Genomic DNA, 72,089 nt, shown 5'->3' with positions numbered 1-72,089 from the left:
TTAAAAAATCAAGTAAATCAAGAATATAATATTGAGTTGACAATAATATTGTTGAAACATTCATCCCCAATAATAATTATATTATTCATGTTCACATTGTCTTTCATTACACCTATATTTACTTTCTATATTTTTTAAACTAATCACACAAATTACCATAAATGAAAAATGGAATGCATGGTTATAACATTAGAGGCCAGACAGAGGGGTGGAATGTAAGTCCAACATTGTGTGGAGATGGAAACAAAGTATATCTTACACTACGAGAGAGCCACTAAATAGCAGAATTTTTCTTAGGGATCTGTAGCGATTTTAAATAACTGTAAAGTTAATCTTTAATAATTCGTCAATAGACATCTTTTAGGATGCGAGAATTAATTTTTGTGGTAGTTTTTAGTAATTATTGGTATAACTATCACAGATAAATTAATTTACGGTAGTTGTGTAACCGCCTCTATTTACTTATTGTTTTTTAAAAAATAAAATTACGACATGTGAGTTTTTTTCAAAACTGCGATGGTTACAAACCGTAGCAATTTTATTCTTGAGTTTTCAAAAAAATGCCACCACCTATAATGGTTTGTGTCATTTTTACTTACTATAAAAATCCTTATAAAACTTGTAATACATCTTGCATTAAAAATTATATCTGCAGTTAGATTGTATATCTTTTCTATATTCTCATTTATTTTTGTCATATAAACATTGGTGTTTCATTAAAAATAGAGCTGATATTATATTACTTTTTTTTTGCACTAGCCTACAAAATAATAAAACAAAGCCAAACTATAAAGATTTCAAACTAGCAAAGAGAAATACAAAGATAAGTAAAAATATTAACCTTCAAATGTGATTAAGCCTTCTCTATTTTTATGAAAACTCTTGAAGATTTAACGACAAAATTAGTCCAAAATCACCCCAAGTGTTCTCCGCAAGATCTCTTAATAAAAAATATATAATTACTCAGTTAAATCAAATAATCATATAAAAAGATTAATAAAGCAAAAACAGGAGATTACAAAATCCTATGAAACTCGGTAATTTAATAATCAAAATGTTATTTGTACACCAAAATCAACCACTAAAATCAGTCACTAATGTATTTGTGTATGAAAAGATGTGTGATTTAATTTATTTTCAATGTGTATTTATATTTCAACATTTATTTTATACTGGTGACTAACTTAGGTGGCTGATTTTGATGTATATGTAACATTACTCTTTAATAATTTATCATATGAAACTCAGCAATTTATAGAAATAGTAGTTACCTAAAACAGAGCACACTAGTTTAATAATACACCTCAAATTCTTTTCTTCTAATTCATAGGCCATGGAACAATCCTAAATCAAATGATGTTAAAAAATTAGTTATTTCACAACAAGCAAAAAGCATGATGCAGTTAAAATTAGATCTTGAAATTCTTATTCTACAACATCTGTCCAAGTTAAAATATTCTGCCAAACAAGATATGAACTAGAAGATTACATATAGTCACCCAAAAAGTAACAATCAACAAAATTAAAAAATTCAGAACAAGAAAATGTCATGTTAATAGCCTTTGATAAACTCATAGCAAAGTTGTAGTTCATTAGATAGAAACAAGCACCAAATATTAATTTCTAAACACCCAATTATCCAAATCATTCAATCAAGTAAATCTTCTTGTAGAACTTTAAAAACAATTTCTAGAAATATTTCAAATGAAATAAAGAGTGGTACCTCCAAAAAGCGTACATAGATGATAGGATTCTTTTTCGAGTCCCTTGCCAACACTTTATAGTAGTTATAATAAATAATTTAACATTTTATATTTACCACAAAATTATCTCTAATGAAAAGGACAAATAAAAAATACCGTTAAGAAAAAACTTTTAGGGAGATAAAAGACAACTATGATATATTAATGAGAGTAATTAAAGAAAACTATATATCCACTTGCCAAAAAAAAAAAATAAATGCATGGAGAGAAAGACTAGCACGAGAGAACATTTCCTAACACATAATGTATATTATTACCATCATATTTGTTTAAAACAACACAACAATTAAATGAAAAATGTGGTAAGCCTAAGTCTGCTATAAAATGTTTCATATTATATGAAAGGCTGAAAAAATTGAGTTGAGACAATGAGACTTGAAAGGTAAGAGTAGAAAGACAGGGATAAACAAGTGAGTATCAGATGTGATGAAAATGCTATGAGCTTCATTTGTTTGATTCAGGGTACGAAAGAAACTATTTAGATGCTTAGATTTATGAAGCTTTTTTCCTTTTCGTATAAATGCTAAGACCTCCATTACACGACAATGGTGCAGCAAACACCAAAAGCAACAATATTTATTGCTCCAGAACTTAACCTCATAACAAATTCAAAAGAAAAATTTTCAAAAAAAAAAGTATCTAGATTCATTTTATCTAAAATTCAAGACTTTAATAGTTCATTTACCGTCATACTCATTGATCATTCAAAAAAGTTGTTTTGAAGATAAACAAAGAATGTAAACAAAAATTGATAAGAAATTGCCAATTAACCATTGAATTGAATTTACTAACCAAATAGAAGCAGGGTAGATAACCAAACATAATTATGTTAATTGCATTAATTGTGTACACAAATAGTTCTCACCTTTATAAATTCAAAATGACTTCTTTCTTTGATGAGTAAAGTACAAGAGAGGCAAGGATACTAGTATACTAATATTTATCATTATATGCAGCAACAACATTATACATCTGATCTAGAACCTACAAGAATTCCAAAGATAGAATATTACATGAGGCACTTGTTGCAGAAAACATGATGAGAAATCTAGAATACTTATACATGAAATTATAATTAAAATAGATGAAAATTTTTATTTTAAGATACTTCCAATCACATTCTGACTTGATACATTTGTTGCAAATTAAACTTAAATAGCTATTAAAAGAAGCAAGATAAACACGTCTCTGTAAAGAAATTCATGCTTGATTTTCTACCATAAAGTATAGCAGTTTTTGACATATATAGCTTTGAACAACAAGATTATACTCACCTTTTTCTAAGAGATCTTAACAAAATATTTATTAGGTTCGTAAACCTTAGCTTCAAACCAAATAGATTACAAGCATTACAATCTTAAGACTGAAAGTAGAAAATGAGGCACACGAACGTTACGAAATATACTAGGATTGAAGCATTTCATCAAACATCGGTTGAGAAAAATATTCTGTTAACACAATCATGTCCCAGTAGATTTCAACACAACAATCATTTAGCTAAAATAGAAATTGAACTTGTAACAAACACACTCGCGTTATAATTAGTGATAAATTTCAAGCCATTCACCTCATTTTATTAGCTACTCTAGCAATGTGAAAAATGGAATCAAAGACCTAGGAAGAAAAAGAAGAAAGAAAAAAAAATAAAACAGAGATCCAAATAAAGAAAGGTAGGAAGAAGGGGCAAAACGCCAAAACCAGTGATGGATGGTGACAGTGAAAGGTTGGCGGCGACAGAGATGGAGGCGACATAAGTAGGATACTCGTGCAGCTACAGCAGATTAGAACAACACACGTGTAGAACGAAGGAGACGATGAACAGATCCGGAGGAAGAGATGAAACAGAGGAGCACAACATCGGCAAAGGCAGAAGCAATGCCAACAGATGTTTAGGGACAGAGGTTGAAGAGTTAATGATCAAGAACGATGGTGAAAGAACTCGTGAGTAGATACAATGAGTGAAAGTGAAAAATAGAATTAGACAGACAAGGGTATTAGGGCAAGTTGAAGTTGAACCCTTGATTGGTTAAAAAGCCAAATTAGTGGCGGATTCTGTGCAAATTGTCGCAAAATTAGAATCATACAGTTGTTCTTCCCAAAACCGTAGCCCTGACCACTGTAAACTAGAAAGATAATGGCCATTGTCAATATGGCTGCTAATAATCCGCAACTATCTTGTGCTTCTGTTGTATAGTTTTTATAAGGATAAAAAAACTGAGGTATGAAATCAAAGAGTATAATATAATATGATATTACATATAGTTAATTTGAATTTAATGAACAATGATAATTTGTTGTGTAATCTCACTACAAAAAAAAATGTTGAGTACCATCGGATTTACTGGCAGAAACAATCATGAGACTCAACTTGATACTTACCCCGTGCCGCCATCAGGCCAAATATTCAACCGTACGATGGGAGGTGGTGGTGGGGCATAGCTGCTGCCTCACTACCATGGATGGACTCTGGAGCCATGGCATCCATTGCTGGAGGCGACGTCGATGTGGATGCGGGCTGCTGAGCGGTAGGAGGCGGAGGGGTCACCGTAGACAAAGACACGTAGTTAGAGTTAGGGACCATGATGAACGGCTGGTCTGCTAAACCCGCAACATGTGGCGTCACCGAGGAGGTCGGAGTAGAGGAAGAGGAGCTAGAAGTCTCAGGAAACCCTCCCTTTACCCCAACCACGACTACGACCACGACCAGCAGTTTGATCCTCAGCACCTTTACCTGTCAACATGTCTGCAAATATCAAATTATTAAACAATCTTAGCAACAATTTATCAGCAAAACAGTCATCAACGCAGCAATTAACACAATTAGACGATTTCAAACACTTCAACCTTTCAAAATTTAATGTGTATTGTATCTAACCTAACTTAATCAACCTAAATCCACTAAGATTAGAAAACTAAACTAAACTAACTTTCAAACTGAATGAAAATTAAAATTGAAATTCTAATCGAACCTAAACTAAATTAAACTAAAATTAAACAAATCAAATTCCCTAGGGTTAAGTGCAACAAACTTGCAATATTAGGTAAAAAATCTCAAACATTCAAAATTTAAAAACGTCGGTCAATGAAAAAACAAATCAAATTCCATTCATGCAAATAGTCAAAACAAGAGGAGAACAATAAATGATTTCAAGTGATTGACCAAAATTTTTAATAAAAAGCTTTTTGAGATATATTTACAAACATTTAGCATGCAAAGTCATAAACAACATAATTTAGCATTAACAAGTAATCTATGCAACACCAATTCACAAAATTCAACATCAACGACACCAAAAAAAAGGCAGCAGCGTTGATCATAAATTCATTAGACAACAATCTAATTAATTCAAAATAGCAAAACAAGAAAACAACAATAAACACAGTGAATGAGCACAATCAAACAATTAACCAAATAAACTCAGCAGTAATTTCATTAATTCAATCAACAAAATCAGAATAGTTCCAGACACTTTCAACAACAATTCAGAACCTATAAATCTAAACTAAACTATCCTAACTACCTAAATCCAGTAAAACAGGAAATTAAACTAACTAAACTAATTAAACCAATCTAATGAACGAAAACTAACTAACAGGATTTGAAAAAAAATAGAGTTCAAACAAAAAACATTCAATGCAGGGTGTAGAAAGCAACGAAGAAGGATGGAGGAAGGCGACGACACTATGTTGTTGCCGGCGCTAGAGGTGGCGGTTCTAAGCCGCCGGAGCAGGGAGCTGGACTACGGTTGCCTTGTTCTACTTGGTTCTAGCTCAGAGAGAAGAGGGCGAGCTGTAGGCTATGGGCTGAGAAGAACGAAAGGAGAAGGAGGAAAGGAATGCGGCGGCACTGAGAGGGAGGGGAAGAAGGAGAAGAAGGAGGCTTGGCGGTGGGGGTTGCCGACGACGAAGAGGGGGTGGCGACAATGGTGGTCTCGGCAGCGGCAGAGGACGGTGATGGCAGCTGGAACGCAAGGGAGAAAGACGGATGGTGGTGATGGTGATGAGGGTTCGAATGAGGGGGAAGGGGTTTGTGATTTAAATTTATGCCATTTTTACCGTCGAATTTACCATTGAAAAAACGTTGCGGGTCACTAAAATACATCGTTTCACTAAATTGAGTTACCATCGGACTAATTCAACAGTAAACCTAATGGTAAAGGACGCACCACTTTAATTTATTTTCCTCCAAAAATTACCAATGGATTTAACGTTGGAAAATAGAATCCGTCGGCAGTTAAAAAACCTTACGAATTCGACGTGGTTACTGCTGGTAAATCCGATGATAAATTCGCCGCTACTCTAAGACGTTAAATTCGATGGTAAATACGATGTTACTCAACATTTTTCTTGTAGTGTCTAATGTTAAATTTAATTAATCCTGATCTAGTAATTTTTTGCCCTATCGAATTAAATATAAAGATATTATGTCAAAAATTGGCAACACCTTTTATTTTTGGATCTTTGACTTAGTTTTAAGAGAAAAGGACAAATAGGTCCCTGACCTTTTGTCCCGCGGACATTTTCGTCCCTGACCATTGAAAAATACTTTTAAGTCCCTGACCTTCACAAAACTTGGACGGATCAGTCCCTCCGTCCAAATGCCTCTGTCAGGGACTGATCCGTCCAAATGCCTCCGTCAGGGACTGATCCGTCCAAGTTTTATGAAGGTCAGGGACTTAAAAGTATTTTTCAATGGTTAGGGACGAAAATGTCCGCGGGACAAAAAGTCAGGGATAATGGTTTATTGGTTTTCAACATTCATATTAGTTTCAGTACTAGAATTTTTTGGATTATCGACAGATGTTAGCAACTAATTTTTTCGTCATTAGCGACGAATTTAGTCAAAATAATGATGGAAAAATAGGTAGACAAACTTGTATTAAAGTTTAGCGACAAATAAACATTTTGGTTGATGTATTCTTGCGCCATATGGTGGAAAGTTTAGACATATTTAGATAATTGACAAATTGAATTAAAAAATTAATGTTATGAAACTAAAGCCCGTAATAGTGGTAGATTTGTTTCAAAAATTAACGACGTAATTTTAAATTTTTGTTGCTAAAATTCCATCACTAATATGGTTAAAAAGATAATTAAATTAGTTTGTAATATATGAGCTTAATTATTAAGATTTTTCGGTCGTTTTTGGTCAATTTTTCGAATATTGTACATAATTGAAATAAAAATTCAAATAATAGGAAGTAAGGAAATTTGGAGAATTTAATTTGAATAATTAAAATTGGAGTTTAACTTTATAAATGGAGAGATATTATTATATCATTTAAAAATCTAAATCAAAGTAATTATTTAAATTCATTGGCGAGTTAATAAGTAAAATTTTACAACTTTTCTACATAATTTTTAATCAATTATATCAATTTTTATTACTCAATATACCCTTAATTTTCTTAAATCATTAATACTAACCTGACCCTAAATGCTTAAATTTATCCCCTCACACCCAAATTTACTCAATTTACTCTTCTCCTTCATTGCGTTCCATGATCGTTGTGTCGCAGTCAAAGCTATTGGAGCCGGCCAGACCCACCCTAGCTTGTTCTGGCTCTGATGCTTCTCCCTTTTTTCCTTTATGGAGTGAATACTGAATAAGGGTGTGGGGTCACTGCACGCATTTTAGATTGGTCCTCAATGAAATTGGCCTTATGTTGGGTTGATTGTAAGCCTTTTGCAATTTAATGTTCGTCACCAAAAATTAAATTTATTATTTATTTATTTATGAAGAATGTTAGGGGACTAATAACTTTTGTGATTTGTAGCTATCAAATAGTCATCAATAATATTTTTAATGGTGTGAAATTTCATCCAATAATATTATTCATTTTTTTTTATTAGTTATATACTAGGCAGAATTTAATAAAGTTGCTGGCCCTAGATTTTTTTTAGTATTAATATGTGATGGAGGTTAGGAGCATTCTCATTAACACGTGCGGATTAAAAATCAAATGGACCTTTAATTATGAGAAATATATTAACTTATTTTTAATGTGTCCGGAAGAATGGAAAGAAGAGTATGATACAATTGGTGCATTGAACTTGTTACAATTTATCTAGAATAAAAAAATGTTGGCATAAATTGTTAGTAATTAGTTCTGGTCGTTATATTTTTTATTTTATCATTATTATCAATAAATTGTGTAACGAGATTTATGTTGTAAAATTTATTTATATTAAACAATTAATCCAATATAAATTGATGCATGGTGATATAACTATACTATGTGTATATTAAAATTAATTATTAGTATAAAATATATATTTAAATACAAAATAGAACAAAAAGATTAGATAATATTTCAGTTTTGGTAGGAACAAAAAGAAGTAGAGAGAAGGATATACTGAATTAAATAGAGTATTATACAGGTCAAAAACTCAAAGAGAACTAAACTTTAAAGATCTTAGAACTTTCAACCTAATAATGTTAGGTAAGCAAGGTTAGAAAGTTACAGATGAAACCTAACTAGCTAATTCACCAGGTCTACAAAAACAAGTATTTTCAGGTATTCTGACTTCTTAAAGACAGGAACTGGAATTAACCCCTCTTTGGGTTGGCGAAGCTTGTTGGAAGGTCGAAAGATTTTGAAAAAAGGAGTGAGATAGAAGGCGGATGACAGACAATCTGTGAGAACATGAGAGGACATTTAGATCAAAGATAAATCAGTCCTATTTAGTCAAATAGTTATAAATGTTAACTCAAAACTGATATGAATTAATCAACTCATAATCGCAAATCGACAATAAAATTAACAGCTCAGAATAGAACAGTTTAATGTCTACTTTACAGACCATTCTTCAGACAAAATTAAAAAAAAATAACAAAATTATCTGAACCAAAAAAAAAAAAAATTACTCAATGACTTTAGGAAATGCCTTACCTCATTAATTTTATCACCCTCCATTTGATTTGATGCCTCTATAATGCCAGCAGAAATAACTTTGGAGATTTGTTTGGAACATGAAAATACAACCCACCAAAATCAGAGTTTTCTTGTGAAAAATAATATATAAAAGCTTACCGGTAAATCAACGAATTCATGAAAGAATCTTCATGACTTTTGAATTTGTCGAAGATTCAACCAAGCCGAGAAATCTTTTAGTTGTATGTCTGATTTTGCTTGTAAAAAATCTCAATTTTGCCATTGTATGAGGTCTAACGTGGACCCAAAACCCTTTTTATTTAATAAAAACTATTTTTGATAAAAAAAAAATAGAACCAACATGAATTTTTGTTCACGTCATTTAAAATACAATAGAAGTTTTAGAATAATGTGCCGGGGCACGCATATCACCGACTTTCCCCCTTGTATTTATCCGCCTCTGGTTATTAAGAATAAAAAGACTCCTAGAAGAATTAATAAAGTGATGTTCGAATAAATATCTTTATTAAAGATATTTCAACACATAATTAAAAGGTACTGATACAATAATAGTAACAGTAGGGTTAAGAGGTCAACATATTTTATAATTTATAGTCATTAATTAATTATTATTATTATTTATTTTAATAGTGTAAAATTATATTTAATAATATAAAATTATATTTTTTATTAATTAAATATCGGCTAATTTTAATAAAAATATTGTCTCTTTAGACACATAATGTCATGATAAAGTTTAAGATGTTATATTTAATAGTGTTTGTATAATATTTTAGAATATTTGAAATTATTGTTTTAGATTATTCTAAACTATTTTAGAATATTTTAAAAGGTATGTGAAATATTTTAAAAAATTATAGAGTATTCTAAAAATGTATAAACCTATATAAAAATATAAAAAATAATATAAAATAATTTAAAATATTTAAAAAATAATAATACTAAAAAATAAAAAAATAATCAAAATTTATCTTATTTAATATTTATTAATTATTACGAACTCAACCCATAATTACAATAGGGAGACAAAAAATCAATTGCAATTTGAAATAGGGAGACAAAAAATCAATTGCAGAACTTGCAATAATTGAAGAGCGCATTTCATTTGCTGGTATCCGTATGAGTTTGACACTTTGACTACAGTGCCGTAAAAAAATTAATTATTTTATTATATTAAAAAATACATAAAATAATATAATAATTATATATGTATATAAATAATTAGTTTAGTGGCTAATTTTTTGTGTTTACGTAATATTTTGATAAAAAAAAATAATAACATTGATTAAAATTTATAATATCAATAATGTTACATAAAAAAAAATCACCGTTCAGAAATATATAGAGTAAAGTATCGTTTTTGTCCCTAATATTTGGGGTAAATCTTATTTGTGTCTCTAACGTTTAAATTGTCCTATTTGTATCCCTAACATTTGTAAAAGTGATTCAATGTTATTCTGCCATCAATTACACATCATGAGAGCTTTAGTTTGAGTTTTAAAAATCTCTTCTTGAAGTTAGAATACACAAAGGTCTGGGATAGAATCGATGATCTACTCCAAAAAATAGCTCATCAAATGTTGAAACTAACTCCTACAACATTTACATAATTCACTTTTCTAGGAAAATAATTGAATCTAAACACAAATAGTTGGTATAATATTAAAATCGAACACATCCAAATGAGACCTAATTGAGAATGAATACATCCAAGTGAGAATAATTGAAAAATATAATCTGATTTGTTAGTATAATTGATAGTAGGATAACATTGAATCACTTTTATAAACGTTAAGGATACAAATAGGACGATTTAAACGTTAGAGACACAAATAGGACTTACCCCAAATGTTGGGACAAAAACAATACTTTACTCGAAATATATATTTAGTCTTCATACTAAAGTTGAATTAACTATTTTGTTATGAAATGTTTGATTATCTTATTAGTAGTTGAATTTTTCGTTAGAAGAATGTGTGAAATAGTATATTTGAATATATACAAATAAATGTTTTAGATTATTTTTAATATTTCTGAAGCATTTTTGTTAAAATATATTGGCAAAACTCAACATTTGTTTAGGGTTGCTCTTGGATTTTATTTTCATTTTTTATTTTTATTTTAGGTGTTTTCTATGTATTTTAAGAATTTTGATGAAGAGAAAAAACAGTTTGGTTTTACTATTTTAAAATTTTTCAACCATAAAAGTTTAGTAAATAAAAAAAAGAAATCATGCCCTTCTTAATTTTCTTCACTTATGTACCAATAGTATTCTACATGATATATATGCATCGTTTTCTCATGACTGGTTTCGTTTTGCAACTTCTTTTACTTAATTTTGTTTTGCAACTTGTTTAACTTGAGATGATCATTTAGAGGTTGTTTGAAATGTTAGAAATTAAAATTTATTCAAGAAATAATTTTTTTTCTTGTTTTAGAACAAGTAAAAGTGAATGATTTAAATTTTTTTGAAAATTTTAATTTTAATTTTCTTTTATTTTTATAAATCAGACTAAAAGGGGTCTAATTTTAAATTCATTCTCGTACTCTTTAAATTTAAATTCTATTCTATTAATATATCATAATCATTTCAAATCATAGAATTAAGTTTTAAATAAAAATTATTTTTTTCTTAAAAAAAATAAAATTTTTTTCTCATATTAAATGTTTTTCAAACAAACTCTTAAATATCTTAAACACCAACTTAATTCTTTAATTTATGGGTTAGCTTACATGACATTGTTTTTATTAGATAAATAAAAATCTTCTTTTGATAAAAAAGAAAGTATTTTATTTTTTGTGAATTTTGTTATGCATATAATTGGATAAATTTTTTTGGTAAAATGACCCAAAATTCATAACCCTAAACTTTAAATATATAATTATCAAAAAGTGGTGGTGTATTTTTCTACAATATAATAAGGATGAAGAAAATATTTTATGATTTTTCTTTTACTTGTTTGTTTGAATCTTTCCTAATTTAATTTTTTTATAAAAAATTATTTGAATCTAATAGATTAGTATTGGAATCAATGATTCGATGATGAATAATATCACAAAGTATTCTTTAACAGTTTTCGATTTAGTAGAAATTAGTTCCTAACAAAAAGAGAAAAAGTAGGGGTTTTTTAATGCATTCAACATTATTGAAAATCTAAAATTTTGGCAAAAAGTTTTTATTTTTTGATTCTTAATATGCACATTAATTATTCGTTAGTATTTATTGTTACCTTAATGCCAATATCTTTTAAACAGAGAAGCAACGGTGTCTTTTATTAATTAGTAAAAGAAAAATGAGTAATTTTATATTATTAAATATAATTTTATATTATTAAAAATATTAATAATAATTAATTAATAACTACAAATTAAATCACAAAATTTACTAATTTTCTAATACTCTTCTTTATATATATATATATATATATATTCTCTAATGAATCCAATAGCTATATTAAATATATGACCTATATATTATTTATTAAGTATATTTAATCTCAACTATTTAAATCAATCTAATAATTATAAATATATTTTTTATATTTTTGTATAAAAATTTCATTCTCATAAAACGTATATTTATTGTTTAATTAACTTTACAATAAATATTTTTTATTTGTCATCCATCGATCTAAAATATAAATGGGTCAGATTGGTTTGATTTAAGCAAAAAATATATGTAAACCAAATAAAATTAACTTTAGCCTTGTCAAATATTACGAATATTTATATTTTGAACTCTGATATCCAGATTGGAATAATAAGTATTTTAACATACTCTTACTCTTCTTTAAGAGTCAATCGTTACTCAATTTATTTATTTAATTCTTGAAAAGCAAAAGCCTTGGGGCTTTCATCATCAGGCTTTTAATTAACACATGCATCATAGATCGAATACAATATAAATGAAATAAAAGAAAAATCAAGTCAATCAAATAAAAGAAAAAAAGAAAATAATCAATAAGCACGAGATAATAATCACAAATTCAAACTTGGCAATACAATTATTCAATACAAACAAGCTAAGTTATATACTAAGGAATAAAATAATATAATATAAATAATTAAAAACTCAGTTACAGTTAATTTTATATAAATTAATAGTTGAAAATCATTAAACGATTTTGATAGATTTTATCTCACAATTTTCAACTATTAACTTTTATATGAAATAAAATTAACCGTAGATGAATTTTTTCATCGTATAAATAAATATATATTCACTGCTTCTATATATTATTGTACTTTACGTATGCCGTATTTTAACATAATAATATTGATTTTGAATTGCCAATATGTAATAGAAAAATTCTTAGATGTGGCGGTTCAAAGGAGGAACACCGCCGGGCGCGGGCAGTGGTCCTCCCCATCCCCATCCCCAGCCTTCACCACCGGGTCCGGGCGGCGTTCCCCATCCCCATCCCCAGCCTCCACTCCATTTGCATCCTCCCAATCCGCCACCTTGACCTGTGCAATCACTTTCACTCTTCTCATTTAAACCATTATTAGTTCCTCCATTCATCACATCTGCATACATTATTTGAATAATTAATGAAAAATTAGATGATGTGTATTATCATCTTTCTTCTTTAAAAAAATTAGTAACGTATCAATAATAAATGTAACATTTTCTTTTATCATTTATTAAGACATGCAAATCCAAATATATATAGGTTGAAGCTTTACACACACCCAATTTAACTAATGACACACTTATTCAATTAAATTCATGCTTTTAAATGATTTATTAAGTAATGAATATGAAAATTAATGTAAATGATTATCTAATAAAATTTATATATTTAAATATTTTTTGAAATAATAATTTTAAAAATTAATTGCTTCTATTGATACAACAATATATAATTAGTTATTTGTATAAAAACTTTTTACATTAATAATACATGGAAATTAAATCCATGATTATTATTGTTCAATAATGATGAGAGATAGGATTAGGGGGAAAAGTAACACATAAACCTACCTGCTTTTGAATTAGAAGAAGATTCAAGGATGTCCCTGGCAGAGATAAGAAGAACCAGCACAAAGAGGCTTAGCACGAATAAAATATTTTTAGAAGTCATTTTTCGAGACAACACAAACTAATAACAAATGATAGATAGTGATGGACTATTTGATATGACTAGAATGCTTTATATAGAGGTTACAATATAAAGAAGGGTGGGTAAATAAATTAATAAACTACTACTGCATTTAATTTTTTGCTTACGAGTACTTTTAAATAATTATTTTATTTAGTGTCTTGTTAGGATCTCATCGCGCGGTCAACTCATTCTTGATTTTGTTTCACAATTTCTATAATAAATTGTAATATATAATTTATAAAGAGCACGCGTTTATTATTTATGATTTGAATAAAATCTCAAAATGAAAAAATATATTTAAACAAATCGTGAAAAAACATAGTATTTTATCATGCACGATGGCACCTTTCGAGATCTCAAAACGTTTGGACCATTAAATGATTTTATTATAAAATATATTTTTAAAATTTTTAATAACAGTTAAATATTTTTTATTTAATTTTAATTATAAATTAATTTTTTATATATTATTTAATTATAAAATTTATTTTTTATTTTATAAATTATTATTTTATCATTCATCTATCATGTTTATTAATAATAAAAAACAAAAACAATAACGAATTAGATCTTTCATTAATCGTAATAATTTTTTTGGCGATCTTAATCGATTAAAATTTTATCTTTGATAATCTATAGGATTGTGAAATCGTGTTTCTTAGAAGATCAATCGATTAGATTCAGAAAACAATCGATTAAATTTCAGATTTCCATCATTCAATCGATTGGAATTCAGGTTTCCACAAAACAATCGATTGAATGTTGGATGATAGTATGATTTTTCCAAATATCAATCGATTGTAACTTTTACACAATCGATTGAACGATGCTTAGAATGTGAGTTTTTTCTATTTCAATCGATTGTTCATGTTACCCAATCGATTGAAGGTTTCAAAGCAATATGGATTTTCACAATTCAATCGATTTAAGTCTTCAAAGCAATATGGATTTTCACAATTCAATCGATTGATTGTATTATCCAATCAATTGAATTGTGCACTACGTTATATGTTACGCCGTTCTCAATTTTTCTGCTCATATTTATAAATTATTATTTTATTATTCATCTATCTTATCTTTAAAATTCTATCTTTAATTTTTAAGTTTTTTATTTTGATTTAGATACTCTAATCTTATCTTTTCTTTAATATTAAGATTATAATAAATTGGTAAATAATCTATCATCAATTACTCAATCCTATAATTGAAATTGTTTATCAATCTCCTTGATTATCAAAATTTGCATTGTTTTTGTTCCAGTTATCCATCTACTTAATATCCAATTTTTCTTATTTTTTATCCATCTCTTTAATATCCAATATTATTTGTTCATCATATCATTAATTGATAATCACAGCTGTAGCAATCAACAAAGATCCAATCAATTTTTTCATTGTAGTATTCAGAAAACAATCCACTGTGTTGATTACAAAATCGAGGTCAGTAAATAGAATCTCTAATTTTGCAATTTTTCGTTTCGATTCTTTATTCGTGAAATTGATTGTGTAAGAAAAAAAATTCACTACAATGAAGCTTATATTCCATGGTAAATCGAATTAGATGAATTCAATTTATGAAATAGGTTTAGCGTCATAGCAAATCGAATCAATTTAGCATTTTATTAAATATCTAAATCGAAGCAACTAGCTACGAATTATATAACGGATACTCACTTCTGAGAAAAAATTATTAAATATTACTCAAAATAATAATATTTTAAATATTAAATATTTAACTACCAAGTCTAGCAATTCAAACACTTCCATTGGATACGCTTATTTGTGCTTCTTAGAAAAAAAATTAAAAAATAGCAGCAGTTTTTTAACGTTTTTTATTTTTTTTAATTTTCTGTTAGAATAAAAAAATATACTAGTATGTAGATTGTTATTAAATGACTATTTTGTGCTCTCTCTCAACTTTTGTAGATTGTGAAACTTAATAGTTAAATCTTAATTAGTGTCACCAAATGCAGTAAGATGGTTATGTAGTGTAGATTAGTGTGAATGATGAGAACAAAGAAAAAAAACACTAATTATACAAAGTTTTATTTAGTATTTGGAAGTGGTTTTGTAAGTTCATTAAGAACAATAATTTTGTATGTCTAGCCATTTAATTTATATTATTTATTTTATTTTTTTTTATTATTTATTGGTGAAGAGGACTGCTCAACTTGAAGAAGTTGAGGATGAAGCTACAAAAATGCAGAAGAGGAAATTGGTGGAGTTCTTAGATGGAAATGAAAGAAATACAAAATTTGTTATGTTAAATAAAATATTTCTCATTTTTCTCTCATTCAATTTTTTTATTCTTCTCCTATTTTCACTTCTGATTTTTATTATAACGGGTAATCAAAATATCAAGGACTATGTACTGATAATGTTAGGATTTGAGGAGAAAAATTATTTGAATGTGATGATTAAATCCAATTGTCTTAGTAAATTTGTAATCTGCAACTACTTTCGATGTTTGAAATATTTAACATAAACCACTGTAATAAATACCAAATTTTAATTTGCTAGTTTGTATTTGACAATTTCAATCACATTTGCAGCAAGAATATTATAGCCACGGTAAATAGATTTCATTTAATTCCTATTAGTTAAAATTTCTTCTGATTTTGGACTTCAATAAGTTTAAAATACGCCTTACAAATATAAATAAGAGGATTTAAGAAAAAAAACTTTTCAAATTAGTTCAAATATTGAATATATGGAAACATATAAATAGAATGCAAACAAATAAAAAAAATAGAAAAATCTTTTTTTTTAAATATTAATTGTATAAAATAAAATATAATTCACAAGACATAATATTTATATGACATTGTTAAAATAATAAATGAAAATGACATTACTTTATCATAAAAATATGAGTTCTTTTAAACTAAGATATTTATATAGTGCATAGAAATAGAAAAAAATTGTAAAGCCACAAACTAGAAAATATCTATTTAAGAAGTCATTGAAAAATAACTAAAGAAGTACATCCATCAAACCTAACAAATAAATACTCAATAACTAAAGTAGTATAATTTATCTAGATTACTAATATTATCTTTACATCTCATGGTTTGTGTGCATATTCCAAAATTCATTGGTCGACACTATAATTCGTGACTTCTTCTAGTTGATCCGACTCTTGAGTAAATGCATAGCGGTTATCATGCGAATATCATGATTCTCAAGCTGCAATTTAATTATTACAATTTAGTACCACAAAATGGAGTATAAATATTAGAGATTTATTTTGGCTGCGCTCATCTTATTATTACCTTTTGGTTTAAACTCAAAAGTCATATCTATCCACTTCATTACCCAAATTTGCCTATCTTGACGCGGCCTCATCTCAGCAAATTGTCCCTCAATGTACAATCTTATGCTTCGCAATTCATCCATTGAATCTCGCATTGTTGGCAAAGGAGGCAGTGGTGGTGGTGATTCCTGGGATTTTGCTTGCACCTCAAGGTCTTGTGGTTGTTCTTGTACTTGAGGTTCGTGGGCATCCGAATCTCTTCCCATCTGTCTTAGAGTGCTGTCATCAATCTTGGCTACATTACTCAAGACGATACTTTTCTCTTCACTCAAGTCAATTCCAAGCCATTTGAAAATCTTGGTCCATTGGCAAGCATATCCTAAACCAGCCAACCCTTGATTTTCCTCTCTTTATTTCAAACATATGATGAACCATAAAATAAGGCCAGTTTATTTCCTTTCTGGTCACCATAGCCCAAAGTACTAGAATATCTTCGTTAAACAAGATCCCATGATTATGTTTTCTCGGAATCAACACGTATGAAAACAAATACATCAATATACGCTGCTTATTACCCAAACTACTGCAACTTATATTACCTCTAGCATGCATGTGTGAATTCTCATACTGTAGACTCTGCAAACCAATCAATATTTCATATTCACCCCATTCCTCATCTGCTGCAATACCTCCAGTAAATTTTGTCCCGTGATAAACTAAATTTCATTGTTCAGCTAATTGTTCCAAAGTAACTCTATAGTGTCGTGACCCTAAATCAAACTCAATGAGCGACCTTACTTCCTCATTCTCTTCATCACTTTCAGGAACAACATAATTTAAAGTACTATAAATAACCCTAACCAAGTGAGGATAATATTCATCCTTAGTTTATACAAAATCAGTCAAACGTTGTGTTTGCGAAGTATTCCAGAACAAATTATAATGTCTACTGTGAATGAAATTGGCTGTTATGTACCTGGGAGGAACAATCGCCCTTGACTTGAACTTCTCCACATAGTTGTTCAAAGCCTTCAGAGACGACATCCACCTTGCCATGTAACGGGATGAAGCAACTAGTCTGGCAGATGCAGAACTTTCACCCTCAACCCTAGCTCTCTTTGTGTTTTTAGTTTTGGCTATTTTGGGGATATTGGTTCGATGGGTTTTGTAGGGATTTGAATGAGGATTAATAATATGTATATAGTTTGGAGTGGGTGTTGATGAGATTGGAGAAGATGAAGAGAGAAGTTTTCTGGATTTAGAGAGAGAAGAGAGATTATGCAGAAATGGAGTTGTTATATTAAAAAAAGGAGGGATACCAATCGATTGAATGCAGAAAAAACTGACACATTTCAATCGATTGTATTATCAGACCAATCGATTGAATTCAAAAATACCATTAATCACGTAAAAACTTCAATCGATTATATTATCATACCAATCGATTAAATTTTGATATATCATTCTAATAGCGTAAGTCAATCGATTGGGTAACACAACTAATCCATTGAATTGTGAGACCTCATATTGCTTTGAAGACTTCAATTGATTGGGTAACACGAACAATTGATTGAATAAGAAAAAGTCCACATGTCTTGCAAAATTCAATTGATTGGTGAATTATGAAAAATCTGAAATTCAATCGATTATTTTGTGAATCCAATCAATTGATTTTCTAAGAAACACGATTTCACAACCCTATATGGATGTAACGGATCAAAGATAAAATTTTAATAGATTAGGATAGCCAAAAAAATTATTACGATTAATGGAATATCTAATTTGTTATTGTTTTTGTTTTTTATTATTAATGAACATGATAGATGAATGATAAAATAATAATTTATAAAATAAAAAATAGATTTTATAATTAAATAATAATATAAAGGATTAATTTGTAATTAAAATTAAATAAGGACTATTTAGCAGTTATTAAAAAACTTAAAAAATAAATTTGTAATAGGATCATTTAATAGTCCAAATGTTTTGAGACCATCGAATCTAGTGCCGAGTGAATCAACTTAAAATTCGACTTACATTTAACTGAAATACATTTTATCTTCATTTCCTTAAAATAAAAATAAAAATAAAACCAAGAAAAATTACTAAAAGAACCAATAAAATAATCTATCTATCTATAGTATATTATTAAAATTAGATTTTTTCAATTAATAGTATAGTTGACATAAAATATTTTTAAAGGTATTTTTTTATTTATCTTATTTGATTCATCCAAATATATTAATTAATTAATTAATCAATTAATTTAATTGAGATTAATAGCAAACTATTTAATATTTTGTTTCACCACATTAACTATAACGAATCAATTATATTAATTATTTGATTTGGTGACATAAATGAATTATTTTGTTTTAATTTGTATTAACTTTTATCCTATTTATTTTGATTAGTAGTTTTTAAAAATATTATAATTAATTATATATTTAATTTGATTAAGATAAATATCAAATTATTAATATTATATTTAATTATATTAAATATAACTAATCAATTATACTAATTATTTGATTTGATTAGAATAAATTAATTAATTTTTTTAATTTGTATTAATTTTTCATCTTATATATTTTGATTAATGACTTTTAAAAGTGTTATAATTTTTATATAGCAAATTTATAAGATATTTTTTTATTTATTTAACTTACTTTATTGAGCCAAATAATTATAATTAATGTATTATATCAATTGTGTAATTTAATTAATTCAAATATAAATTATTTGATTCAATTTATTGTCACATTAATGTGATACGAATTTGTATCATAAATAGAAAGAATTAGAGATAATCAGAGAGAATAGATGAGAAATTCCTAGAATTAGAGTCAAAGAGGAAAAGTAGAGTTTCTAATTACATCATGCATATCTCACATTATTACATCATACTCCTATTTATAGTATAATTTTCTAATTGGGCTAGCCCAATGCTAATCCTATCATTACCCTACCCTTCAAAACAACATTGTCCTCAAGGTTGCGGAAAAATATAAATCCTAATGAAAATTATAAATACTAATTACAAATAATAAAAAAGATATCATTAATCTTAAAATAATATTGTCTATGCTACTGCTAAAAAAATTTTTTAAACCACCAGGATCCTATTGTTTAAAAATATGAGACTCATCAGCTGATTAAAATAATTTTCTTTGATGTTTGGCCTAATTTTTAACGCACTTTGCTGAGAATGGATTTGGGCTTGGTTCTTACCAAAAAGGCCCAACTTAACACTAGAGGTCCTCTCTTGTCCATCACGCTTCAGAATTGCAACGCGTTTCCCCTTCTCTGCAGTATCTCCAGCGGCTCCTCCCTTCTCTGCCCTGGGTTTCACTGCTGCTGGGAGAACCACCAACGTCGCTCATGCCTCTTCTCCTTCCGTCACCGCCTCGCGCTTCGTCCTTGCTCCTTCTTCACACGCCACCCACAGTGGAACGAGCCAACAACCGCGTGTGCCGCCATCGCTGGAGAACTCGAGGATTGGCGCCTTTGCAACACGATCCAAGGGAAACGATGCCGCCATGAGTGGTGGTGGCTTAGCCACTATCGGCGAAGAACGGCGAGCCAACCTCTGCGAAGAGCTTGCAGTTCTCCTTCGCGCGGCGCAACAACGTCACAGAATCGCCTCCGAGATCGGACGCTCTAATCCCTCCCTGCCACGTCGGCGTCATCCTCGACGCCGATTGCAACGCCCCCTAGCCGCCGTGCAGCGTCATCTGCGACGGTCTTCGACTGGTCCGGCGGTTTCGGTGGTGGAAACTGCCGATCGTCCTCCCCCTCCACATCGCGATCTGGCCGCACTACCACATTGAGCTTTACGCTTAAGTCGTAAAACAGAGGTGGAGTGATATTACGACCTTTAAAATAAAATGTGTACATATAATAGCAGAAGGATTATAATATACTAGGAACCTTAAAGAATAGAGAAAATAAAAATTGCGAAATAAAGGTGCAATTCTCAAGAAACGAGTTATCTTTCATACGAAGAAAGCTATAGCTGTTAAATATAAAGTAACCAAAAATAGGAATAGAGGGTCAAAGATACAAAGTAACAAGCTCCTAACTCAGCCCGCGAAGTCAAGACTGGCCGGAGAATATACACACACATATATATGTATATACATATCCAAAACCCAAATGTACATAAACAAAGTCCTGTCTCTCCATAAATCTCTAAGAGCATAAAAAAGAATAAGTTATGCAGAGAGAAAGCTAAGTACATATATATACATCACTGTACAATAAAATAACCCAATAACCACTTCCCATCAGGAGTCCAGACACCTAACGAGATGCCTCTCGACCTGCATCTGAAAAACAACAACATAGTATGGGGTGAGAACCAGAGGTTCTCAGTATGGTAAAGGTGTCACACACATAAGATATAAGGTCATGAGAATGCCAGAGGCAATCCTAGAACGGCGACACTCAGATTATGGAGCTTAAAGTATTAAACAGAAGCCATAAAAGGTGGTTTTCTCAGAGTATCTAAGCCTAACTTAGCTTAATCTTAAATCAAAGTCCCATACTTCCATTCCTCCAAACCTCCATCTCCGTCAGCATATCACAGACAAATAAACAGATAAAGGTAAACACAAGAAGGTTACAAATACTGCCGGTAATAAATATACATTTAACATGGCAAGTACACTTAAGCACACCCAGTTAATGCACAGACAAGCAATTCAAGTAGTATGCATATAATGCATGCCTGTCCTATGGCTAATGAGGCTCATCTGTCGGTTATCCAGCCAACCCGTCAAGTTCGAAAACATTAGACTGTCCCTCGACGTGCATCCCCAAGAGTCTATGCATAGCTTTTTCTCAAATAATTAATATTGCTTAATGGGGGTTAACATTTCCGGGAATTTACAAGTGCCCGGTCACCCTTACATCGTAGGGTCAACATAGTATCGAGTTCTCAACCTGGTACACATGGTAACAAGCCACGGTACTTTACCCAGGGAATCTCGTATCTTAGATTATTTAATCATTCAAGCCAAGTATCATACATGATCATCCGTAACATTTCATAATCAATTCATCACTTTTTAGATTTACTTCACCTCCAAGTTATCCCCATTTCCTAACTTCATCTGATTATCAGGTTTAACAATATTACCAATGACTAAAGGAATGAAAATAGAGGTTTAGAAGTTTGAAATATAGTTTAAAATGCTGAAAACCATGTTTGCTGAAAACCATGAAAATAGGGGGTCACGCGTACGCGTGGGAGTGTAAAGGTGCAGCTCGTGCACTGACAAACCCCATTTGTAGGGTTATTCTTGTATTGATTTTAGGGGATTTTATCACCTTTTACCCACATTTATTCAATGAAATAGCATGGTTTTATAACTTCTCCTTTAATTGTGCTTAAGAGTGAAAACATGCTTTTTAGGTCTTAAAATAGCTAAATTTAATTCACCTTGATTCTATTAGATGCCTTGATATGTTTGTTAAGTGATTTAAGGTTTAGGAGGCAAAGATTGGATCAAGGAAATGAAGAAAGAAAGCATGAAAAGTTGGAGAACTCATGAAGAAATGAAAGAACCGGAAAGCTGTCAAGCCGACCTCTCTGCACTTAAACGACCATAACTTGAGCTACAGAGGTCCAATTGATGCGGTTCCAGTTGGGTTGGAAAGCTAACATCCGGGGCTTCGAAACGATATAAGATTTGCCATAGTTGCTACACGTATGGTGGCGCGCACGCGCAAAGTACGCGCACGCGCCGTTGCTGCCACCTGGTTCACTTAAAGCAAAACGTGGCCAGCGAATTCTAAAGCCTTGTGGGCCCAATCCAACTCATTTCTGATGCTATTTAAGCCAAGGATTGAAGGGGAAAGGGGGACTTTTTCATACTTTAGATACTTGTCATCATTAGTCATAGTTTAGCTTAGTTTAGTAGTGAGAGTTAGTTTCTAGAGAGAGAAGCTCTCACTTCTCTCTAGAATTAGGATTAGGATTAGGTTTAGTTCTTAGATTTAGATTTTAATTCATCTTCTTCTACTTCTACATCTCAATTACTTGTTGTTACATTCATTCTTCTTCCATTCTTTTATTGTAATTTCCTTTATGTTGTTCTTATACTTTGTTGTAGATCTACTATTGTTCCTTCCATTTTCTTTCAATTCAATAAGAGGTAATTCATAATAATTGTTCTTCTTTGCTTTTCTATTGTTGATCTCTTGCCTTTGTAGTTAGATCTCTCTTTAATTCTTGCAATTTATGTTGTTTACTTTTATTGCCTTTTATGTGTTTGTTGAAATGCCTCTTCTAGATATAGTATAGATTTTGTTCCTCTTGGCCTAGGTAGAGTAATTAGTGACACTTGAGTTATCTAATTCCTTTGTTGATTGATAATTGGAGAGATTGCTAATTGGTTTGGAGTGCACTAAAGCTAGTCTTTCCTTGGGAGTTGGCTAGGACTTGTGGCTCAAGTCAATTCATCCACTTGACTTTCCTTTAATTAGTAAGGGTTAACTAAGTGGTAGCAATGAACAATTCTCATCACAATTGAGAAGGATAACTAGGATAGGACTTCTAATTTTCATACCTTGCCAAGAGCCTTTTATAGTTGTTAGTTTATTTTCATTGCCATTTACTTTTCATGCTTCTTATCCAAAACCCCAAAATAACTCATAACCAATAACAAGACACTTTATTGTAATTCCTAGGGAGAACGACCCGAGGTCCAATACTTCGGTTTATAAATTTTAGGGGTTTGTACTTGTGACAAACAACTTTTTGTATGAAAGGATTATTGTTTGGTTTAGGAACTATACTTGCAACGAGAATTCATTTGTGAAATTCTAAACCATCAAAAATCCAATCGTCAAAATGGCGCCGTTGCCGGGGAATTGCAATGGTGTTATGTTATTGGTTATTGTACATATGTGAATAGTGTGAATATCTTGCTTTTTGCTTTATTTGCTAGTTGTAGAATTTTGTTTCTTTTGTTTTCTATTAGCTTTTGTTTTTATTTTATCTTTTCACCATGAATTCTCACCTTGGCTATGAGTTTGGTTATCAACATGTTGTAGGAAATGAGGACTATAATGAAGATGTGTATCAAGAATGGGATGACCAAAGGTGGGAGGAGCCATATGCATATGATCAATCCTCATGGCAACAACCTCCACCAATGCACTATGAAGAAGAGCCATTCTATGATGCATACCAATCAAATGGCTATGGTGAATCTCCTTGTGATTTTCAAGAACCACCACCATATGCCTATGAGTCATATCCTCAACATGAACCTCAACCACACTCACAAGCCTATTTTCAACAAACACCTCCATATGACCATGATCCTTACCCACCATACCAACCTCCTTCTAAACCATATGAGCCATACATGGAATCACAATTTCAAGATTACTACTCCCAAGAACCACCTCAATACACACCACCACCTTACCAAGAAGAACCACCTTCCTATAATGAACCATTTCTCCAATATGATGAACCCTCCCATCCACCCCAACCTCTAATGGATGAAACCCTCGATGTTCTTCTTCAAGGACAAGAGGAGATGACAAGGGATGTGCAACAATTCATGACCACCTTGGATGAGGTGGTAAACCGGCTAGCATCCCAACTTTTGGACACTCAAGGAACTCCCATGGCTACATGTGGAGAATCTAAAGAGGAACATAGCATGAAGGAGAGATTGAAAACTCCGGTGGAAAAGGAGGAATGCCACTTTGTATTAGAACAATTGGAGGAGCCTATGATCATTAAAGAAGAGGAAGAAGTGGTTGAAGACCTAGGAGATGCGGAACCTCCATGGGAAGCTAAAATCATAGAAAATCCATCCAAGAAGATTGAATTTGATGTCGAGGAGGAAAGTGCACAACCTCCAAAACAATTTTTGAATGAAGACTTGGAAAGAATGAAGCAAGAATTGAGTTCCCTTGGTGATGAAGATCATGCATCCAACCATCTTGGTGGTGAATCCTTTGAATTTGAAGAACCTTCTCCCAATGAGATAGAAAGCAATGTGGAGGTAGATTTCTCTCAACCTCCCATTTATGATTTGAGTGATGGGGAAGAGTTAGATTAAATTGATGAACAAAGGATTGGAAGTGAAGAAGCTTATGAAGAGGTGGAGATTAACAAGGAAGAACACAAGGGAGTAAAGCTTGCTAGCACGTTGGAGATACCTCTCCCCAAGCCACCACCATCCATTCTCTCATTCAAGTGGGTAAATTCCTCATACTCAAGCTTTATTATTCCCCTTGAATATGGTTTGCTTGAGACGGATGGTCAACTTAGACATATTTGTGGCTTTAAAAGCAAAAAGGAAATGGCTAGTGGTTGGAAACATTATTCTAGGCTCATTATGGTTGCATGTTCAAAGCTTAATTGCAAGGTTTGGTGTAGAGCTAGATTGTTTGGGTCTAGGAGAATGTTTGGTCACTTTATTGAGAATTCTAAGGTCGTGCCACCCAAATGGAATAATGATAATCAACTTGAAGATGGGTGTGGAAATAAGATATGGGATCCGGGAATATATGAGGATCAATTTTGGGAGCCCATGGTTTGTGAAGAACTCCATCAAGGCTTGAAGGTATTAAAATTGAAGAATGGAGCTTATTGGAGATTCAAGCATTGGTGGATGTTCAAGGATAGCTTCAAGCACAAGCCACCTTGAGAGGAGCGCCCCATAAGTCCAACTTAAGGACAATAAACAAAAGTGCTAGGTGGGAGACAACCCACCATGGTAAAATCCTTTCATTTTCTCTTTTGTATATATTGATAGAATTAGTTTAATTTCATGTTTTGTTTAGATAGTTGAGTTTAATTGGTAGTTTAGTATGTTAAATAAGGTTTTATGGTATTTTGGTAGCTGTTTGGAGGTTCGGAATGCTTGGATTGGTGCAAAAATATAGAAATTTTTTTTTGAAAAACAGAGCACCATCCACGCGTACGCGTACATGGCGCGTACGCGCACTTCCAGCATTTTCGACCATCCACGCGCGCGCGCCATGCGTGCGTACGCGTGGATTGAGAAGTTCCAACCTCCATACATTTCCCAGAGAGTTGTGCCTGCGTCGCGCTAACGTTGTGCCTCTGGCGCAAACCTATTTGCGCGCTCGCGCACATGACGCGTACGCGTCACTCTCGGAATAAGCCAGCCGCGCGCGCGCGGCATGCGCGCGTATGCGCGGATTTCCTTCCTTCACCACATTTCTTTCCTTCTCCTCTTTCTATTTCTTTCCTTCTCCTTTCTTCTTCCCTTCTCCTACCCCTCATCCAACACTTCCAAACACCATGGATAACCATTTATTTTAGTTAGTTAGTTAGTTGATTGGTTAGTTTTAGTTTAGTTTTCATTTTATTTTCTCTCTTTTCATCATAAGTGTTGGAGTATTGACTTTGTTTACTATACATTGCTATATCCCTTATTGCCTAAATGCTATTTTAGCATGAATGTTTTTTAGATAATCTTTGTTGGATTCTATGATTGAGGTTATATTTTGTTACTTGGTTTTGAGTTCTTCATGCTTACCCTTTGAAAAATACCAAGTGATGAGAATTGTCTTCGAGCTTATAACTCTTTTGAATTGCGTGTTGTAGCTAGCCACCATGTGATTTGAACCGTATTCTTTGATTAGGCAATCTCTTGATGGATAATGTTGAGCATTTACCTTAATGCATTGTATTTCATGATTATATCCATCCATATGTTTGACTTGAATGCTTTCATGCTTCTCTAATGCTTGTCTTACCTTACAAGTTCACTTAAAGCATCTCAAGCACACTAGGATGAGTGACGTGCATGCCTCTTTTGTGACATAGCTTTTATGCTAATGTGTATTCTAAACCGCGCAATTTAGAATTCACACACCTAATATTTCTTAATGTCACACTAATTCACTCACCTCATTCTAGTGATTTACCTCATTCCAACAATGTATACTTCCTTGCTTTTATATCTTCTCATCTTATGGTGTTATATTTTTGTTTTTCATAACGAATGCACCACAAGCAACCATGGAAGCGTTTTTTTTAAGAACACATAGCAATCCGGAGAGTCGCCGTACCCCCTTGCTCATCTTTGAGTGCACCGAGGACGGTGCAAACTTTTAAGTGTGGGGAGGTCGTCCGACCGGTCGGCGATTTTGGGTGACAAATTTCTAATCCCAACACTTTTGCATTTCATCTTAGGTTTTTTTGGATTTTTGTTGCATTTTCTTATTTTTGCATATATATACACAATAAGCTTAGTCAAAATAATGAAATTTTCCAAGGATTTCTATCTATAGGGCACCAATTGATTTGAGTGGAAAACTTTTCATAGAACTTGCTTGAATTATATATTTTGTGGATCATGTTTTTGAGCTAAGAACACAAGCTTGTGAGATTTGAGCCTAATGGTGTGGTTACATCTTACAACCACTTATTTTTCCTTCTTGTGTGCATTATTCTCTTTCTATGATTGTAATCTTTGATTTGTTTGATTCTTTATGTCCATTATTTTGTGTATTCATGCATTTATGTGATTGAGGTCATCATTTCATTTAGCTCACTTACCCAAATAGCCTACCTTTTATCTTCCATTGTTAGCCAAATTTGAGCCTACGATTAACCCACTTGTTCTTAATTTAGCACATTACAAGCCTTAAAGCGAAAAAAAAAACAATAAATGTCCTTACTTGGATCTTTGATTAGCTTAGACTAGAGTGTGTGTATCATTCAAGTGTGGGAAACTTGGGACATTGGGGGAGTAAAAGGGTAGTTTTATATTTTTGTTGTAAATATTGGGAATTGGGTACATGCTCATGTATTGATTAAATGTATAGACCTTATGCATTGGTACTCTTGTATATAGTTTGAAAGAAAGAAAAAAAATGAGAAAAAAATATATGAAAAGTATAGAAAAAATGGAAAAAGAAAGAAAACGAAAAAGAAAGAAATAAAAAAAAAAGGGGACAAAATGCCCTAAGGTGAAGCTCAATAAGATCAATGCATATGAGTTGTGAAATGAAAAGAAAATGCATGAGTATGTGAAAAGGTGAAAAATGGGTAGTTAGATTAGAACTTAATTGTATAGGATGTCATAGGTTAGGTGGGAAGTTTAAGCTTATCAAAGATTCAAATTTCAAGCTCACTTGACCAAATATGCATCCTACCTTGACCCTAGACCCATTACAACCAATGAAAAGACCTCATGATACTTGTATGCATGCATGAAATAAATGTTGATTGTTAGAAGAAAAACAAATCTTGGAAAGCATGAAATAGAGGAGAATTGAGTGAATCAACCCTAAACACTTGAGCGAATAGAGTGCAAACACATCCGGTGAGGGTTTGATGCTCAATTACATGTTTTCACTTATGATCATCATTCTTCATGCAAGTTTGTAAAAATATTTAATAACTCAATTCAATTGTGGATTAGACTTGCTAGTCCTTAGCCCTTGTGCATATATGTTTCTTGGAAATTGATTTATTTTGACCAAGCACTTGCATTCATTTAGATAGTTGCATATAGGTAGATTGCATTTAGTTAGTTTCCATTGAATAAATGCCATACCCTTACTTCATTCTTGGTTTAAGCATGAGGACATGCTTGGTTTAAGTGTGGGGAGGTTGACAAACCCCATTTGTAGGGTTATTCTTGTATTGATTTTAGGGGATTTTATCACCTTTTACCCACATTTATTCAATGAAATAGCATGGTTTTATAACTTCTCCTTTAATTGTGCTTAAGAGTGAAAACATGCTTTTTAGGTCTTAAAATAGCTAAATTTAATTCACCTTGATTCTATTAGATGCCTTGATATGTTTGTTAAGTGATTTAAGGTTTAGGAGGCAAAGATTGGATCAAGGGAATGAAGAAAGAAAGCATGAAAAGTTGGAGAACTCATGAAGAAATGAAAGAACCGGAAAGCTGTCAAGCCGACCTCTCTGCACTTAAACGACCATAACTTGAGCTACAGAGGTCCAATTGATGCGGTTCCAGTTGGGTTGGAAAGCTAACATCCGGGGCTTCGAAACGATATAAGATTTGCCATAGTTGCTACACGTATGGTGGCGCGCACGCGCAAAGTACGCGCACGCGCCGTTGCTGCCACCTGGTTCACTTAAAGCAAAACGTGGCCAGCGAATTCTAAAGCCTTGTGGGCCCAATCCAACTCATTTCTGATGCTATTTAAGCCAAGGATTGAAGGGGAAAGGGGGACTTTTTCATACTTTAGATACTTGTCATCATTAGTCATAGTTTAGCTTAGTTTAGTAGTGAGAGTTAGTTTCTAGAGAGAGAAGCTCTCACTTCTCTCTAGAATTAGGATTAGGATTAGGTTTAGTTCTTAGATTTAGATTTTAATTCATCTTCTTCTACTTCTACATCTCAATTACTTGTTGTTACATTCATTCTTCTTCCATTCTTTTATTGTAATTTCCTTTATGTTGTTCTTATACTTTGTTGTAGATCTACTATTGTTCCTTCCATTTTCTTTCAATTCAATAAGAGGTAATTCATAATAATTGTTCTTCTTTGCTTTTCTATTGTTGATCTCTTGCCTTTGTAGTTAGATCTCTCTTTAATTCTTGCAATTTATGTTGTTTACTTTTATTGCCTTTTATGTGTTTGTTGAAATGCCTCTTCTAGATATAGTATAGATTTTGTTCCTCTTGGCCTAGGTAGAGTAATTAGTGACACTTGAGTTATCTAATTCCTTTGTTGATTGATAATTGGAGAGATTGCTAATTGGTTTGGAGTGCACTAAAGCTAGTCTTTCCTTGGGAGTTGGCTAGGACTTGTGGCTCAAGTCAATTCATCCACTTGACTTTCCTTTAATTAGTAAGGGTTAACTAAGTGGTAGCAATGAACAATTCTCATCACAATTGAGAAGGATAACTAGGATAGGACTTCTAATTTTCATACCTTGCCAAGAGCCTTTTATAGTTGTTAGTTTATTTTCATTGCCATTTACTTTTCATGCTTCTTATCCAAAACCCCAAAATAACTCATAACCAATAACAAGACACTTTATTGTAATTCCTAGGGAGAACGACCCGAGGTCCAATACTTCGGTTTATAAATTTTAGGGGTTTGTACTTGTGACAAACAACTTTTTGTATGAAAGGATTATTGTTTGGTTTAGGAACTATACTTGCAACGAGAATTCATTTGTGAAATTCTAAACCATCAAAAATCCAATCGTCATGCATGCGTTCCTTGTCATGTGTATGCGTAGGTGAAAACTTCATGTCACGCGTATGCGTGGGTCATGTGTACGCGTGGACATGCTCGTTAGCTCCTTACGCGTGCGCGTGGAACCAATCGCGTACACATCGCCAAAATTCCATGCAACGTGTACGCGTGGGCCACGCGTACACGTGGACTTACGTTTTTCAAAAAAAAAAAAGGATCAACCAGGGAGCTGCACAATCATGGAAATCTCCCCTGCAACATTACATTTTTTTCACCAAAATTTCCGACGGGCATAACTCAATCGTTTGAAATCGTTTTTCTTCCGTTCTTCAAACGGCACAAACTTAACGAACCCAATTTTCATTTAAAATAAGTTGAAATCAATTTGGGGTTCTGAAAACCAAGTTATAGTCCGTCGAAATTCAGCCAAAAACTAAAGTTTTGCAAACTCTTTAAACCTCATGTTCATTCAAAGTTTCCATTCCATTTAATATTAAACTTGCCAATACCAATACAATTGCCAGCAACAAACCTCAACAAAACTCTACACCATTCCACTAACCACCATTCAATAACACTAAACAATTTCATTTCTCGACAATTCCATCAAGCTTTCATTCAATATTCTTGTAAACATATAATCAACAAATTACTAAACATTCAATATACACCTGCATTCCAACTTATCCTATGGTCATCTAACTTAAGTTTTCATAGAACATTATATATTAAATGCAAGAAACCTAAACCATACATTGGCGGATTTCCACATAGCGACCAAAGCAACTTAATTAGAACCAAGACAGCCCCTTAAAAGCTCAATAAACTCTAGGCTCAGCTTCCTCCAAGTTACAATATTCACAATTTCAAGCTACAATTATTTATTCACAACCTAATACACATTTATAACACATATATACCTAATTTAATACTCAAAGCTCAAATTCGATAAAATTAAAATAGAATTATGGTATCCTCACCTTACCCAAGCTTCACATAAGCAAGAGTGAACGTTTTTCTCAAGCTAATTGGATCCTAAAACATCAAAGAGTAAAGAAATTCAATATCTCCACTTAATTTTCCAAAATTGGGGGAAGAAGTGGCTGAGAACAATAAAGCGAGTTACCTATGAAATTGTTCCGGTAGAAATGTAGAGCTCGACGCGGTGGATGATGAGGGAAAAACGATTCCGCACAAACTAACCGGCAAGTATACCGGGTCGCATCAAGTAGTAATAACTCACAGGAGTGAGGTCGATCCCACAGGAATTGATGGATCAAGTAACTTTAGTGAGGTGATATGTCTAGTTAAACAAATATTGATGAATTGAGTGAAATTTGATCAAACAAAATGTAAATTGCAAGAATCATAAATTGCTGAAAGTAAATTGGCAGAAACTTAAATTGCATAAAAAATAAATTTTAGGAAATATAAAGGGCTTTGGGTGCAGGGAAATTAAAGAGGCAGTAAACCAAAGTACTTAAAGTGAACTCAAGGACAATTAACAGAAAGAAAAATTCATCAGGGATTGGAGATATCATAATCTAGTAATCCACAATGAATCAAATAGATCTCAACTTCTTTCTCAATCATATGAATAGATCTATGGCAGATTGAAATTGGTTGGATCCCAATTCCTTGGCAATCCAATCTCTCTAATCATAATCAATCTTGCCAATTCCTTGATCCAATTGTCATGAGAAGAGGTTAAGCATTTTCTCTCATCCATAAGCCACACAAACTCTCAAGATCTCAATTCCTCCCGAATGGTGTTGATCAAGAGAGTTGTGAGAAACAGAGCTTCAGTTCTAATTTCCATGATTCCCCTTCCGAGGCTCACATGGAAATTCACATATTCAAACCCCCTTCCGGAGTGAATGGATCTCAATCAAAACAGAAGTTATTTCTTAGTTATCCAGATGAATTGAGAAGAAGAAGATGTTCATTTAATCATATGAATTAAAATAGAGCTCCTCCCCCTAATGAATTGGGATTCAGTGGATCATAGCTCAAAGAACAAGTGCATGAAATCTAAAATTGGCAGAAAGTAAATTGGCTGAGAAGCAGAGGTGTAGGGAAATTAAATTCCATAGACAATAAACATGTAAACTTGCAGAAGAGAAGTGTAAGAAATTGAAATTGCATAAACCAAACTGAATTCAATTACAACTGAATTTTAAAAGTGCAGAAAAGAAAAAGAAATTATAAGCTAAGCTCTCTATCAGAGCCTTCTATCCTACTCCTACTCCTACTACCCAAGCCTTCCACTAATGTAGCCTACTGTCCGTCCTCCCTTTCCTCCTTCTAACTAAAGCCTTTTTATAGGCATTCCTAAATTACAAATGAAATTGAAATTGAAAATAAATTACAATTAAATGAAAATCCTATTCTAGCTGTTTCTTGTGCCTTTGAGTGATGTCAATGGGCTCTGCTTGCTTTTTGTGTGTCAATGGGCTTGGAATCAGATTTAATTGAGCCAGAGTTACACTTCCAGGAGAACGGAGTGTTCAAATAGAGAACGAAGTGATTTTATACCCACGCGTACGCGTCTTCTACGCTTGCGTGTGCCTTTGCATTTTTGCCCATCCACGCGTACGCATCACCTACGCGTACGCGTCACCTACGCGTAAGCTTGACCTTCAGATTTTGAGCTTGTTACGCGTATGCGTGCTGTACGCGTGCGCGTCCATATCAGCGTTCACTTTGTGAGCGTAGCGCTCACTTTGACAATGCTGTCCCACGCATACGCGTCATGCATGCGTACGCGTGGCCTTCCAAAGTTGCAATTTCGACGCGTGCGGGTCATGTACGCGTGCGTGTCGATACCAATTTTTCAATCCCAAATTCAGATTTGCCTGAAAACGCTCCTTTAGTTAACTTAGCATTCTCTTTGCAAATGAACGCTCTCCTTGTTTAAATCATGGGCCACGCTTTTGAAAGCGTGGCCTAAGGCTCCAAAGCGTGCTCAAACTTTAAAGTGTGCCCCAAAATTCTTCTTTTTTTCTTTTGAGCTTATTTTGTGCTTTTTTGCTTCTTTTTCTTCTTATTTCCTACAAAGTTTATAAAATCAAAAGATCAAAGAAATATACCATTTAAGCACAAAAGCATTCAATATTTAAGCACTAATCATCAATTTCTTATATGAAAAAGCATAGAAAACATGCACAAGATGACATGTCATCACAACACCAAACTTAAACCTTGCTTGTCCCCAAGCAAGAAAAGAATCATGCAGTAAGTTTTGACAAACTAAGGTGAGAAGAGTAGCAAGTTTATGTTCATGGTTGGCTAGTTTTCTATGTATACTACAATCACAAAAGAAATGTAAATGATTGATACTTCTATCTAGCTCATTTTATGAAATCTTTTCCTTATATTTCTTCCTTGAAACAAGCTTTTTATTCTCTTATTAGCTTCTCCTTTTTGGTGCTTTGCCCCATGAGTTGATAACAAAGCTACGACTCTAAATGCTTTGTTTTCAAGTATTACCACTTGATACATAAGCACCACAAGCATTTAATTAGAGGACTTCTTTAAGCATCATTTGTTTCTTTTCTTTACTCTCTAATCATTGATGCTCAGAGCCTTGAGCTTTGAGGGAGTGTTTTTGCACTTGAGCCTAGCCTTGACTCTAAGTGTTTTGTTTTCAAGCTTTTTGTCTGATACATAAACACCACAAGTACTTAACAATTGAATTGTCATTGGTACTCAGAGCCTTCAGCTTTCTCATTCTTTCCCTTTTTCTTTTCTTGCCTTAATTGCATTTGCTTCTTCAAGGTTTTCATGATTTCAAAAATTTCATAAAATGTCCTAGATGAAAACTTCAATTAAATAAATTCAAATGCAATTGAGCAACAATTAATCATACTAGCCTTCCAATACTTGTATGCTCATGCTAAATTCTTCTTTAATGACCTTATTTGTTTATGATCATGATGATTTATTGCTTTTGAAGTCACAAAATTCAAGATGGTAGTCATAATGTCACAGCAAAATGTTACAATTTAGCAATCAAACTATGCTTATTCACAACACACATGCATACAGAGAAGATAAAGACAATCATGCAATTTATAGTGCTGGAAATAAGTAGGAGGGAAAAGGAACGTTACCACCTTGTAGTTCATCTTCACTGTTGTTGTTCTTTTCCTCCCATTCTTCCCCTCTCCATACCAACTTAGGGTGTTTGCTCATCCTCAAACAACAATTGGAACAGTGGTCATGGGGCTAAGATGGATCATGAGTGTCTTACATAATGAAATGTCAGTAGCACATGTATTTAAGCAAGCAAGATGAAAAATAACAATGAAGGCACAGGAAACAGAGACATTGTGATTGCAAAAATAAGAGAGTGTGCATGATACATTGCATAAAAGATAAGTGGCACACCAAACTTAGTGTGACACTTTCACTTGGAATTAATGCAAGTATCTAGTAAAGATTGGAACCAAATTTTGTTGCATAGTAACACCAAACTTAGAATGCAATCACATGTCAATTTATTTGAAGTAAAACTAAGCAAATGAAACTGTTATGTGTTAAATACAATCACCAAGCGAAGAATCTATCATGAATAAAGATTTTTTGGTGAGGTCTTAACAAAAACAGTTAAGGAGCAAAATAAAAGAAAACATTAAAAACAAAGAAATGACTAAAAACAAAGAGAATAATAAAGTGTCAAAGAAAGATAACACTGTAAAGGCATTATGATTATGCAGACAAGTGGTGTTACTGGATTTATTGCATAGAAAATTAAGTGGCACACCAAACTTAAAAACTTAGTGTGACACTTTCAATTTAGAATTGATGCAATCATCCATAAAGATTGAAAACAGATTGTTGCAGGGCAACACCAAACTTAGAAAGTAATCATATGCCAATTTATTGAAATTAAACAAAGCAAAGAGATAAAATAAACAAAGCAAAAAAACGAAATGTTACCTAAGGTTGGGTTGCCTTCCAACAAGCGCTCTTTTTGTGTCATTAGCCTGACATGTTGTTCTCAACTTTCTTCCTTTTCTTCCAGTTTGTTAAGAGGAATGACCTCAAGGGGAGAGAAGAACCAGTCAGTGTCCCCTTTCTTGGTCTCCTCTCAGCAAGCTTCCTTTTATAAATGGCTTGATTGAGCTTGCTTGCTGGTAGTTCAGGGGTTGGATTGCTTGTAGTTGACCTTTTCTTCTTCATGGATATGATCAATTGTGGCTTGGTTACAATCCTCTTCTCGGTGTTGTTGTTGGTTGCCTTCACTTCTTGGATATCAAGACTTGGTGGTTGTGTGATTGTTGGAGTGTTTTCTTCATCAAGAGCTTCTTGCATTGGTGATTCAATGAGCCCTTCTTCTATACAAATTTCTACCTCACTTGAGTATGGACTTTCTTGATTTTCTTCCTCACTTTCTTGTTATTCCACTTCCTCTTTTGCACTCAACATTTGATTTAATAGCACTTTCATGGAGGAGGTTTGTTGTTCTTCCCAAGATTTCTTCATCTCCTCTTCATATCTTTCAATCACGGATTCAAGTGTTGAGAGTTTTTGGTTCAGGGAAGTTTGTGGGGGATGTGAGTTTTCATGTTCCTTTGTCATCTCAAGTGGCTTCTGTAGATATACAATTTCAGGTTCAAATACCTCCACCACCTCATTCTTCATTAAAATTTCACTTGATACATGGGCCTCTTCTTCCACTTCGTCACTCACAGATTGGTCTTCATCCTCAATGCTTGGCAATCCTAAGTTTCTCCTTATTTTCTCTAAGTGCCCATCCATCTTCTTGAAGAAGATTTATTGTTCTTTCCAAGATTGCTCTTGTCTTTCCAATAATTCTCTGGACTTTTGAAGGAGATCCTCTGCTAGCTCAAGAGATGAAGGTTGAGAGAAATTTTGTGGACATAGATGTGTTGTGATGAAGTTGTTTTGAGGTGTATGGAATGAGTTTTATGAGTTGTGAAATGAATTTTGTGGTTGGTGAGATGAGTTGTATGGATCATAGAGGAAACTTTGTGTTGAGGTATAGTCAAGCGATGAAAGGTTTTCAAATGAAAAATTGGGACGTGAGGCTGGACAATTTTGCATAAATGAATTGAAGGTATGCTCAAGTGATGATGGCTCTTGATAAGTGGAGTATGAACTATTGATGCTCTTTGATTTTGATCCTCCCACCCACAACTTGAGTAGTTGTTGAATTCATTACAGTATGGATCATTTTGTGGTATTGGGGAATAATCTTGCATGAATGTATTGACAGCACAACCAAGTGATGATGCCTCTTGATGAATAGCATATGGAGCACTAAAATCTCTTTGGTTTTGACCTTCCCAGCCATAATATGAATAGTTGTTAGATTCATCACAATATGGTTCATTTTGTGTCTCTGGGAAGTGTTCATACTCTCTCATTCCTTGGTGATACTCCCATCCACCATTAGCATAATGACATGAATCATTTTGTGGTGTTGGGCAATATCTCATGAAATTGTCTTGATTATTTTGTGGCCCTGGAGCATATCCCCACTGGGTGGATTGCTCATAATCTGTCACTTCTTGGTGATATTTCCAGCCACCATTAGAATAGTCATTTGGTGATGGTGGGCAATATCCCATGAAATTTATTTGATTAAAAGATGAAGTGAACTCCATTTGAATTTTGCAAAACACAATCACCAAAGAAAATTTAAATTCATGTCTCAGATGAGAATTTCTTAGTGAGGCAAAAACACAAACACCTTAGTATCAAGAGAAAATGGAAAATTAAAAGAACTTAAATGACAAAAACAAAGAAAATGCTTAATCTAGACTTATCACCCACCTAATCATTGTCGATCTAAATCAATCCCCGGCAACGGCGCCAAAAACTTGATGAGGGAAAAACGATTCCGCACAAACTAACCGGCAAGTGTACCGGGTCGCATCAAGTAGTAATAACTCACAGGAGTGAGGTCGATCCTACAAGGATTGATGGATCAAGCAACTTTAGTGAGGTGATATGTCTAGTTAAGCGAATATTGATGAATTGAGTGAAATTTGATCAAACAGAATGTAAATTGCAAGAATCGTAAATTGCTGAAAGTAAATTGGCAGAAACTTAAATGGCAAGAAACTTAAATTGCATGAAAAATAAATTGTAGGAAATGTAAAGGGCTTTGGGTGCAGGGAAATTAAAAAGGCAGTAAACCAAAGTACTTAAAGTGAACTCAAGGACAATTAACAGAAAGAAAAATTTATCAGGGATTGGAGATATCATAATCCACAATGAATCAAATAGATCTCAACTTCTTTCTCAATCATATGAATAGCGGATTGAAATTGGTTGGATCCCAATTCCTTGGCAATCCAATCTCTCTAATCACAATCAATCTTGTCAATTCCTTGATCCAATTGTCATGAGAAAAGGTTAAGCATTTTCTCTCATCCATAAGCCATACAAACTCTCAAGATCTCAATTCCTCCCGAATGGTGCTGATCAAGAGAGCTGTGAGAAACAGAGCTTCAGTTATAATTTTCATGATTCCCCTTCCGAGGCTCACATGGAAATTCACAAATTCAAACCCCCTTCCGGAGTGAATGAATCTCAATCAAAACAGAAGTTATTTCTTAGCTATCCAGATGAATTGAGAAGAAGATGTTCATTTAATCATACAAATTAAAATAGAGCTCCTCTCCCTAATGAATTGGGGTTCAGTAGATCATAGCTCAAAGAACAAGTGCAGAAAATCTAAAATTGGCAGAAAGTAAATTGGCTGAGAAGCAGAGGTGCAGGGAAATTAAATTCCATAGACAATAAACATGTAAATTTGCAGAAGAGAAAATTGCAGAAGAGAAGTGTAAGAAATTGAAATTGCATAAACCAAATTGAATTCAATTACAACTGAATTTTAAAAGTGCAGAAAAGAAAAAGAAATTCTAAGCTAAGCTCTCTACCAGAGCCTTCTATCCTACTCCTACTCCTACTCCTACTACCCAAGCCTTCCACTAATGCAGCCTACTGTCCGTCCTCCCTTTCCTCCTTCTAACTAAAGCCTTTTTATAGGCATTCCTAAATTACAAATAAAATTGAAATTAAAAATAAATTACAATTAAATAAAAATCCTATTCTAGCTGTTTCTTGTGCCTTTGAGTGATGTCAATGGGCTCTGCTTGCTTTGGTGTATCAATGGGCTTGGAATTAGATTTAATTGAGCCAGAGTTGCACTTCCAGGAGAACGGAGCATTCAAATAGAGAACGGAGCGCTTTTATACCCACGCGTACGCGTCACCTACGTGTACGTGTGACCTTCAGATTTTGAGCTTGTGACGCGTACTCGTGCTGTACGCGTGCGCGTCCATATTAGCGTTCACTTTGTGAGCGTAGCGCTCACTTTGATAACGCTGTCCCACGCGTACGCGTCACCTACACGTACGTGTGGTCTTCTGAAATGCCACTTCCACGCGTACGCGTCATGCATGCGTACGCGTGGCCTTCCAAAGTTGCAATTTCAACGCGTGCGCGTCATGTACGCGTGCACATCATGTACGCGTGCGTTGATACCAATTCTTCAATCCCAAATTTAGATTTGCCTGAAAACGCTCCTTTAGTTAACTTAGCGTTCTCTTTGCAAATGAACGCTCTCCTTGTTTAAATCATGGGCCACGCTTTTGAAAGCGTGGCCTAAGACTTCAAAGCGTGCTCAAACTTCAAAGTGTGCCCCAAAATTCTTCTTTTCTTCTTTTGAGCTTATTTTGTACTTTTTTGCTTCTTTTTCTTCTTATTTCCTAAAAAGTTTATAAAATCAAAAGATCAAAGAAATATACCATTTAAGCACAAAAGCATTCAATATTTAAGCACTAATCATCAATTTCTTATATGAAAAAGCATAGAAAACATGCACAAGCGGACATGTCATCAGTGGACGAACGATGCGACGATCGGAGCTCGGACGGAGGAGCTACGGCAAATTGAATTTTGCCGTACGGGTCCGGTGTTTCTTTTCTCTCCCTGGAGCTTCAGCGTCGTTCATCTGAAATGAGGAAGTGAAGGGCATTAGGCTCATTTAAAAGGCTAGCCCGGTTTGGATCCGGTTCAACCGGTTCGGCCCGCTCGGTTCAATCTTGGACCGATTTCTTCGAAATTAGTGTCAAAATTCTCGTTTCGATGAGCTCTATCCAAATTTGATATAATATTCACATTTCTAATCTTCTTTATTAAAAAAATAATTTATCGACTAATTATCTAATAATTTAACGGAATTTACATGCCATCGTCGAATCGCACCACGGTCGACCTCCTGCGGTCCACAGTATATCTCTACTACAAGGTTTGGTACTAATTTTGTCACCATCATCGTTCTTGTTCGTAAGTGTTGGAACGACACTGTAATCATGTGCCTCTGGAAATGTTGAGTTGTGATGTGAACCTGAAAAATTGAATTTGTGCTCTGTTGTTGAATTTAGTGCTAAATTGCTTATTGAATCTGCGATTTCTGATCCTGATAGAGCTTGAATTTCTGGATTTGTTGTGATTCCATATACGGTTGTGTTCTGAATTCGATGGATCTGTGCTTGAATTTCTGGATCTGAGATATGAATCTCTGCTTGTTCCGTAGTTTTTGTTAAAACTGGAATTGAATTTTGAAATTGTGATTGATCTGTATGTTTCATTGAATCTTCGTGTTGCTGTGGTTGTGGTTGAAAATTTTTCGAATATGCTCCAATTTCTGCTAAAATGATATCTAAATATAAAACTGGCTTCCAAGAAATTTCGGATGGGAGTATAGGATGAGAATTTGGCATAAACTGATGCAAAAATGCCATATCAAAGACTGGTCTAGTTGCAATTGGATTGAATTTATTCCATAACCGAAATCATGTTAGAGCCTTGCCTGTGAGATATTTGGAAGTTTCCAATAATCTTTGCTCTTCAGGAGTACCTTGGAAATTCCAAAATTGTTCAATGAGAATAAACCACTAGTAACCATCTCCAATGCCATCAAACATAGGAGATTTGTTCAATGAAAGCACCATTTGATACGAATTTGTATCAAGAATAGAGGGAATTATAGATGATCAGAAAGAATATAAGAGAAATTCCTAAAATTAGGGTCAAAGAGGAAAAGTAGAGTTTCTAATTACATCATGCATATCCCACATTATTACATCGTACTCCTATTTATAGTATAATTCTTTAATTGGGCTAGCCCAATGCTAATCTTATCATAATGTTTGAATTGTTTTTTACCAAAAAAATTTTTTCATTTCCTTTCTTGATCTTAAATATTTTGATTTTATACTTCTATTCATTGTTTATATTTCTTTTTTTTATTTTAATATCAAATCTATTATTTTTATTATTATGTTCTTATAATTTTATGTCTAATAGTTATATGCCTACCATCAATTATATGGTCGTAAATATTTTTTCAATTTATTAAAAAAAATATAATTTCATTCCTTATTTTTTTATTTCACCTATATCTGTATTTCATAACTTATTCACTATAAAAGTCATATTTGCTACAAGATAATCTTATTTTTTATCAATTACTCTTCTATTTGGTAATACATTTTTTCTTCCTACTATGATGTATCATTCTACTATTTGATTTTTTATAAATTATAAAATATTATCATTTGTTATTGTACTCTATCTCTTCTATTTCTTTTATTTTATTCTTATTTATTTAGGTTTTTATAATTTTTTATTATAAATTTTATCATTTTTATCTATACAAATCAATTTATCATAAATTTTCACATGTTGAGTCTGCTTAATGTTTAAATTATATTTCTTATGTGTTTAATTTTATTTTTTATTTGAGAGATTGAGTGATAAAATAACATCAATGAAGAATGTTATACGTCTTTTTTTTCTTTTTGGTTTACCTTTCTTTTTGTAAATATCATGAGTAACTATATAAAATGGTACTTATGCATAAAAGATAAGTACAAATTATATCCTATCTTCTATTAGTAAAAATTTTATTATGTATCTTGAAATAGAAAAAAATATTGTAAATTATTTTAGACCAATAAATTTGTCATCGTTGTGAGCAATTGTAAAATTTTGAAAAAATTATAGGTATTCGATGATTATTTTATTTAGTCTATTATATTAGTTCTTTTAGTCGAATATTATTTTGAATTTGTATTGGATTCGAACATTTAAAAAAATATATTTAAAAGGGTGCAACCCTTCTTAATTAAAAAATGGATAAATTTATATGCTTATTACAATAGCTAACTACTTAGGCTAAGATAAAAAAAATGCATTAAAGATTAGGTGAAAATAATTAGCATTTGAAAGAGTTTGAAGATGATACACTTGAATATTGGATAAATTTTTATTGTGTTTGTTCCTATTATTTTATATTTCACTATTTTTTGTTTTAAGTCTTTTAATATTGTTCCTTTGTATCTTAGTATTTTAAAAAGGTTTAATTTTGAGAGGTGCGTATTATTGAGAGAATTAGTTGTGAATTTTTGAAGTTGGACTTTAAAATCTGATTTTCTGCATTACTTTTAAACTAAGTCCGCAATTTTGAACGGCTATATATAACTAACTCTGTGATGATCAAAATTAGGTGAAACAAAGTCTGAGTTAAATCTGGGAATATATGGAGCTGGACGGGAAAGTTTGAGGACTTTTTGTTAAATATATAATTTATGGTAAATTTTTGAAGTGCGGTTTGTCGATTCTGATTTTTCTGTAGAACTCTTAAAATGGCATCAACTTGTTTACTCTCTGAGAATTTTTCAATTTGAATCTTGAAATGAGACCAATTTTGAATGAAACTTTGGTATTATTAGTTTAATCTTGTAAAATTTTAAAATTGTTGGAGCTGTGATTGTAAAGATATAAATTTTTGAAATATGATACATGATGTAGTAAAAATCAGGTTCTGTTTTCTAAGTTAGTAACTTTGTAAGCTTATAACTTTTAATCCTAGATGGATATTGAGGTGAAACTAAATGGTGGTGAAAACTGAATGTGTCTAGTATATGTGAATTAAATTTTAAGGCTGTCCATATTTTAATGAGTGAGTTATGGAATTTGAAAGAGGATGTGTTCACTGGATTTTAAAACAGAACTCTACAAAAAATTACTCAACTTTCAAGCTACATAAGTTTTTCATTAAAAATAGTATTGACTTGGAACCAATTAGAAAAGAAACCTAGATAAATCTATTTGAAACCTGAACACTGGTGTTGTTTTCTGTTTTTTTAAACACTGCAGAGCAGTCACAGTTTTGCCTTAATAATAAAAAAGTTATCATTTTCTATTTATTAGAAATTTTAGTCTGAGATGGTTCCCTAGACATAAAATTTGCGCAATTTTGAGTTCATTTGATATATTAATAATAGGAAGGAAGTTAATTCGTCGCGACTATTTTTGTGACAGCTTTAGTTATGGGACTTAAAAAATAGACTTTTATATTATTAACAGATATTTTGAGAATATTAAGGTAAGAATTATTGTAATAATTTAAATAATCTTTTAGGAAAAAGCTAAAGATCAATTAAGTAAACTAGAAACAACAACGTTAGTACTAGATTTATATTTAAGGTTCAGGCAAGTATATGAAAAATAAAACTGGTTCAATATAGATTTAATGAACTTATACTTAGAATATGTTGGTTATTCATATTGTTAAAACACAATAAAAACTGAAATAAATTGTATTGTAAAAGTTAAAAGAGAAACGAAAGTGGAATGAAGAAGTAAAGAAGTAAAGAGGTAGTGGTGATAACAAATATAAAGTTTAAGGAAAAGGTTAAAGAAAAATGTTAAGGAAAAAGTTTAGAAAAAGAGTAAAGATAAAGACAAGAAAGGTTTGAAGATTAAGGTTTAAGATTTAAGGATTAAAGGTTAAAGAATTAAGATTTAAGGTTTAAAAAAATAAGGTTTGAGGTTTGAGGATAAAGATTGAGAAAAAGATTGAGGATGATTGAATTAAAGAAACATGATATTGAGCACAATCTCGTGAGGACGGTGATATGTAGCACTCACTTGAGATATTGTGCATGAGACTCAATGGGGACAGCGATACGTAACGTGTAACACCTTACCACACAGAGTCTTATGCTTAAGTCATAAAACTGAGGTGGTGAGGTGTTACGACCTCTAAAAATAATATATATATATATATATATATATATATATATATATATATATATATATATAGTAGTTGAAAGGAATTTATACCAAGGAGCCTTTGAAGGAAAGTTTAAAACAAAAGTCGTAACACTCACATAAACGGAAACTTGCGTACAAAGAAACGTAAGATATATGTGTATGAATAATAAAAAGGGAGTGTCAAAGATATAATAACAAAGCTTCCATCTCGGTTCACGAAGATAAACCGGCTAGAACATACAAGTATATATATATATATATATATATATATATATATATATATATATATATATATATATATATATATATATATATATATATATATATATATATATATATATATAAAAGAAGATCTCGAAATAACCCAAAGCAGAAAACGACAACCTTTTTCTTTGAGTCAACCTTTAAGAGGGACAGACATAAAATACAAGGTGGAGAATCTATATACATTCCTAAATATAAACAAAGATACGACCCTGAGTCCCAAGAGTTCTTCGCTCCGTCAGTGTCTCCAGAATACAGAGTGGTACTTCTCAACCTGCATCTGAAAAATAACAATATTGTATGGGATGAGAACCAGGGGTTCTCAGTATAGTTAAGGTGCCCACATATATAATAAACATACAAGGTCCCGGAAAAGCGAAAGGCAATCCTAGAATGCCGACAATCAGATTATAAATCTTAAGGAACTAAAGCTGAAACCATAAACGAGGATAGGTCTCTAAGGTTCTAAACTTGATCAACATCTAATCAAAACCCTCAATCTCTTCGCCTTTCCTCCGTTCCTCCAACTCCGATGAAATTACCTAGACAGACAAAACAGACAAGTCAAACACATACAGAAAGCATATATAACAAGTAGGCAATTAGCAATTAACGTGAATAAACAATTAAGCAAGCCAAGACAATGCACACTCAAATAAAATATACAAATGCACATGATGCATGCTTTTCCTAGCGCGGGTCATGAGCTCATGCGTCGGTTGTTTACCCACAACCCGACATTACTCGGGGCAAACCCCGAATATGGTCTCTTTACTGTGTTAGTTAGACACCTTGGCGTCACGGTTACCTGTGTCAATTAGGCCACATCATAATAACATTTTAATGTGTATCACAGTAAGAAACAGTGCTATCAGTTAGGCAAACATTCCCGCATTAGCAATCTTAGGCTATCAGTTAGGTAGGCACTTTTACATTAGCAATTTGGCACAAAGACCCATTCAACATACCATTTTCATGAATCATTATCCATTTATGTTATCTTTTCCACTCATGGTTTCTCATTTTCTCTCTTTTCATTATACATCCACATCACCAATTACATATAAATACCTCCGCATCACCACATTATTAAATGTACCTCCACATCACCGCTTAACTACACATACCTCCGCATCACCAATTAACTTTAAACCTTCTTGGGGACAAGTTACACATTTTTATTTAACTAAGTCCCTAAACTTTTACAGAAATTCAGACATAATCTCCCCTAAAATAACACTAATTGGTCATTACACTCTCTTTAATCCCATTAGTTATTGTAAAATCACATGTTTAGAAAATAAAACTTGGTTCTGGGACATTCCGACTATAATTGAAACTTGTACAAATCTTTCAAAATTCTGCTATCATTGCAGAAAAACAGCATGGAGTAGTAAATTTGTTAAATTCACTAAAAATCCAATTCTCACCCATTGCCTTCCAAAATTGATGTCTTTAAACAAGACTCTTCCAGATTTCCATAAAATTAAATTCCAGATTGTTATCATATCATATGAAAAAATTATGAGGTTAGAAACTCAACCCTACCTTTTAGAATTATGTTTTCAAAATCCAGCGAGCTACCCACACTCTTTGCAGCATATCTAATTAGTACACAAAGCTTGAAACTGCCATTAGTTTCAGCTCAAAATCTCATCCGAATTATAAATTAAGTGGGTTGGAAGTTGGTACTTCTGCGGTAGAGAAACAGAATTTCCTGCAGAAAGCATCAATCTTTAAAAATTCGTTTCTTCCAAACCACTCATCAATAAATTCTGAATTTTTTTTATGAGACGCTCATAACACATTAAAGTTTCATGGAAAAATAGTTTTATTCAAAAATAGGGCCTGGTTTGCTCCCAAAAACTGGTTTATTCCACTGTCAATTATGTATAAAATTCTGCCTTGGACCTTTTCAACAACTTTACATGCCATAATTCACATTTGAACTTATATTCCTTTCCAAAGTCACATTTCCAACCTTCCTTCAGTTATCTAAGGTTGCTTTCATAGCCAACATAACCCAACAAGATCATCAATAATTTAATTCAACAACCAACAATCAATTCAACTTATCCTATAGGGCAACTAGCCTAAGTTTTCACGACACATTACATATTATATACGAGAAACCAAAACCATATACCTTGGCCGATTTTCCGATAACCTAGAACACCTCAAGCATTTCTGAACCACAAGCTCCACAACTCCAGCCCTCTCACAAACGATACCCAGCCTCCAAAGTTAATCTTCTAGCCTCTAACTTCTCAAATTAACTCCAATCGATAACTAATTTTAATCTAACATCACAATTATCACTATAATCAATATAGAGTTCACTAAATCAACATCTCACAAAAAGTTAGAGGGTTCTTACCTGACCCACAACTCAAACAAGCTAAACCCGACAATACCCGCAGGTTAACTCGAACCTAAACACCGAAATCATGCAAAATTCAACATAATTTCACATTGGGTTTTGAAATTGGGAAAGAGAAAATTGAAAATAAAAACGTGAATTTCTTATCTAATTGACCACTAGACTTTGTAGAGCTCGACGCTGCGGTCGCGTGGTCAAAAACGGTGCAGCGATCGGAGCTCCGGATCAAAAGTTATGTGAGGTTGAATTATTGAGTGAGGGTTTGGTCTCCTTCCTCCTCCCTCATGCAAGCTTTCTGCGTTGGTTTTCATTTTGGAGGAGAGAAGAAGAGCTGAAGCTCTTTTATGTCATTGAATTGGGCTGGGTCTTAGGCCCAATACGGGCCCATTTCGACCCATTTGGCCCAATCTTGGACCAAATTCTTTAAAATTGGTGCCAAAATTCATATTTTAATTATGAGTAATCACAACAACTAATGATCCTTAAACACATTTCAAGCCACTCACATCAATTAATCAGTTTTTAATCATTATTAATTATTTGCAATTATCCAATTAACTTTGTAGCCATTCTAAAATTAAAACCGTTATTAAAAATAAATCCCTTACTTCAAAGTCGCATTAACAACGCAATCAAGACAACGGCAGCGGCATCAACCGAACAGCAGCTTTGATGGTGGTTTCAGCGGCCACAGAACGGTTCCCAGCGACAACAACAACAACAACAACTTGCAGCAGTTCTGAGCTAGCAGAGAAGTCAACCGAGATAGGGCAAGGCAAGGTGGAATAGTAGGTACGATGGCTTTCGGTGAGCTCAGCAGCAGTGACAAGTTATTTTTCCACTGTTGCGTTTCTTCCCACGACAGACTCAAAAGCGGCGATAGCTCATCGGCGGCAGCGGCGACCATGGAGGCTTCAACGCTGGTGACCAGCTTCAACGGAGCTTCCCTGCCGTGTTTCTCTTCTCTCTCTTCGGGCTCCTTGGTGGCGGCAACAGCGACGAGATCCCCTTCCAGCGGCAGACAGTCACAACGTTGAAGCCTCTACGACGGCTAGGTTTCGACAGTGATGGCAACGCAATCGCGGTGTGGGACGACTCTTGCTCTTCGCGTCTTCTCTCTTTCTGCTCTTCGTCGGCAACGCGTAGGACAGCGGCTCCAAGGTAGATTGGCGGCGATGCGAATGACGGCCTCCACGGCGGTGAGGTGCGACTGCAACAGCATCTTCCATCTCGAGCTCTTCTTCTCTGCATCACTCTCCTCAGTCTGATTTTCCATTTCTGAACATTGAAGGGGATGTGGTGGTGGAGGCGGTGACGAGAACTAGGGTTAGGTTTAGGACAAAATTAGGGTGTTTGACTTAGGAATTTAGGGTTAGGGTTAGGTTTTTTTTTAAAGGAATATGAATAGAATTGATATTTAGATAAAATTAAAGGGTAGAATAATAATTTTAAAATCAAATGTACTCTATTAAAAATATTTAAGAATATTATTTATTAATATATCACAAAGTTCAAATAATTATTTATAATTTAAATTATAAAATAAATATATTAATCACACTGTAAAATATAATTTAAATTCAAATATCAAATATCTAGAATAAATCATATAAATTTTTATCATTTTTCTATCAACAGAATTTTAATTTTAAATTACATAAAATAATCAATCATAATAAAATTACACAAAAATATTAATTAATTTAAACTCAAAATATTTATAAAATTAATTTAATCATTCTTAATAAATTATTTTTTTTAAAATAAAAAACTCGAATTAATTCATAAATTATTCATAATAAAAGTTATTTAAATTAAATTATACAATTTTTTCTTATTTTTCAATTACCGAAATTATAATTTTAATTATACCAAATATCCGATTATATTAAGGATTTATATAAAAATCCTAATTAATTTAAAATCCAATTATTATGATTCTTAATATTTTAAAATTCAAAGTATCATAAGATTTTATTTAATTTCTTTTAGTAAAATAACTTTTTAAAATAAAATTTTCAAAAAATATAATAAATTTAATTTTCCAAAACCTTAGGTTGTTACAAGTAGACTTACTATGCTTCACTGCTTATTCTGAGTATCTGTCATTATTATTGTCAAACTCGCGAGTTAACTCGTAAACTCATACGAGTTTACGAGTTTAGGTAATGGAATCAAGTTAACTCGGACACAAACTCATTTCTGAGTAGACTTGGGTAAACTTGCATAAACTTGAGCAAACTTGCGAGTTTACGGGCGAGTCAGCAAGTTTGCTTTGTTTGGCCTTTTTCGTCAAAACGGCGCCATGTTGGATAGAAAAAAAAAAGAAGAAAGGGAGCAACGTATGAATGTAACCCTAAACACTAAATCCCTCACTTTGCTCGCCACACTCACTCAGTCACTATCTTCTCCAAGCCCTCTTCGCATTTCGTCCGTCCCTCGTCGTCGTCCGTCCCTCGCCGTCGTTCGCCGTTCGCCGTTTCTCAAACAGCTCATCACTGTCTCCTTCTTCTCCGTTCTTTCACTCTCACTCTCTGTTCTCTGTTGACTTTGTTTTGCATCAAAGCTCGTAGACTTGTGGAACCTCTGCCGTCGCCACACTGCCATTGTTCGTTGCGTCTTCTGCCGGTCGTCACGTCCCCTGCCACCGTTCGTTCTTGTCTTCCTGCACAGAATAGCAAAGCCTGGTTTCTTAACTGAGCCTACTCTAAAGTGATAACAATAAAAAAATTAACCTCAAACAAATTAAATGATTAATCAGATGGGATGGAAGAAATTTAAAACAAAGAATCATGAAATAAAAGATTATTAATTTTTTTTATTTTGTGTTTATGCAACTAAAAGTTATAATCAAGATGACATTAAAAGAAATTTAAAACAAAGAATCATGAAATAAAAGATTATTAATTTTTTTATTGTGTTTATGCAACTAAAAGTTATAATATAATAATCAAGATGACATTAAAGTATTCAATTTGTGAGAGAGTAAAAATTTAAATATTAAGTCAGATTATAGTTTTTATTTTATAGTTTTCATTCATCGACGATGTAAAAAAAATTTACGCAAACATCTGATCATGTATTGATATATCAATAAAATTAAAATAACTAACTTTTAGATTCATCATTTAAAAAATCCTAAACATGTAAATTTGATTGAATAATTATATAAAACTCTTTATATTATCAATATATTAAAATTAAATTCTATAATTATAACTAAAATGATGATATAGTTATTTTAACATAAGTAATTACATATTAAACATGTGACATACTCTTATAAATTTTGTTTTCCACCCCTTTATGATAAGTAATTATTTTTATGAAAATTTGTGAAACTGATTATTTTGTACTAGTCATACGATTATATTATATCAGTAAATTATCTAATCGTATTAATTTTATTCATTCATTCGTTTTTTTAATAAGTCATGCATTAATTTTACTAAATGTAAAGACATAAATAAATAATTTATTCCAATTTATTCAAAATTCTAAATAAATTATTATGATTGGTATGATTCCACACTACAAGAAACATCATTAAAATCGACGGCCAAATCGACGGCTTAGCCGTCGATAATATTAAATTTCGACGACAAAATAAACGGCGGAGGTGGTCTCTATAAAACTTGTCGACTTTTCAAAATTCTAATAAAATCGATGGCTTGCCTAGCCATCGATAATAATTTAATAAAATCGACGGCTTTACTGTTTATAATATGAGTTTAAGAATTTTACATTCTTACTAAAATCGACAACGGTGCCGTCGATATTATTATATAAAATCGACGCCATCTTTGTCGATATTTGATTCAATAAAATCGACCATGTTTCTGTTTATAATATGCTTACTAAAATCGACAATGTTACCGTCGATATTTGATCCAATAAAATCGACACACCTGCCGTCGATTTTATTATTTAGATATCGACAAATTCTTTGTCTATATTTGGTTTTTCTTGTCTATTTTAAAATTAAAAAGCGACAATAAAAGCGACAACCATTCTGTCTATTTTAATAGATATGTTTTAATTATTTTTTTTATTTGAAAAATAGTAAACAATTAATGCAAATAATATAGAAATAAAATTTATATAGAATATAAATAACAAGACAAATAAATTTTTAAATATAAAAATAAAATTTATACTAAATATTAGATAATGAGTTTACAAACTTATCAAAATAATAAATAATCCTCTAACATAAAGACTTAAGATAAGATAAATAACTAAACTTAGACTTATATTCTATATAACATTGCATATTGCACATAACTCACCAATAACTTTCAATATGTTAAATTAGAAACAATCAAGATGACTATGTCTGTCTAAATTACATATCGCAGATAACTCACCAAGAATGAATGCAAGAGCCAATCCCAGAACCAAACCCATCTGCAATATAATTATTTGTTAGTCTTGCAGCTAATTTAATTTAGCAAAGATTATGATCTATTTTTTAAAAAAAAAGTAGAAATGTAAAGAACCTGTAATACTCGAGCTGCAGTCGCAGTGGCCTTGTCATAATCCTTGGCAGCAAATGCGCCTGCAAGAATTGCCTGCAATCAACTTGAAAGTAGGATGAAGTAAAAAATAGTGCATTATGTAAACAGAGGTATCAACCTGCCCAGCAACAGCAAGACCATCGGCAAGAAGAGATACTGCCAGCCAAATCTGCAGGCAGACTTGAAATGCAGCCATAGATTTTGATCCCTGGTGTGCAGCTAGTGAGGCGGCCAGAGTGACACAGAATGTTACAGCAGTTACTCTCATTAACAACAGAAAACCTGGATGATAAGAATGAAACAAAATAATCTCAATGTTGAAATGCTAGTTAAACTATTTGGCTATTTCCCAGGGATAATCAACTTGAAATGCTAGTTAACCTTACCATTTTTGAGAAATCGATCAAACTGTAGATGTTTGATGCTGGGAGGCATAAGATCAACTTTTTGCATCAATTTCCATAGGAGTATTACAGAAATTAGGTACCTGCATTCACAGTTAATTTGAAACTAAGAGATGACTAAGAGAGAAAGAAGCAAAAGAAAAATAAGAGTTAACATTAGAGTATAGTTAGATTATTCTAACTCCAATGAAATAAGACTTACTGAGATATAACATGAGCAATGGCTGTACCACTAACACCTAAGCGGAATACAAACATGAACAAAGGATCCAGTGCTATGTTGGTCAAATCTCCTGCCACTGGATCACATAAGGGAAAGGGTCATCAGAATTAGATGATATTAAGATGTTGCAACACACAATTGATAAAATTTTAAGGCATACAAGTGGCATATAGAGGTGTTTTAGTGTCTTTAAATCCTCAGAAGACTCCCTGCATTGCTAACAAGAGAAGAACAGCCGGCGTGCCAAGAGATCTCAATGTCAGGTAGTTCTGTGCAGGTTTGAGAATGGGAGAGTCCTTCATGAAAAAAATTGTGTACAATATGTTAAACAAAATGCTAAAGCGCTGAAACTAAAATGATCATTCTGCAAATGTTTATAAGAAACCACTTACATAATTTACTCCCATGAAGTGTAATAAAGGTTTTGCTGCAAATATGAGGAATATTGCCTGGACAAGGCCAAGAATACCACCAATTACCAATGCTGATGATGCAGAAGGGATATGCCTTCCCTTATGCTCAACCTTAACTACATTTGAGTCCATATGGATCAAATCTGGTTTCTGAACATCTCCATCTATTATTACCAAAAAAAAAGTGCCTCAATGCCTTGTTATGCAAGCTACGAAGCACAGACACACCAACTAAGTGACGTGTCACGTGTCCATGTTTTAAGAATTTTTGGCAGAACATAGACAGTAGGAATATTCGAAGAAAACATGACTAAAAACCAAACCACCATGATTTAGATAAGAATGGGAGGATGTTACCTTTATCTGGTATAAGTTCATTAATTTCAGCTTTCAGAATGGAACCTTCTTCCAAGGATTCACTATCCTTTACCATAGGGCTGGCTGCTGTAAGGGCATCTTCCTCAGCCACAAAAGAAGTAGTCACACTGACGAGTGGGAAAATTGCAATCCTCGATATTTGATTGAAGAGAGCTATGGATACTCCTACAGCAGCAAGCTCCACTGCACCTGTATGCATAAACCAACGATATTTAACAGTGGACACACTAATCCAACTGTAGGAGTATAGATTATTAGAGCAAACTCTTTAATATTATCAATAAGAACTTGAAGAAGGCAGGTAACGAATAAGATCAAATGTTTCTTATACTCTAGGATTAAAAACTTAGTGATGAAACTCACTCTGTAGTACAGAGTCTCGTTCCTGTCATGCAGTCTATTTAAGATTCTCCATTTCGCTAAGGAAACAAATTTATCTGATTAGCCTCAGGTGTTCTTCTCCAAGGACCTGTATGAAGTCACTGAACGAAAAATAATAAATTAAATAATTAGCTGATTTAAGATTACTGAAGAAGGAATTAGAGACAAGTAAGAAATAGGAATTCAAAGCTTAGATATTTGCATAGATAAAATAGCTATAAGAACAGCAACAACTAAGCCTTGTGTCACTAAACATAGTCAGTTACTACAAGGAACAAATCAAGCAACACCAAAGTGCTAAAATAGTTCTAAGAAGATAATATCCAAAGATCAGTCTCAAACTTACTGAAACGTTCATATTGGTGCTCGAATGATATGACATGAGGAGGAAGGAGACCCCGAAGCCCCAACCGATCCCTTTCAGTCAAGGGAAACCCAGTATCCTATATTTTTAGAGAATTTTAACAATAAATATATAAATAAATAAAAAGAGAGTTTTAGGATGTAAAACATAAACCAAAGCAACGTATATCAGTCTATCAGATAGAAAAAAGGTTCTCATCAAGCATAATTTCATAATAAATCAACATTTTCAACGTTTAAACAAACTTCAAACAAATGCAATGCAAGGGTAGCTAAAACTTGTTCAATGAAACTTTAATGTCGTACCATTATGCAAAGTAGTGTATGAATTGAATAATAATTGAACAACTAAGAAAATAAATATTTGACAGGAAAGCATGTAAAAAACTAGTTGCATATCAAACAAGAACAAAGAACCCAGCTAGAGAATTAGGATTAACTGTGACATGGTCTGTTTGAGGTTCAATTAACCATCATTAATTTAAGATTTATTTATTTATTCTTTCAATTAAACATCTACTGTTAATTGGTACAGAGGTGGTAGAGTTATTCAAAGAGGAAGGGCCACTGCCCATTCCTTTGCCCTGGTTGCCATATAATGCTACTTTTTTGAAATTTATTCTTATGTAAAAGAATTTTAAAATTTTGCTACATTTTTTCCCCAACATAAAAACTTCATTTCGAGAATGAAACAAGAGCAATGCAAGGAAAAAACCTGTTAATAGCAAAAGAAGAACATCACAACTACAAAGCACCGAAGAGATCACTTTTTGCTTGGGGCAAAAAATTCACTCAGCTCCTATGGCCAAGGTAGCATAACCTACCTAAAATGTAAAGAAACAACAAGCCAACTCACTCAGTAATTTGAACAAACATAAGATATGCATAACAACTCAAACAACCTTTTCAATTCAACCAGAACATCAATGCCTGTCAAATCAATCAGCCAACAACCGATTAATTAAAACAAAAAACAGATTTGAACTTGCCAGTAACATGCAATAGAAAACACTTCCAAAAACCCTTGCAGGCTTGCGGTGAGCGAATATTACCAGATGGTGCTTAGAACCATGCTAAAGACATATAGCAGGTAAAACCAAAGCAGTTGCAGGGAAGAATCAGAAAATATATATGAGATATAGAGCAAGCATATTAAAGGATACGAAGCTTCTACACAAGGTTATTAAAAACAGATAAAATTTTCTATAAGAAAACCAGAAAACATAAATTCAAAAATACACTCTGGAATTCCCATGCCAAGCTAGATTCCACATTAACAAAAGCAAAATAAACAACAAATTAGTAAATCAAGAGCATAAATTTACCAAAATAAATGTCAAATCAAATAGGAATCCTATCAAAATTTTTCATTGAACAAAACTTGAGACTCTGTCAATCACTTTAAAGGCCAGAAACAATAACATGCATTTATCATGATGTAACTAAATTCACCAAATAATCAATGAAATCGCATGTTCAAATGCATTATTCTAAACCTTTTAAATTTGATTTCAACCCTATGCAACTAAATCATTAGTCCAAACAGCAACAAGATGTAAAAATAATTAAACTACCGAAGTTAGGTTTCCTTAAAGATCATCAAAAAGGACACGTTTTTTCGGCATCTTGAGCTTCTTCTTGGAGCTCAACATAGTGGTTCCCTGCTCCTTCTTCTGGTCTCAGGCGGCGACGGCGGGAGGAGGAGAAGAAGAACTTACAATGTGATAGAGTGAGAGAGAGAGAGAGGAACTTACATGAAGAGGATGGCGCGGCGGCGGGCTCGGCGGAGGAGGAGAAGAAGAAGAAAAAGCAGCTCTGCTCTCAGGCGGAGGACGGTGGGCTTTCTCAGGAGTCGGAGAAGAAGAAGCTGTGCTCTCTGCCTCTCTTCGTGACCGTGACTCCATTCTGGTCTCTACTCTCGGGCGTTGGAGGAGAAGAAGAAGCATCACTCTAGATCTGAATATTTGGGGTTAAATTTTGGGAAGATGAGTGAAGCGAGCAGGGACGCGGGAAGCAAACGTGGGAGTAATTTTTTGTTGATAAAAATCGATGGCTATATTGTCGATTTTAGTTAAAATAAAAAATTAATGCTCTAATTGTCTATTTTATACAATAAATCTATACCGTTCGTTCAATCTAAAAAAGAGATCTCTGCCGTCTAAATTTATCGACGACAAAAGCTATCGATATTTTAATTATTAAAATCGACAACCCGTCTTATAAAAATTTCAACCCCTATTTCGTCGGTAATATGACGATAGTAGTGAAGGGCTAAAAAATTATCAAAATAATAGACGACATTGTTATCGATTTTAATATTTTATTTTTAATCATTCCTTTTTTATTTTATAGACGACAAGCCGTCGAAAAATATCAATGGCAAACTTAACCGTCGATTTTTGACGTCAATAATTACATTGTTTCTTGTAGTACCAAATAGTACATATATAAATAATTGATTATATTCCTTTTCAAGTTTTTTATAAAATAAAAGATTATATACAGACATTCAACTTATATAATAATGTGAAAAGTTTCTGCTCTTTAAATTATAAAATAATAAATATTACCAATAGATAAATGATAATTATGTTCAATCAACTTAAAAAACTTAAAGGCAAAGAATTTATATTTTTTTCACATATCACTTTATCTTTGTAAAAGATAAAAGCTAATACATACATGATTTATAATAATCTCATGTTCAAAGTTTTATTTTAAAGAGTTAAAATAATGTACATTCATTGATAAAATTAAATTTTTTAACTATAATATAAATATTTTATTTAAAATTTAAACTATATAATATTATCAATGAGTAATAATTCTATTTTAAAGACATATAATTTTATTCATTATTTTAATATTGAAAATAGTTATACTTTGGCTTTAGCCGTTATTTTGTAAAAATTTATAATAACAATTGCTTTATGTGTTTTTGTTTAAAAAATAAAAAATACTCCATATATATATATAATAATTGTTTATCGGCAGATTTTTTTGTCTATTGCTAATAATTAAATCCGATGATAAATTCGATAGTAAATTTAAATTTAAAAAAATATTTAAACATTCAATATATAATTTTAAATATTTAAATTCAATGCTTTCTAAACTAATAAGTCGAAAAATATAACACCAATTAACTCATAAAATAATTCATCAGGTTAGAAGACAAAGAGACAGACAATGGGAAATTTGTTAAGATACCTAATCCAGTAACAAGGAGATAACTTGCCATCTGACGTAGCTGTAGATCTAGATTTTTTGGAAAGTGCACTGACCTTATCCCATGTAAGATGATATTCTGGCACTAATGATCTGAATGATAAATCATGAAATCTAGTCAACAAAAATAGATACACCTGAATCTAAATATTTTTTCATTGTTCACTGTCCTAATGACTTTTGAGTAATTTATTTCTAGTTTACAGACATACTTTTGAGTTGTTTATTTCTAGTTTATAGACATACTTTTGAGTTATTTATTTCTATTTTACAGACATTGATGTACTGAAGACAAATTACTATTATAATGATTGACTTTTGTATATATATTTTTATTTTGTTTTGTGTGTTTTAGTTTGATTGGTTGTTTTAATAAATTAAAGCAACTTATGTAGCGGAAGAACATATAAAGAATTAAAGAATTCATTATATTATTAAAAATTCAGATTAAAAAACTATAATATCACATTTGGCAGCGGTTACAAAACCGCCGCTATATTACAAATATAGCTTTTTAATAGATGATATTTTGCAGCGGTTTACAACTGCTGCTATTTACAAGTAGGCTTGCTGACGTTTTAGTAGCGGTTAAAACCGCCGCAGAAATATTTTGCAGTAAAATACCATCTAGCAACGGTTATTCTATCGGTTATTATTAACTGCTGCTAAAAATTTGGCTGCACGCTATCTTCCAGCGGATTGACAATCATTGCTATCCGTTTTGCAGCGGTTAATAATCGCTGCTATCCTGCTTCATAACTGCTGTTAATTGCCGGATGTGGTGTAATGGTATAAAGTGAATAATCTTCTCAAACAAATAAATTTTATTTGTATCTTTTAATGAGTATCAAACTTAAAAAAGATGGTTAAAAAATATATGTTTATTTATTTGTGTCAACTTGGTAATTAAAAAGAAAGAGGGTGTTTGTGTTGAGGTGTAATTTGAAAGGAAACAAAAAAAGGTAAAAATAACATATTTGATATAATTCAATTCGATTTTTTTGTGCAAATCAACTCGGAATTTTGACCGATGAGTGTACACCTCTATGTGAAAACAAAAAATGGACAAACATCAACGTGAGTCAACTAAGGCGGCTTGCTACAGCATGTTCACCATAAAATGCTCCCTTCAGCATAGATACGAAAAATAATTCTTTGTGTAAAAAAACAAAAATTGAAGATAAATACAGAGTTAGTTAAACAAGTTTTCTTCAAATATAAAACCGGTTTTAGATAAATACAGTTAGTTATACAATTAGTTAGTTTATACTCTCTTGAACAAAGTAACAAAGGTAGAAGAGAGCAACAGGCTTGAAACACTAGATATGATCGTCGGAAAATATAATGGTAGATTTGATAACCAATTAAAATAAAATAACAAGGGTTTTACCTATTATATGTCTTTAAACTTTAAACACATATTATTATTATTATTATTATTATTATTATTATTATTATTATTATTATTAAAAAATTAAATTTTTTAAATAAATACACAATAAAAAAACTAAATTTTACATTTTTCCTGAAAAAAACTTTAATAAATACTAGTCATTTATATATGCTTTTAAGGCATATGTTTATTGCTAAATTCAAATAATATTATATATAAAAAAAGAATTTAATTAATATGTATTCTAAAAATATATAATAAATTTATTTAGTAAAATAATTTTAAATATTTTTATATAAAATAAATATATTAAAAATTTAAATTTTTTGTATTTTTAATAAAATAAATTTTAATTTATAAATTTAATACGTACCTTTAAAACACACGGTAGATAAAGCCTTACTAAAGCAAATTAAATGCGGCTGCGGATGGATAAAATTAAAGGATAATCAATACTTTGAGGAGGTTGAAGCATTAAATGTTCCTAACTATGGCTCAGCATTTTGTGGCCAGATGCTCTTACGCTTTCTACTCCACGTATTCGTACAAAATTAATTATTAGTCGACAATAATCAAGCTCATCTTGTCAATTATTAGTAGAATTGATCGACCACATTAATCAGTGTCAACGTCACTGAGTCAACGACATTACAGTCGATCATATCGTCTTATCAAAATCAATAATCTCATTTGAATCCATAAAAGACTGTATTTATTTCTGATAATAGATAAACAAAATAAAATAAGAAATTAAAAATAAGATATAAAAAATAAAATATAAAATTTTATATTATTGTATTTTATTTGATGATAAATTAAAATAAATTATAAAAATTTAATTTATTTTTATTTTTTTATTTAAAGAATTTGAAACAAAAAAATATAATAATAAAAAATATAATTATAAAAAAATTAATAAAAATAATAAAAAAAAAATTAAAAATAAATTGTGTTTTTTGTTAGTATTTTTGTGTTTTTTCTGTTAGGATGGATACAAAATATACTAATTTAGTGTCTCTGTTCTTGTCTCTTCTGTTAAATACGATTTTGTGTCTCTGTGTTCCTGTCTCAGTGTCCTGTCTCTATAAATAAGCGCAACTAAAAGAAAGGAAAACATAAAAAAAAAAAAGAAAAGTTTTTTTAAGGAGTAAAATATCGTTTTTGTTACTAACATTTAGAGTAAGTTTTATTTGTATTTTTAACATTTAAATTGTTCTATTTGTATCCCTAACGTTTATAAAAGTGATTCAATATTATTCTACCGTCAATTATACTAACAAATTAGATTATATTTTTCAATTTTTCTCACTTGGATGTATTCATTCTCAATTAGGTTTTGCTTAGATGTGTTCGATTTTAATATTGTACCACTATTTGTGTTCAAGTTCAATTATATCCATAAAAAGTGAATTATGTAAATGTTGTAGAGATTAGTTTCAATTTTTGATGAGCTATTATTCGGAATGGATCATTGATTATGTCCCAAATATTTGTATTCTAACTTTAAGAAGAGATTTTTTAGAACTCTAACTAAAGCTCATTATATGTAATTGACGACATGATAACATTGAAATATTGAATCACTACTTTTACAAACGTTAAAAATACAAATAAGACGATTTAAATGTTAGAGACACAAATAAAACTTATCCCAAATATTAGGGATAAACAAAAATTATGTGTGTTTGACTATTTGGATGTCATTAAATAATAAGAAATCATTTTAAAAGAAATATATTTTTTTAAAAGATTCAATTTTATTTTTAAAAATATTTTTATTTTAAAATAATATTTAACATAATAAATAAAAAATATTTTTATATTATTGTATTTAAATAAAAAATTATTTTTACATGAGATATTTAAATATTAAAATACTTTTATTTTTTTTAAGATTTAAAAAAATACTTAAAAATATATTTTAAATAATAAAAATGATTCCTCAAATTTTATTCATTAGTTAAATTAGTTATCTAAATTTTCAATAACCAAATAATTAATTCTTCAAATCTTGCAATATCAGTCAAATTCGATATTCATTCTTTCGTTTAAATTTTGTTATTTTCAATCATTTTGTAGGGTTTTAAATCTCAACAAAATTATAGTTATATTTTAAATTTACTGTAAAATTTTAAACTCTACAAATTTAAAATTCAACTATAAAATATAATTTAAAAAACCCGTCACAAATAGGTTTAGTTTCTCCAAAATATAACTTTTAAAACTCTCACACTTGAATTAGACGAAATTCAAATAAAATGCAATATATATACATATACACATTGCATCATCTCTCCTGTCCGATCTCATTTATTATCAACGTTTCAAATGGTTTACCGTGACCCGTCTCGCATCCAATTCATTTCTTGATCCGTGCACTCTGATGTCAGCACAGAATTAAAGGTCAGTCTAGATAAATAATTTAATTAATTTTTTTTAAAAAAATAAAATATAAAAATTTATATTAAAAACTAATGAGTTATAATTCAAATGGTATAATTTTTTTATATTTATCTAAGAAATTGCGGGTTCGAATTTTTCAATCTTTGATAAAAAAAATTATATTAAAAACAGTTTATAAATAAATTATTTTATATTCAAAAAATTATTATAAAAATATTTATTTTAAAATTGTATAATAAATAAAATAATTTTTTAAAAAAAATTTTTAAAAAATTTTAAACAATTTTTTAAAAAATTAAAATTATATCTAAAAAAATCATATCAAACACTATTAATATAACTTTTTATAAACCAAAAATTTAAAAAACTAACTTCTAAAACTTCTCAAATAGATCCTAAGTAAATATGTTAATGTAGTTCTCTCGCTAATCAGGTTTTGCCTGTCCACTTGCCGCTGACATGGCAGAATCACTTGATTGTTGGCGTGGCATCACTGTATGGACTTCTAAAGATTTTTAGTATCTCCTTTTTATTTTTGTTTTTTGTTTAAAGAAATTAGTTGTTTTTCAACCATTTTTTTTACACTATATTTTTTAATAGTTTATCATTTTTTTAACCGTTTGACATCTTTTTAATAGTTTGCTATCTTTTTATAATTTGTCATTTTTTTTATCGTATTTTGTCAATTTATCATTTTTTTTATTATTTTTTTCTATTTAGTAGTTTTTGATATATAGTTTATTATTTTTTCAGTAGTTTGTCATCTTTTTAGCAATTGGAGATTAAAGTTTTACTAACCTAAATATCTATATACCAACTTAGTGAGAATATCAAATACTTAGATTTTTTTATTATTTTCTTGACAGAAATAAAAATATATTATTTTAAAGTCACCTTGTTATGTTTCGGAATAAATGCCACAAACTTTGAAACAAAGGCTCACTTATTTTTTTTCTTTTTTTATGGGTAAGGATAGGAATTAGTACTATAACAACTAATTTTAGCAAATACTATAGTATGTTACTAAACAAATTCAATATGAAACTCGCTAAATATAAAGTTTTATTGAGTTTGGATTTTGAATATGTCATTTGATTGAATTTTGGATGTTTCTGTTTTTAAAATTTAAGAGAAAATTTTACTATTTTTTTTAAAAGACGTTAAAATGACACTCTATTTTTTTTATTTATAAAATATATATTCTTTTTTCTATAATTTTAAAAAATTTTCTCTTTAATCTATTTTAAATTTTTTATATTAACTAATATTAATTTTATCTATTTTTTACAAAAAAAATTATTTTTTACAAAAATACCTTTTAGCTAAAAAAATTTTACTACTGTTAATATGTATAATAATTAATATATATTAATATCAGAAAATATAATCTTACCAAGAATTTTTTATTTAATGTTAAATAATATATATTGATATCAGAAAATTTATAGTAAAATATAACTATAATTATTAACAAAAGTTTTGATAAAATTACAATTTAATAATTAAAAAATTATTAAACGGTATCTTAGAAAAAAATAATTTAATTATTAAATTTTTTCAAAAAATATTTTAGTAAAAATACAATTTAATCAATAAAAAATAATTTATTAAAGGGTATTTTGTAAGCAAAATTTAATGACAAAAAAATAAAATTTTTGTAAAATAATTTATTTTTCTTGAAAAATAGTTAACATTAGTTAACACAAAAAATTTAAATTGATTAAAGTAGAAGTTTTTTAAAAGTTATAAAGAAAGAAAATGTACATTTTATAAATAAAGGTGAAGAAAGTGTTATTTTAATACCTCTTATGGGAAAATAATAAAATTTTCTCTTAAATTTTTAAAAACAGAAACATCCAAAATTCAATCAAAGGACATATTCAAAATCTAAACTCAATAAAACTTTATATTTAGCTAGTTTCATATTGAATTTGTTTAGTAACATACTATAGTATTTGCTAAAATTAGTTGTTAGAGTACTAATTCCTATCCTTACCCATAAAAAAATAATAAGAGAAATATTGGTTGTTGGGCATGCAGTGTTAGCTACCAAAATTTTCTCTTCTTTTATTTAGTTATATGTAATTGATAAACGAGAAAGTCTAGGGGCAGCAAATTTATTAAAATTTGGCCAGCACTTAGTCAGTAAAAAGAAAATGAGTGATTCTCTATTATTAGATGAAATTTCACACCATTAAATATATTATTGATGGCTAATTGATAGCTACAACTCACAAAATCTGCTGTCCCCAAACACTCCTCTCGATAAACATCTTAAGGCCAATCGTATATATTTAATGTAAAAACAAAGCAAATAATTAAGAAAAACACATTTATATATTATATTTCAACTTTATTTTCTATGTAACAATATCACATAAACATATAGTGATACATGCATATTTTTCAAAGCCTCTCATCACTAGCTTTGATTATTTATTCATGCAAATTAAGGAAACAACGTTAAAAGCAAAACATTTAGTAACATAGCAACAACATTGGTTTAGTTTTGAGGTTTAACTTCGTCTGGTTCAGGAGCTTCACCGGCATAATAGCAGCACCGCCTGCACCCGCCGTAGTATCCGCGGCGACAGCATCCATACATGCAATACCCTCCTCCGTAGCCGCCACCACCACCGTATCCTTCATACTTGGCATTGCCCACTTCATTTGCCTCGTTACCAACTGCAGCTATAAAGACATAAATAGAATCAGTCGAGGAAGGATTTATAAAATTATAGTAGGTACAAAAATTATATATACATAATATTTATATATTATGAATACAATTTTTTAATTTTAAATGAGGCAAATACATACCTCCGATATATGCTAATACAAAAATATTATTTATATATAAAAATTAGCCATCATATATTTGCGTATATTTATACATAAATATATGTGTTGTTTAACTAACTTTTAATATATATTTTATATTTTAATATATATTTTATATTAGTAAATAATTTTAGTAGTTAATTTTAGTGTATATCTAACATGATTAATATAAAAAATATTAAAAACACACTAAAAATTAATTATCAAATTAATCATTATATATTTATATATAAATATATATATAATTTAATTTATCTTTAATATATATTTTTATATTATTCTAACATATATATTATATGAGTAATTATTTTTAAGATTGATTTTTTTTATACACTTTAATAACAGGATGATATAATTAAAATACGCCTCTAACTGGAACCATCATGAACTAATCAAATGATGTATTATTTCTTCTACAAGTCACTAAATCATGTAAGCAAATTTAATTATCACCCTAGTTATTAATAAATATTTGTATGTATTATAATAAGATTCTTTTTGAGTTTTGTAGGCTAAATATTTTGTTTTTAGATATCAACAAAAATTGATGTAGACTCTTTTATCACTAAAATTTAAATCGATAAAAAAATATATATAAATAATTATATTTCTAATAATAGATCATAATTATATATTTAAATTTTATATTGTTCATAAGAAAATTCAAAAGAGTAGCTAACCTTTATTAGAAGAAACTTCAGCCACCTCTGCGGAGATAAGAAGAACCATGGCCAAGAGGCCAAGCATGAGTGTTGCTACTTTTGAACCCATTTTTTCAGTATTACAATTCAAACAAGTTATTAATTTATTATTATAGTATGTGTTTAGTAGTGAAGGATGAGAAAATTAGTGGGAATGTGTTCTCTATATATATAGGAGGGAGAGGAGGCTATGGTGATTATTATTATTATTATTATCATCATAATATTGAAGGATATAGATGAAAGACTTTTCAACATTGTAGTTGGAGCAATAAAATCCAATATTCTTCTTATCTAGTAGAAACTTTGAGAATTTCTCCATGCATGCATGTCTTGCTCATTTTCCTTTGCAATCTGAGTATGTTAAAGAATTGTAGGCTATGAAAACAATGAGCAGCATTTATTGTCTGAACTGTTTAGTTTCAAGTTTGCAGGGTACTCAAATAATATAGTCACTTTGACAGTTTTTTCCCTTGAAAAAATTGAGTGTTGATGACTTTCTAATAATGATGAAAAATGTAAATTATTAATTTAATTTGATAGACATAAAAAATTGAATTATTTTAACAAAATTACACAAAAACATTGACAAATTAAAATAGTAACTCAATTTTTTATAAATACCAAATTAATTTATATATTTTATAAATAGAATTGACGTTCAGATTTTGTCACGGTTAGAAACATCAGCTTAGTTCAACTTTTTATAATTCCACCGATCAATATCTAGAACGAAAGTGTCATAATTCCACCGATCAATACTTTCATTCTTGGGTAGGAAATACGAAAAGGGTTTTCATGCAAGCCAACAAGCATTACTGATTTAAGAATATAATAACTTGTGAGAAATTTTTTTTAATTTATATTCAACATATGTTAAATATCTAACCATTTATATATTTAAAATTTATTTTTTTGATTTCGGTGGCGTTACTAATGGCCAGAGCATCGGTAATGAATTTTACTGATAAAAATGAATGTGTAAGAATCTCGTTGGAATTTTTCGATAAATATTACTGATGACACGAGTAAAAGCAATGTAAAAAAATTAAAAAATTAAATTGAAATTACCAACTCTTGATGAACTATCAACATAAATAATAAATATTTTTATATTGTTTCTAAAATTTATTTTACAGATGCTTCCGGCATCGGTAAAAATACTTTTTTTTTTCTATTATTTATATTAGAGAAAATTCCATTCTCCTCTCCTGCGAGATGCTAAAATAACATTTTCCTCCCTTCTATTTATAAAATGTACATTTTCCTCCCTTATAACTTTTAAAAAACCTCATCTTTAATCTATTTTAAATTTTTTGTATTAACTAATATTAACTTTATCAATTTTTTAAAAAAAAATATATTATTTTTTATCATTGTTAATATGTATAACAATTAATATATATTGATATTGAAAATTAATCTTACTAAGATTTTTTTAATATTAAAATAATATATATTGATATCGAAAAATTAATAGTAAAATATAAAAAAATTATTAACAAAAATTTTGGTAAAATCATAATTTAATAATTAAAAAATTATTGAAGGGTATCTTAGAAAAAAATAATTTAATTATTAAATTTTTCTAGAAATATTTTGGTCAAAATATAATTTAATCAATAAAAAATAATTTATTAAAAGGTATTTTGGTAAGTAAAATTTAATGATAAAAATAAAATTTTTGCTAAAATATTTTTTTGTAAAAAATTATTTATTTTTTTTAAAAAAATGAATAAAGTTAACATTAGTTAATACAAAAAATTTAAAATGGATTAAAGAAGAGGTTTTTTAAAAGTTATAAAGAAAGAAAATGTATATTTTATAAATAGAGAGGAAGGAAGTGTCATTTTAGCATCTCGTAGGGGAGGAGAGTTAAATTTTCTCTTTATATTAATATCATCTATTAATTATATTTTTAGGTATGTAGTAAACACGTAGGCTTATTCAAAATTTAAAACAATAAACTAAAAAATAAATACAATAAAACCACAAAAAATTGGTATATACAATCAAATACTATTTAGCTATACTACATGTATAATCTCGGATATGAGTCCGCCATCATCATCATCATCCCCTGGGTCGTTATCAAATATCTATAATGATATATTAATATATACCCTTTTTAATTCGGAATTGTTTTAAAGTTTCACATCATAAGAGTCATTGTCCCCAAGTCAAACAAAAATAACCCTGCATGCAGGCAAGTTTTGTTTCCCCAGAAAGCGAGAGGCTGAATTGGCCTTTTCCATTAATTGAGCCTGCATGCATTGCATGTTAAATTGTACTGTTAATGGTATTAATAAGATTTTTTTAAGGGGAAAAAACGAAGATAATTGATATTAATAAGTTGATAAGTCATATTTTTCTTTTACAAAAATATTATATAGAAAAAATAATTTGTCACTTTTTAATTTTTATATTGAAGAAACAGTGATATTATCCACTGTTATTGGAGTTATGTGTGTTATTTAAGGGTGTGAAATAAGGTGGAAACTCAGGTGTAGCCGACTTCACGTAAAGTTGATATCTGAGAGCCATTAGATGATTTGACTGATTTGCTTAAATTTTCATCTAATAGTTCTCAGCAATTTCACATAAAGTCGATTTCACCTGAATTTTCACCGTAAAATAGAGATAATTGTGAACAAATCAAAAGATCCGATTTAGTTTGCTGCAAATAGAAGGTCGGTATTGATTTAAATTGGAGGATAGATCTATCCAATGGCTAAATTTAAATTCACCAAGATTGAATAAACGCCAATAACTGCTCTACAAAATCGATCCTCAAATTTTGTTCACAATATCGAAGATCCAATATATTCATCATCTAAATTTAAATTCATTAAATCCTAAATCGAATCCTAAGTTTTTTTTTCCTATAATTTTGAGTCTTCAATTTGTGAATTATAATTTTAAAAAAATATTTTTATATTTATAAAAAATACACCAACAATTCATAACAATAATATATAACACGTAATGAAAATTAATTACTAAAAAAATTAGCCATAACTTGTCTGTTTAAAAAAAAAATTCGGGACGGATAAAAAATAATATTCTATCTTAGATAGAGTTTGATCTAAGATTTTGTACGCATGACAAAATCCTTCCTCTTCTATCTATTTAAGAACATAAGATAGACAGTTCCATTTATAATAATCTTCTATACATATTTACAATGTCAATCTATTTTTTGTAATTATTATATATTTATGTATAAATATATATTATTTAATTTATTTTTAATGTATATTTTTTATATTTTTATATATTATATATTTTATATTAATGATCAATTTTAATATATAATTACTCAATTAGTTCCTTTCCAAACCAATATAGTAAGTGAGAAAGAAGTTAAATATGGATTAAACTCAGAACTGTCACTATTTCACTATTTATTATTACAACTTGTTTTTCGTTTAATTTTAAAAACTAAAAAATGAAAAGAAAAGAAAAAGATAAACATAGAAATGCAAATACTTTGGATGTTAATTTTTCATTCCCTCTAATTCCATCTCATCCTTATCAAAAAGGGACCATTTGCAATAGTTTTAATTAATTGAAACAACAAATAATTAAAAAACAATAGTGGCTGCGGATATATTGATGATTATCTGTGGTCTGAATTTTCGTGACTAAGGGTGCTCATAGTTTGACCAGCCCATAGATGCATGATAGTATGATACTTGGCTGTGGTATTTGGAAGAAATTATTAATAAAATAAAAATTTATATACAATTATTTTTATATAAAATTAATAATTAAATATTATTAAATAATTTAATAAATTTAATTAAATTATTATTTATTAATTATTAACTATCAATTTTATATAAAAATAATTGTATATAAATTTTATTTATTATTATTATTATTATTATTATTATTATTATTATTATTATTACCGAACCGTTACCTTGATCACTCCAAATACAAACCAAACCCATACAAATCAAAATTGAATTCATGATGAGGCCTTGAGAAAGTAATTTTATTTTCGTTTCTGCTAGAAAACAATATCTTTTGGTTTTGCCTATTAGATATATAAATTAAACTATTTTATTAAGTAAATAATAATTTTTATAAACAATATGAATAATAAATTTTAGAATTGATTCAATAAAGTAAAAAAATATTTTATTTTTAAATTACTTTCTAAATTTTAATATTAAAATAATTATATGTATATCTAGTGAATTAAATATCCAGCTATTATTAACATTGTGTATAAATAAATCGAATCAAAAGAAATAATTATACAATTAAAACTAATGAATATAATTATTTGTATACCTATTAAATTAAATATTTGATATATTTATTGTTCATATTATTTAATATTTTTATTGTCTATCTATATTTTTTTTAAATTAAATTTTAAAAAAGAAAGCTACTAAAAGGAATCTAATTACTAATAACACTCGGTCAAAAGCAACCCCGATATTACATCAACTTTTAATCAAAAGGTTATGTCCAACATATCAAACTTTTTTTTTAAGAGGGTTACTTAAGTGAAGATGTTAAAAAAAAATTTTATAAAAATATTTTATATAAAAATATAATTTATTTATTTAGTTATATTTAAATAAAAATAATATTTTTATAATATATTAAAATTTAATTTTATAATTTATTATTTAAAAATAATATATATATAAGAATTCTGTTAAGAAGTTAATGGAATATTTGTAAAATGTATATAATAATGGGCTATTTATTTAGTTCAATATGAATTAAAAAATACACATCTAGGATAAAATATTACTAATTTTTTAAACATAATACACTTATACTATTTAGAATAATCATTCGGGTACTAGGGATAATAAACATCTGATATTCTACTGAATCAAACATCTCTAAACTTCCATTGTACACATTATACAAATATTCTATTGATTCCCTATACTTCCTCTAAAAATAATTATAAAATTTTTATTAAAGTATCCATTTTTTTTAATGTATCATGATTTCAAAGTTTGTAAGAAGATAAAAATTAAAGCGTAGTCAACTTTATGTGAAGTTGATAATTGAAAATCGCTAGATAAAAATTTAATCAAATTTATTAAAATTATTTAACCTTCTCAACTATCAACTTCACACATAAATTTAAATATACCTGAATTTTCACATTGCAATAATTCCACCGTCAGTGCCACGTGAACCTAGGCGGCTCTGCTGATCAGTAAAGCGGAGACGACATCCCCTGAAAAACCACAAAAACTACAAAAACTCCTCGTCGACAAGTAGCCACCGTTAACTGCCGCCACTTCCTTCCGCTAATAATGCGAGTATGCGATGGGTACAGTCGGAACCCTAGTTCGTGACTACCCCTTCTCAACATTTTCCATCAATTTTGAAGTAAAAAACAAAAAAAAAACCTTATCTATGGACAAAATGTACGTAGTTGAGAATAACTTTGGTTACTATTTTCATTATGACAGAAACATAGTGATGCATATACATTCAACATTTCACTCGTGGAGAGTAAGACAGCTAAGATCATGAGAAAGATCGATCATGCATTCAAGGAAAAAGACAAAAATAGCCTTTAGTCCTATCTACTATTTCTCTCTTTCTCTACATGTGTATCAGTGTATGCCTCTCATCTCACGAGCTTCATTTATTCACTGAAACGCCATAATAATAATAATAATTTATAATTATTTATTACATATTATTGAAGCATAATATGTAATAAACACTGCCTTAGTTGTGAGGTTCAGCTTCGGCAGCTTCACCGGCGTAAGAGCAGCACCTGCAACGTCCACCGTATCCACCGCCGCAGCAACCGTAGCGGCAATATCCTCCTCCTCCGTACCCTCCGCCACCGTGACCGTATCCTCCGCCACCGTGACCGTATCCTCCACCACCGTGGCCAGGGTATCCTCCGCCACCGTAGCCGGGGTACCCTCCGCCACCGTGGCCATAGCTTCCACCACCATGGCCATAGCTTCCACCACCGTGGCCAGGGTATCCTCCGCCACCATAGCCGGGGTATCCACCACCGTGGCCATAGTTTCCACCACCGTGGCCATAGTTACCACCACCGTATCCGTACTTGGCCTCACCCACTTCATTTGCCTCTGTGCCAGCTTCATCTGCAACCATATGCATGGATTCATATCATTAGTGTTTATTGTGATGCTACTTTGTACGAAGTTAAAGAAAAACCAAAAGCAGATACAGTTTTTTTCTTTAAAATAATAATGAAAAAAAGAGTCATCTTTAAATATTTAATGATCTATTATTCAAATTGGCAAAAAAAAAAAAAGAGGGGGGGGGGGGGGGGCTAAACCAATTATCATGATTTTACATTTTCACTAGCTATTTTTGTTTTATTACCTAATATGAATTACAATAAATAAACAAAAAACAAAAACGCAGAAAATCGGAGTCCACTGTGAATTCAGTTATTAGTATTTGAGAGTTATTTGTTATTGGAGCTTTAAAGAAAAAATATTTACAGATTAAAAAGGAAATTAAAGGACCGGTTTATTTGAAGAGTAGTTATATATGAAAAATGTTATATGCATCCTAAAAATCAATTATTAAATTATTCATTATGTATATATATTATTTAACTTATTTTTAATATTTATTTTATATTTAAATATATATTCTATACTATTGATTAATTTAATGACCATTATTTTTTTACAAGTAACATAATTGAAAATATTACTTCATTATTTAGTTTAAAAACTCTGGTCTAAAATTAAAATTTACAAAAGTCTCAAATAAAAGAAATGGCATTGTTTAATATTTATAATATTATTGTTTATGAGAACTACAATTAATGTAAAATACAAACAATTACCCTTGTTAGGTGAAGCCTCAGCTAAGTCTCTAGCAGCCACCTCTGAAGATATAAGAAAAATGGCCAAGAGGCCAAGCATGAGTATTGCTACTCTTGAACCCATTTTTGAGTACTAGAATTCAAATTGAGTTGTATTGTGTTTAGTATAGTGAAGGATGAGAAAAATAGTGGGAAAGTGTGCTCTATATATAGGAGTGGAGGGTGCTAAAGAATGGAGGATTTTTCAACTTTACAGTTGGAATAGTATATCCAACATTAATTGGATATAATCCAATGGAAACTCTGAGAAGTTCTTTATACTCCAACTCAGCTTCCTTGTTCTCCACATGGTAAAAACTTGTAGGCTATGAAAATGAAAAAGCATTTATTGCCTTTAACTGCTCATCAACTTGATGCGTATGCCTCAGAGCAGACAGTAGTTGTCCCAATATTATTTATTTAGGCACATTATTTGGTGTTTTTTATTTTAATGTCAAATTTGTTAAGTTCGATTATTTTCCTTTTTTAAAAGTGTAGCCATATTTTTATTATTGGCACGTTTTAAAGCGTATTTATATCTTTTACATGTGGCTACGCTTTTAAGTATGACAATATATAGATAAAAACGTGACAAAAAAAGTATTAATAAATTGACAAAAGTGTAACGATAGAATAACTGGCACGTTTGTAAATGTGACTTTATTAAAAATATGTTGGTAGCTCAAAAAATATGCCGAAAAATTACTGTTATACTTTTTTTCAATTTTTGGCACACTTTAAAAGCACAACAAAAGCGTAATTTTCTTGTAGTGATTATATATTCAATTCTAAAAGAGACAAATATAATTTCATTAATTGCTTCAAAGAAGTTATAAAATTCAAAGTGTATAAGGTTTCTTATGTTTCAACAATTATGTGATAGATATTGAATTTATACATTATAGTTATTGTGTACATTGTTAGTGTTTTTGGCAGATTTTAAACAAGTTAAAATTGATCACTAAATAATAGTCAAACATGTTTTGTTAGATAAAACATTACATGTTCACATATATAAAATTCAAAAATAAAGTTAGAGATTATTTGTTATTCAGATTCTGATTTTATTGAATGGAAAGACATTTAGATCCATTGCAGGTATGTTCATATGATTATTAGAAGAGATATTTAAAAAAGATGTTTGAAAGATGCTTATTACTCCCTTCACTAAAATATTTGAATATAGAATGCCTTTTGAATATATCACATTAGAAGACTACAAACACTTGTCACAATATATGAATATATATTTGAAAGATCAGGTCAGTAAGTTATTTTGTAATAATATGTCATAATCTAATATTTTAAATTGTTAAATAAAAACATTTAGAGTGTTTAAGTATCTAGTAAACATATCAGCACAAATTTTATAAATGCATGTGTATTTATTTAATGAGAAACAAATATTCAAGGTCTTTCGTATAGATATTATTCATATGACTATGCATTCAGATGCTCACATGATTTTGATAAAATTATGAATATAAACATTCTATAGATATTAATTATTCAATTTTGTTTTCACTCTAAGATTCATGATATCATAAAGTATATAAAAGTTAGACAAGTTAAAAATAAATATGTATAAGATTATTTTCACATGTAATTTTTAAATTTGTTCATCTAAATTTAATTTATGTCATTAAATATATTAGTATAATAATTAGCATAATTTAGTTATGACTCTAATATGGTAAAATAAAGCAGCCACATTTCCATAATTGATATATGAGATTGGCTAAATTGCTAAAGTAATAAAAAAAAAAATAACATTCAAATGTGCATATAAAATATTTGAAATATGATTATTTTAGGATAATAATATATATGTATGTGTATAGCCTAAGTAAAAGATTGTTAAAAAAATTTATTTTCTTAGTCTATTTTGTGGGAGATATATATATATATATATATATATGATCGTATTAGTTATTTATATTTTGATTTAAATAAAGTGATTTCCTTGTTAGTTTAAGTAATAAAAAGAATAAGTTAATATTACTTATTGATTTGAGCCTAATCAGAATAAAATCAATTCTATTCTATTTTATT

General features: G+C 30.6%; 2 protein-coding genes, 1 long non-coding RNA gene and 1 pseudogene across 3 annotated transcripts; all 4 read right to left on the bottom strand.

Annotated features, from left to right (window-relative positions):
- Positions 1-12,634: 12,634 nt before the first annotated feature.
- On the bottom strand, positions 12,635-13,773 carry LOC112767345 (uncharacterized). Its single transcript, XR_011875748.1, has 2 exons — positions 13,644-13,773; positions 12,635-13,186 (listed from the first exon to the last, which is right to left on the bottom strand). It is a non-coding gene; the product is annotated as an uncharacterized lncRNA (long non-coding RNA).
- A 34,566-nt stretch (positions 13,774-48,339) lies between these two features.
- On the bottom strand, positions 48,340-54,528 carry LOC112765641 (protein DETOXIFICATION 42-like; annotated as a pseudogene).
- Positions 54,529-61,966: 7,438 nt separating this feature from the next.
- LOC112765981 (glycine-rich protein) lies at positions 61,967-64,134 on the bottom strand. Its single transcript, XM_025811839.2, has 2 exons — positions 63,170-64,134; positions 61,967-62,339 (listed from the first exon to the last, which is right to left on the bottom strand). The coding sequence occupies exons 1-2, from the start codon at positions 63,258-63,260 to the stop codon at positions 62,152-62,154; spliced, it is 279 nt and encodes a 92-aa protein (XP_025667624.1). The 5' UTR covers positions 63,261-64,134; the 3' UTR covers positions 61,967-62,151.
- Positions 64,135-68,603: 4,469 nt separating this feature from the next.
- LOC112765980 (uncharacterized) lies at positions 68,604-70,382 on the bottom strand. The gene is made up of 2 exons (XM_025811838.2): positions 70,020-70,382; positions 68,604-69,300 (listed from the first exon to the last, which is right to left on the bottom strand). The coding sequence occupies exons 1-2, from the start codon at positions 70,120-70,122 to the stop codon at positions 68,909-68,911; spliced, it is 495 nt and encodes a 164-aa protein (XP_025667623.1). The 5' UTR covers positions 70,123-70,382; the 3' UTR covers positions 68,604-68,908.
- Between the last annotated feature and the right edge of the window lie 1,707 nt (positions 70,383-72,089).

Source organism: Arachis hypogaea, chromosome 17, assembly GCF_003086295.3.
Source record: "Arachis hypogaea cultivar Tifrunner chromosome 17, arahy.Tifrunner.gnm2.J5K5, whole genome shotgun sequence".
Lineage (NCBI taxonomy): Eukaryota > Viridiplantae > Streptophyta > Magnoliopsida > Fabales > Fabaceae > Arachis > Arachis hypogaea.
The sequence above is the reverse complement of the archived record's forward strand: the minus strand, read 5'-3'. Positions and strand labels throughout refer to the sequence as shown.

Excerpts from the sequence above, each read along its gene's own strand:
- LOC112765981 (XM_025811839.2), bottom strand. The coding sequence starts at position 63,260 with ATGGGTTCAAAAGTAGCAACACTCATGCTTGGCCTCTTGGCCATGGTT. Across the intron at positions 62,340-63,169 it reads TGAAGTTTCTTCTAATAAAG|CTGCAGTTGGTAACGAGGCA; the intron begins GTTAGCTACTCT and ends ATGTCTTTATAG.
- LOC112765980 (XM_025811838.2), bottom strand. The coding sequence starts at position 70,122 with ATGGGTTCAAGAGTAGCAATACTCATGCTTGGCCTCTTGGCCATTTTT. Across the intron at positions 69,301-70,019 it reads TGAGGCTTCACCTAACAAGG|ATGAAGCTGGCACAGAGGCA; the intron begins GTAATTGTTTGT and ends ATATGGTTGCAG.